The sequence below is a fragment of the Schistocerca gregaria genome, chromosome X, assembly GCF_023897955.1.
Source record: "Schistocerca gregaria isolate iqSchGreg1 chromosome X, iqSchGreg1.2, whole genome shotgun sequence".
Lineage (NCBI taxonomy): Eukaryota > Metazoa > Arthropoda > Insecta > Orthoptera > Acrididae > Schistocerca > Schistocerca gregaria.
In genome coordinates this window covers 431,859,615-431,931,703 of record NC_064931.1, presented here as the reverse complement: position 1 = coordinate 431,931,703, position 72,089 = coordinate 431,859,615, and positions in this window count along the sequence as shown.

Genomic DNA, 72,089 nt, shown 5'->3' with positions numbered 1-72,089 from the left:
ACGTGGGCTCCCACAGCGTCAGACAGGGTCATCTGGAGGAGGGATGAAGCATGGATTAGGTCATCAGTGTGTTGGAATGTGATGGGTGACTTCGGCCCTGGGTGCTGATGGATACCCAGAAGGCATTATAATCGGCCTTGTGGTAACCATGAACGACTTTGGGATGGATATCTGGGTGGGGATCATTAGGAGGGCAAGAGGTGAAGGAGATGGCGAGGGCAGGGATGTGATCACTGTTAACGGGATCGAGGACTTTCACAGTAATGGGAGAAAGACACTGAGTGTAAGGTGCTCACTAGGGTCATTATGCAGGTGTTGTGGTCAGACTGAGATACGCTTGATGAGCCAACCTTGGACTAAGGGTAAGGATTGCCAGTATGATGGAAGGCATATGGAGAGAGGCAGACAATGCAGTAAAGTTGAAGGAAGGTTTTATTGAGGATGAAGGCATCTATGTGGTGGTGGGACAGGGTGTGCATGAAGAGAGGCTTGTTAGCTGGGAAGCTGCAGTTGTTTTGGTAAAGGATGCTATTCGGTTGTCATGCCACGAAGCAAGACAAGGCAGAGTTTGGTGGTGGGCGGGGTGGGGGGATGTTTAGATGAGGGTGTCAGTGTTGGTGAAGATGAAGTGTGATTGGGTGTTGGAGTAGGTGGTGTAGGTATTAAGGTGGAAGACAGAACATGCAGCAAGGGAAATCTGCTGGAGGTTATGTGAGCACTGGAAGGGATAGATGTTCAATACTACTATGGTGAGGAAGCGGATGATGTCTTTGGCAGTAGGGAGTGGGCACAGAGAACTGTAGGGGTGGATTGGCTGATCTGTAGGACAGAGGAAGATGTTGAGTTTAGGTTTGCTGGGAGGGGAGTTTATCTTTACATTTGTAGGAGTAGGTGGGGTGAGCTTCACTGCAGGTGTGGAGAGGAGGCAAGTTTGGGACGTTGTTTAAGGATGTGTATGGCTTTGCAGTGAGAGCAGGTGTGGGAATTTTTGCAGGCAGGAGTGCGATGGTCATGCTAAGACACTTCTTTCAATAGTAGGTTTTGGGAGTGGATCAGGATGTATCAACTTTATGGTGGCAGTTGTAGATGAGGCCTCTCTCAGAAAAGAGGAGATCAATGGAAGAGGTGGACTCAGTAAAAATCCTCATATGGGAGGTGGGGCTGGAATCATTGTACATGTGATGGGCAGAGCAAATGTCAAGGTTGGTATTGGAATTTAGTTCTGCCAACACCTCTGCCTCCTTGACCATGGGGATGTGCTTCATGATCATGGTAGTGAGAGTTGGAGGAGAGCAAGGGGGCTTGGGGCTGACAGGGAGAGGAAGGGATGTGAAAGGAGTTGAGGGTCACATGGTGGGCCAAAGGAGATGTGAGAGATCTTCTGGAGGGGGTCTGTGTGGAAGGAGGGATTGTGGGACTTAATGAGCATGGAGTCTTTGCAGGGGATAAGTTGAGAGGCATTGGGGACATGATCTCAAGGATGAGAGTGCAGGGATTGGGGTGAGAGAGGAGGAAGGTGTACACAGCAGGGGGTTGGGAGGTGAGAAGAAGAGTAGTTTCCAAGGGGTCAGAAGGGTTAGGATCAGTCTGCGGCTTTTTGGTGGAAGGGGCAGGAGCAGAGTCTGCACTGTGGCATTAGGGGCTTTTTGATGAGTTTGGGCTGGGAAGGAGGTCGAGGTATGGGGTTGAGTAGGAGATAGGGGGCAAGTCCTTCGTGATGAGTGGCAGCACCAGTAGCTCATGGTGGCGGAGAATCATCAAGCGTGGCTACAGTGGCCAAGTGGGCAATGACCTGGGCATGTAATGTATGATGTGGGGCATATGGCGACTGGGGAGAGGAGGGAACTAGGCAGGGCGACTGGTGGGGATGAAGGTGGTCTGTGACAGATGAGAATGTACAATGGAAGAGGAGGAGGAAAGGAAGAAGGCGGGGCTGGACAAATGGTGGAGGGCCTGAATAAAACCTCCAGGTTGTAATGGTGGAGTATCAATGACATGGCGTCAGGAAGGGGGGAGAGCAGGGGGAGCGTAGGTAGGGGATGATGCGACCACAAATGGCGAGGTAGGAGAGTCAGACGAGGACGACAGACACAGACACGAGAACGCCAACGAAGACTGAGACGAGGACGGTTCAAATGGCTCTGAGCACTATGGGACTTAACATCTGAGGTCATCAGTCCCCTAGAACTTAGAACTACTTAAATCTAACTAACCTAAGTACATCACACACATCCATGCCCAAGGCAGGATTCGAACCTGCGACCGTAGTGGTCACGCGGTTCCAGACTGCAGCGTCTAGAACCGCTCGGCCACCATGGCCGGCACGAGGATGGTGATAAAGAAAGCGATGGCGATGGCGGCAGCAGGCACCCTCCAGGAGGGCGACGAATCGCGGCAGCGACGACGGCAGTGGTGGTGGCGGCGGCGGCGGGGAGCCGGCGATGACGACGAGGAAGCAAGCAGCAGCGAAGGGCACAAGGCAGCAGCAGGAGGGAGCAGGCGCCGGTGACAGGCTCCTGGCGACAGGCAGCGGACCCTGGCTGAACAGGGCACAGACGGGCGGCGGCGATGGCACAAGTCCCTTGCCGTGGAGACGATAAGCAGCTGCGACAGTTACGGGCAGCAGTGAAGGTGCTGGAAGACTCGTATATCACTCCAGAGGGCAGTTCTGGCAAGCAGATTGACGAGGGTGAATGCCAGGCTGTGTCCGAGGCCTCCTGTTTACGACAATCAGAAAAGAAACTGCGTAGGCGTGAAGCCGCCAAATTTCAGTGAGCAATAGCGCAGATATGCAGATCAGTAGAAAGAGAGAGGGGGGGACAACTATGCCACCTGCTGGACCGTGAAAGCACGCTCAGTGGCGTATCAGTTGTACTGGGCGCTGCCGTCGGCCGCTCCAGCCCCCTATGTCGGGAGCCGCCTGCCGAAATACGTGCCCATGGTGGCAGAGCCCGTCCTTGCGGTTGTCAGCCAAACATCTATGTGGCCACTGCAGTGTCATTCCTCATACGACCAACATTATTTTTTGTGTTTGCTGTGATGTTAACATGGCCATCGCTGGATCCAATGCTGTACTGTGTCCCTGTTAAGTATGATCTTGGTGTAGGGAAGTTTGGTATCTATAAAATTCCTTGTAGCTGTGGAATGTCATTGTTACCAGAAATTTCAATATGTCTAGTGCTACTGCAGCAGTCTTCTTAGATACTGAAAGGGCGTATGATAAGGTATAGAGAGAACAACTAATTCGGAAATTGGATGAACTGATCTTGAAACCCAATTGTTATGTGAAATTAATAGTTAGTTTTTTGAAAGAGAGAAGGATGATTTGTTACAGTAGACCGCCAGTAGTCTGATACCCGCTTGGCGCAGGCGGGGTTGCCTCACGGATCCGTTTTATCTCCAGTACTCTTTAATCTCTATGCAAATGACGTGCCAATTGTCACAGGGGTATAAATTGCACAGTTGGCTGATGATATGGCTTTTATCACCAGCGGAAGTGCATTGTCACCCATTGTGGCCAATCATTTTATGCAAGATTTTGAGGAGAGAGAACTTCGGAAAGCAGATTTGAAACCGACTTGCTTTTGGTGATATGTGGATGACACCTTTTTCATCTGGCCCCACGGCACTATGTCACTGGATTCATTTTAATAACAGCTAAATTCTCTTCATTCAAACATCAATTCCACGATGGAGATGAAAAAAAAACGGAGAACTACCGTTCTTGGGCGTGTTCGTGCAGAGAAAAAGAATGAAACCTTGCCCCATGCTGTGTACCGTTAACCTATACACACGAACTTACGTTTACAGGCCATCAGCTGACACCATCCTGCACTACGAAGTGGCTTGCTTAGGACGCTGGTCCACAAAGCGCGATCCATATCGGAATCTGAGAGCTTGTCTGATGAGCTACGCCTCCAGATCTTATTTTTAGAGAATGGATGTTCTGAACGGAAGATTCGCCGTGCCTTAAGTCCGGCGCTTGTTAGAGATAGTGAGGAGCTGGAAGAACGTGATGAACAAAGATGAATGGTCGTTTTGCCATACACCGACGGTATTTCTTCGAAAATAGGAACATTATTGGAAAAAATAAAATTAAATGCGTCTTTCGTCAGCCAACGAAACTCAGTGCTCTTTTAGGCACAATGAAAGATGATCCTAAGTTAAGAAGGCCTGGGGTCTATAAGATTCCCTGTAGCTCAGGGATGTCATACACTGGACAAACGTTGGAGACACATTGGTCTGGACCAGCTAGAGAAATCTGCAGTACTGGACATTGTATGGAATACGAAAACACCGAAATTCTGTCGTCAACGTTTTCGTATTGGGACAGTATTATTAACGAAGCAGAGAAAATTCGCAGCTCGACTAATTTGCTCAAGAGGGACACAGCATACCAACTCAGCGCTGGACATGTTAAAATCACAGCGAACACAAAAAAGAACTGTTGGTCGTACGAGGGATGACGCTGCGGTGGGGCCGGCCGCGGTGGTCTCGCGGTTCTAGGCGCACAGTCCGGAGCCGTGAGACTGCTACGGTCGCAGGTTCGAATCCTGCCACGGGCATGGATGTGTGTGATGTCCTTACGTTAGTTAGGTTTAAGTAGTTCTAAGTCTAGGGGACTGAAGACCTAAGATGTAAAGTCCCATAGTGCTCAGAGCCATTTGAATCATTTTTGAACTCTGCATGATCACCGCTGCTGGCGGCTGATTCACCTGCAGACAATTGACTCGCACTCGCGACGAGCTAACCAGAAAGTCGCTCGTGTAAGGTAGACTTCAGGCTGAAGTGAGTACTTAATGTAACAAGCCTATATTTTGTTTATTATCTCAAGTTTTTGCCATCACAATTTAATGTGGATTATATTTTTCATACGTTGTTTAGGAAATCAGGAATTAACAATTGTTCATTATGCAATATTTATTTAACAATTTGCTTTGTTGAAACTGTGTTGTACATAAAATTATTTTTGTTACATATCATTGTTTGTAAAGAACTGATCTCTTCCTAAGAGAAGTATATTGTAATAAATTTATGTATGTGGTCTTCAGCCACGGAAGGAGAGTATCTCCTAACTCTTTTGGGAACATTTTTCTTGCCTTGTCGCTCAGTGCGTAAAGAGACTTGCATTCAGACATGGTTAGACAGTGGTGCAATGCAGTCGACGGTCTTGTACACAACCAGCTAATTCTTGGCAGTGAAGTATTGCGGAATGGCGAATGGAGACCTCACTTTGGTGCATTTAAGGTAGTAAGTCGTCTCAGATATGTAACTGCCTCGGATGAAAAAGTTTTTCAAAGTTACATCTGTGTCGTAATTGCTCGCACCACAAGTCCAGCAAGCATTGTGGACAAGGAATGCAATACGACGATCAGCAGCTACATGTTGAACAAGAAACGTGAAGACAATGTAATATGTTAACTGCTGCAGTTAAAAAGACAGGAACGTTTTCCTTTTCTGCTTAGATATGTGAAGGGAGGGTCAGTTATGTTAGGAAAAGATGTTTAATTAGTTCTTGAAAATATACTAAGGTGATGTATAGTAATGTGTGTTAATATTACCTGAAGGCGTCTCATTTCCTTCCTCCCTTCTCATCTTCCAAAGTCTTATTATTAAACAAAGAATAATTAGAGGCAGTAAAAATAGGTGTTTCTGCAATAACTCTAATATAGCATAATTGAAATATAAATGAAGTGTCTCAGCATACAGAAAAAGTGATAACTTATTAGGCGAACGTTTTGCTCATTTATTGGAATGGTCGCTTTACCATAGTTCATGGTCAATTTGACAATTAAGATCTTGCAAGGTCGACGTAAAACGGTATGGTTAATTACTGATATCATTTCTCTTTGAATAAAATCCATAATGTTTGTAACAAAAGCACAGAAACATATTTGTGCTTTCTTGCTTCAAATTTTCACTAAAATAAAATTGTAAAATTTCTAGAAAAATTCTGCTAATAATTCTGAATGTATAAAGAAAAACGATTTTCAATTTTTGTACCCTTCAGATTAGCTGCTGATTTATTTAGCTAACACTACGTTTTTTCAGTTAGAAAAGATATAAGGTAAGGTTCTACTGATTCTCGTTCCAGTATTAAATAGAACCACTTTGGTTTAAGGGATGTTTCAATCTCATTTAACTGATAACTAAGGTAACAAATACAGTGTGTGGATAAAATATTATAGGGCGACCCAAACGCTTTGGTATAATACGCTTGCACCGGCCGCTGTGACCGAGGGTTCTAGGCGCTTTAGTCCGGAACCGCGCTGCTGCTGCGGTCGCAGGTTCGAATCCCGCCTCGGGCATGGATGTGTGTGACATCCTTAGGTTAGATAGGTTTAAGTAGTTTTAAGTCTAGGAGACTGATGACCTCAGATGTTAAGTCCCAAAGTGCTTAGAGCCATTTGAACCAATAATACGCTTGCCTTAATAATAAAGCAGTAGTTTTAGGCCATGTGCACATTTTTTTGTTTAAAGTCATTAAAACATTGAGTACAAATGAATCACTATAGTGCCTTTTTGTCGGAAAATTAACTTGTTCTAATGGAGAGTTACCGTGCGAGTGTAAAGTCACGGCACGACACACGGAAGCTAAACTCTCGTTCATAAAAGAAGTCAGGCAGCCACTTTACATTTGGCTTCCTGGTAAAATATAAAGTTGAAATTAAAATTTAGAAGAGTGTAAAATTTGAAACGATCGTATTACAAGTAACCTAAAATAATCACTTGGTTTGGAGTTACCTGTCGCTTACGCCACTCATAGTGACATTTTGTGTTGTCTTTGTAGCAGATCGGACCAACCTATCCAGAGAACACGAAATCTATCGAGGACTTTGTACTTGGAGCGCCTACCCTAAACTCTTATTAGCACAGTGTTGAAATAACTGAAATAACGAAGTGAATGAAATGTATGTACCCGGTTCTTTACTACAAAATGAGAGTGTATCATGGAACAGTTGCATTACAAATAACCTGTTTCTCTGTTCTCCGCAGGCAAGTGGCTTAGATCTGTTGGGATAGTCGGACGAGTATCTTGTAAACTGCGCCCAGTGCAATTTGCGGACAGACAAGGACTAAGAAACTTCCGAACGCTGCAACTAGCCCGGCAGGTAGAAGACCTGCGGGCTCTTGAGTGGTGTTTTAATTTACAGCAACAACTGATGAAGAGAACTGGAAATGAACAAAAAACATAAATGTAATGCGAAAATTTTTACAATCGGAAGTGATCATAATTTTTCGTTCCCTTTTCTTCGACTGATTCAAAGTCTTACGTGCTTCTAAGCGAGCGTCATTTGAAGCTCCACATTGTTGAACATTTGATCTAAGCACCTTACTGTCTTTAGTTTTAAGCATTCGTCGGCAAGAAGTTGATTTTTGTTTGGAATAGCGCCAAATCACAGACGTATTAATTTTGGCACCCTTTATGATCTACGACTAAACTTCATAACGACCACTTAGCGTACCGCAGATTGTCCTGGACACTTCCATATCGTGTCTACAGATTGGACATTAATCATCATCATCATCATCATCATAATTTAAGACTGATTATGCCTTTCAGCGTTCAGTCTGGAGCATAGTCTCCCTTATAAAATTCATCCACGATCCCCTATTCAGTGCTAACATTGATGCCTCTTCTGATGTTAAGCCTATTACCTCAAAATCATTCTTAACCGAATCCAGGTACCTTCTCCTTGGTCTACCCCGACTCCTCCTACCGTCTACTGCTGAACCCATGAGTCTCTTGGGTAACCTTGCTTCTCCCATGCGTGTAACATGCCCTCACCATCTAAGTCTGTTCGCCCTGACTGCTACATCTAGAGCTCATTCCCAGTTTTTCTTTGATTTCCTCATTGTGGACACCCTCCTGCCATTGTTCCCATCTACTAGTACCTGCAATCATCCTGGCTACTTTCATATCCGTAATCTCAACCTTATTGATAAGGTAACCTGAATCCACCCAGCTTTCGCTCCCATACAACAAAGTTGGTCGAAAGATTGAACGGTGCACAGATAACTTAGTCTTGGTACAGACTTCCTTCTTGCAGAAGAGAGTAGATCGTAGCTGAGCGCTCACTGCATTAGCTTTGCTACACCTCGCTTCTAGTTCTTTCACTATGCTGCCATCCTGTGAGAATATGCATCCTAAGTACTTGAAACCGTCCACCTGTTCTAACTTTGTTCCTCCTATTTGGCACTCAATCCGTTTATATCTCTTTCCCACTGCCATTACTTTCGTTTTGGAGATGTTAGTCTTCATACCATAGCCCTTACATTTCTGATCTAGCTCTGAAATATTACTTTGCAAACTTTCAATCGAATCTGCCATCACAACTAAGTCATCCGCATATGCGAGACTGCTTATTTTGTGTTAGCATATCTTAATCTCACCCAGCCAGTTTATTGTTTTGAACATATGATCCATAAATAATATGAACAACAGTGGAGACAGGTTGCAGCCTTGTCTTACCCCTGTAACTACTCTGAACCATGAACTCAATTTACCGTCAACTCTTACTACTGCCTGACTATCTATGTAAAGACCTTTAATTGCTTGCAAAAGTTTGCCTCCTATTCCATAATCTCGTAGAACAGACAATAACTTCCTCCTAGGAACCCGGTCATATGCCTTTTCTAGATCTATAAACCATAGATACAATTCCCTGTTCCACTCGTAACACTTCTCCATTATTTGCCGTAAGCTAAGGATCTGGTCCTGATAACCTCTAAGAGGCCTAAACCCACACTGATTTTCATCCAATTTGTCCTCAACTAATACTCGCACTTTCCTTTCAACAATACCTGAGAAGATTTTAACCACAACGCTGATTAAAGAGATACCTCTGTAGTTGTTACAATCTTTTATGTTTCCATGTTTTAAGATTGGTGTGATTACTGCTTTCGTCCACTCTGATGGAAGCTGTCCCGACTCCCACGCCATTTCAATTATCCTGTGTAGCCATTTAAGAACTGACATACCACTGTATTTGATGAGTTCCGACTTAATTTCATCCACCCCAGCCGCTTTATTGCACTGCAATATATTGACCATTTTCTCCACTTCCTCAAATGTGATCCTATTCCCATCATCATTCCTATTCCATTGTACATCGTATCTGAAACATTACTGATCGTATTTTCACCTACATTGAGCAACTCTTCAAAATATTCCCTCCATCTGCCCAAGGCATCAACAGGATTCACCAGCAGTTTTCCTGACCTGTCCATAATACTTGTCATTTCCTTCTTACCTCCCTTTCGAAGCCTGCTAATAACATTCCAGAATGGTTTTTCCAGCAGCTTGACCTAAAGTCTCCAACCTGTTAATCAAACAGACAAATTGCAGGGGCGGATTATTGAGTGGAAATGGAGGAAGAAGGTCCTACGAACATGCGTCCGGTAATGGACAGTGTAGTTGCAACAACAGATCGTCCCGGAACACAGTACAGAGCTGCATTGCATCCACCTGACATCAGATGGTCAAAGTTGCCTCCACGGAATGCAATGCACTCCTTCACATTTTGCATCATGGACTGCCGCACTCTTTCGCTCGTTCCGGCCTATCTCCGAATAGCGTCACTGGCGTCGTGAAAACGCTGTTGAAAGGTCTGCACACGAGGAACCGGTTCCGCATAAACAACGCTTTTCAAATGCCGCCAGAGGTAAAAATCCTGGGGTTTTAAGTCCGGTGATCTAGCAGCCCGTGCTACCGGGGCTCCGTGTGCTATCCGACGTCCGTGAAAGATGTTGTTGTATGGGCGAACTGTAACGCGGAAGTGGAGTGGTGCTCTGTCATGCAGAAACCAGATAACCTGTGTCATTCCCAAAGACATGTTCTCAAGCAACCCAGGCAGAGTATTCCAAAGGAAGTGCAGGTACGTCCCTCCGTCGAGGCGTTGTCGAGTAATAACCGGTCTAAGTACTCATTCGACAAGAATCCCTGCCAACACATTGATGCTGAATCTATGCTGATGAGACGCCTCAACATTCACCGATGATCGTCTGTAGCCCGCAGATAACGATTATGTAGATTGATGATGCCAATTCTGGTAAAGGTTGCTTCGTCAGTAAAGAGAACTGATGACAGAAATCCCATAAAACTGATGGTCTGATGCGAAACCCGTCGACAAAATCCCTCCCGTAGAAGAAAATCCGCTGCTGATAATCCTTGCACTGGTTGTGGGTGATAGGCATAGCAGAGTTTCTCATGCAGGACACACAATCGTACTTTGACTTACACTATGTTGGCTGGCCAGTAGCCTTGAGCTTGTACTAGGATTCGTCTCAGTATCCTATAGAACTCGGTCAGCCAAGTCTGGTGTAAGCGCAATCCGCCGCCGTCCTGCACGTTCGTCTGTTTGAAAGGACTCATGATCATACGTCAAAAAGGTCTTGAAATGTTGAACAGTGTGGTTAATGTCTGTAAGAGTGCTTGTTTTGGTATAGCCGTGCTGCAGCTCGACCGTCTCCATCTGCTTGGCCGTGCACAGACATGATCTCGGCTTGTTCCCTATATGAATACCGGACCAAACTGCTGCTTAATGTACGCTCCGTCAATTACATAGCCTGCAACACAAAAAGGAACACACAGCACGTGGTCAGATGAACTTTCATTCGTCAGCGACATCTACCGTGGGAACGATGCATTTTCGGACACATGTTCACAGGGCCTTTTTTCCTCCCTCCTTTCCAGCCAGGAATCCGCCACTGCAGTTTGTCGGATTTATTAATGTTCACCCTGTATATGCATACAAACTCTCAAGGCACACGAGCTGAACACTACTAAGGTAAGACACGTACTAAGGGTGATTCTTCAGGAGGTCATCCACGTCATCCACTGGTGTGAAGGAGGACATTCGGAGTGCAGTTTGGCCGTGCCTCACAGGGAGCTTTTCCAGTGGACGAGTAATCTAGGGATGCAGGTAGTGGCCGCGCGGTTCTAGGCGCTACAGTCTGGAACCGCGCGTTCGCTGCGGTCGCAGGTTTAATCCTGCCTCGGGCATGGATGTGTGTGATGTCCTTAGGTTAGTTAGGTTTAAGTAGTTCTAAGTTCTAGGGTACTGATGACCTCAGAAGTTAAGGCCCATAGCGCTCAGAGCCATTTGAACCATTTTGATGCAGGTAGGCCGTGACTTAGTACCAGGTAGTTTCCAGGAGAAGTGGGCGCAAATTTCACGAACTGTTGTATGGGCGAAAATTTCACTGGCTGCTGTTGTAATATATCCGATAAAATGATGTACTCTATCAGGGAAAATACAGAGAGATTTTTCTTTCTTTTTTTGCATCCTGCATTTGGTTTTCTGCACTGTGTTAGTTGCTTGTTCTTTTGGAGAGATCTGATGACGAGCAGGTGTGGATCTTCGTGTCGGATAAATTAGCGTCCTCATTCTTGAGCTAGCCGCTTCGGTGGTACGGTGATGAGGCGCGGATCCAAGGAGAACGGCTGGTGAGGGGTGTTGCTAATCCCTTCAGGGCATTTCGGTAAAAACGTTTATATTTTTACAAATGCCAGTCTCCAAATATTAATCTGAGTTTTGGAGAGTGAATTAGCATAAAAAATAACGAGAAATTCTACAGATTGTAAGTTATGTTTAAGACAGGTCGCTTTACAGTAGCTTGCGTAAGGGCTTGCCCACGTTGACGGACCTTCAGAGAACATTTCTGCCAGGTGAAGGAACCCATTCACTGCCTGACCGAACATCCAGTCAACAACAAATCCGACATGGTTCGCGGGCCCACACGTAGAAGCGGCAGACCACACAGAGTAAAGTTAAGGTGTAAGGTGTCAGGCAAATCCAACACCTTCCATGAAAACCCTGACACGATAAGCAAATCCAGTAGTATGTCACATAGCTCCGAATAAATCGTGACATTAAATTAATCAAAGTAATACGAGTAACGAGTGTGCAAATGGAATACCACAGACTAACAGAAGAATGCCTAAATGCATGTCATACCTTCCCACCGTGAGACGGACGCAGTTCCGAGGGGAGAAACGAGAATAGAAGCCGAGAGCAGAACCGTGTTAAGCTAGAAGGCCCTATGATAAGGGACGGGCTGGACACCCACGTCGCCAGCTAACCACTAGGACAACGCCAGCTGCAAGTTTTAGCTTGAGACTTTTTCGCGTCTCTGTTTCGTCAAGGACCACCCCCCCCCCCCCCTCCCCAGCCCATGTTAAAAGATAGAACCCTCCAGAAGAACAGTATAGATCTTACGATAACGCTAAAAGGACCACACCAGCTGCAAGTTTTAGCGTGAGACTTTTTCGCCTCTCTGTTGCGTTGCAAACTTTAAAAACATTGCCCCACGACGAAAAGTATTACGTTTCTCATTGGATAGACAGAGTTTTTGTAGGCGGAGCTTAAGGTTAACATTGAGACCCTGATTGGTCAGATGAAAACAACTTCGGTAAATAGTAGTAAGGAGAAGTTAGGACGAGAGTTGCTTCCGAGACGGCGAGGTGAGCGGAGCTGTGCTGCCCGCCGCCCCCTGACGAACACCGACAAGGTAATGAACGCACGCGATGCCGCATAACAGCGCATAAAGCTTCACTCAGAACTGCAGAAGTCTCATCTGTTACACCCCTTTTTAGTAATACTAGTGTCGATCGTCAATTAAAGCTCATGGTGTTCACATTTGCCACTTGAAGTAAAAATCTGAAACGCGATGATTTTTCTGTTATATAGCTATTGAGAAGCCACATCAGCCACTGTAATTTAAGACAAGTTATATGAGTAATTAACGATAATTGAGGGTCAATGTAGACCATTTTGATAGTTTTCTCTTTTGTGAAACTTAATTTAAACCTAGATTATACATGTGATAAGGTCATCCTTCGATCCATTGTAGAACTTGAAAACTCATTCAGGGAATATTCGTTCACATTTTTGTTGAACGCAGTTGGTTTTTACCATCCTGTATCAAAACGCTTCCTTTATGAATAGTGCAATTTATAAACAATGTTTTGTGAGTAGAATAAAATTTCCAATGGTAAACTTAACTGCTTTTTCGACGTTATTTTACCAGCTAACTAAAAATAGGAAAGCCTTGAAGCCCTTCCACTAAATTTAGTTACAATTAAGATTCTTTTACAGGGAGTGAAGTGGAGCTGACGCTGAAATCATTACGTACTTGGTTATATCATCGTTAGTCTCACTGAACTCTTCTGAATTCTACATTCTCTGCATCGCGGTGTAGCTTGCTCGCCAGGTTTCGAGAGGGTGCGTTTCTGGATGAGATATCGAATATACTGCTTCCCCCTACTTATACCTCCCGTGGAGATCACGAATGTAAAATTAGAGAGATTCGAGCGCGCACGGAGGCTATCAGACAGTCGTTCTTCCCGCGAACCGTACGCGGCTGGAACAGAAAAGGGAGGTAATGACAGTGGCACGTAAAGTGCCCTCCGCCACACACCGTTGTGTGGCTTCCGGAGTATGAATGTAGATGTAGATGTAGATGGTTTGGCGTCTCCATACCAGCAACAGGTCCCAGGTTCAAACTAGTCAATTCCCTAAAAAACACGCTCAGAGCGTCGTTGCGCGAAAGTGGTAGGGAGACACGATATAGAACAAACAGACACCACCCAGAATGTTAGAAATGCAGGACAGAAAGGGATACCACTAAGCGAAAAACTATGACAATGCCTTCTGTAATATAGGAGGAAACGTCTGAAACACAGCATTATTTCACTTACACGCTCACAAAGCCACAGTCTGCAGATATGTATTCAAAATTGTAATGCTAAATGAAATACTAACAAAGGTGAATGCTAACTTCCATTTTATATTTTGTACATTATGACATCATCCACGGTGAGAGAATTTGTTTGCTATTATAATTCCTAAAGTAGATAGCTGACACACGTACTTCCCAAATTTTCGGACGAACCTTATTTAAATGCTGCATTTCTCTGAATCGCATTATCTTGGACGTTTGCTAAAACGATATGCTGCTAGCCGATACAAACAAATTATTAAACAATTTACTAATTATTCTGGGTATGTGATGCACCTTAAAAGTGGATATGACGGAAAGCTACATCTACATCTACATCTACATCCATACTCCGCAAGCCACCTGACGGTGTGTGGCGGAGGGTACCCTGAGTACCTCTATCTGTTCTCCCTTCTATTCCAGTCTCGTATTGTACGTGGAAAGAAGGATTGTCGGTATGCTTCTGTGTGGGCTCTAATCTCTCTGATTTTATCCTCATGGTCTCTTCGTGAGATATACGTAGGAGGGAGCAATATACTGCGTGACTCTTCGGTGAAGGTATGTTCTCGAAACTTTAACAAAAGCCCGTACCGAGCTACTGAGCGTCTCTCCTGCAGAGTCTTCCACTGGAGTTTATCTATCATCTCCGTAACGCTTTCGCAATTACTAAATGATCCTGTAACGAAGCGCGCTGCTCTCCGTTTGATCTTCTCTATCTCTTCTATCAACCCTACCTGGTGCGGATCCCACACTGCTGAGCAGTATTCAAGCATTGGGCGAACAAGCGTACTGTAACCTACCTCCTTTGTTGTCGGATTGCATTTCCTTAGGATTCTTCCAATGAATCTCAGTCTGGCATCTGCTTTACCGACGATCAACTTTATATGATCATTCCATTTTAAATCACTCCTAATGCGTACTACCAGATAATTTATGGAATTAACTGCTTCCAGTTGCTGACCTGCTATTTTGTAGCTAAATGATAAGGGACCTATCTTTCTATGTATTCGCAGCACATTACACTTGTCTACATTGAGATTCAATTGCCATTCCGTGCACCATGCGTCAATTCGCTGCAGATCCTCCTGCATTTCAGTACAATTTTCCATTGTTGCAACCTCTCGATACACCACAGCATCATCTGCAAAAAGCCTCAGTGAACTTCGGATGTCATCCACCAGGTCATTTACGTATACTGTGAATAGCAACGGTCCTATGACACTCCCCTGCGGCACACCTGAAATCACTCTTACTTCGGAAGACTTCTCTCCATTGAGAATGACATGCTGCGTTCTGTTATCTAGAAACTCCTCAATCCAGTCACACAATTGATCTGATAGTCCGTATGCTCTTACTTTGTTCATTAAACGACTGTGGGGAACTGTGTCAAACGCCTTGCGGAAGTCAAGAAACACGGCATCTACCTGTGAACCCGTGTCTAAGGCCCTCTGAGTCTCGTGGACGAATAGCGCGAGCTGGGTTTCACACGACCGTCTTTTTCGAAACCCATGCTGATTCCTACAGAGTAGATTTCTAGTCTCCAGAAAAGACATTATACTCGAACATAATACGTGTTCCAAAATTCTACAACTGATCGACGTTAGAGATATAGGTCTATAGTTCTGCACATCTGTTCGACGTCCCTTCTTGAAAACGGGGATGACCTGAGCCCTTTTCCAATCCTTTGGAACGCTTCGCTCTTCTAGAGACCTACGGTACACCGCTGCAAGAAGGGGGGCAAGTTCCTTCGCGTACTCTGTGTAAAATCGAACTGGTATCCCATCAGGACCAGCGGCCTTTCCTCTTTTGAGCGATTTTAATTGTTTCTCTATCCCTCTGTCGTCTACTTCGATATCTACCATTTTGTCAACTGTGCGACAATCTAGAGAAGGAAGCACAGTGCAGTCTTCCTCTGTGAAACAGCTTTGGAAGAAGACATTTAGTATTTCGGCCTTTAGTCTGTCATCCTCTGTTTCAGTACCATTTTGGTCACAGAGTGTCTGGACATTTTGTTTTGATCCATCTACCGCTTTGACATAGGACCAAAATTTCTTAGGATTTTCTGCCAAGTCAGTACATAGAACTTTACTTTCGAATTCATTGAAAGCCTTTTGCATAGCCCTCCTCACAATACATTTCGCTTCGCGTAATATTTGTTTGTCTGCAAGGCTTTGGCTATGTTTATGTTTGCTGTGAAGTTCCCTTTGCTTCCGCAGCAGTTTTCTAACTCGGTTGTTGTACCACGGTGGCTCTTTCCCATCTCTATTGTTGGAGGGAAGGATGGAGACAGCACAAAATTGTTAACCTCCACTTTCCTCCCACCCCAGAAAAGAACTTTAGATCCACCCCAGACGGTGATTGAAGTCTCCCTGCAACGAAAAAGTACTTATTTTTTACCAATGGTTGCATTTTCTTAAGTTGTGGAGAATTTGCCGTTTTCCTCTGCAGTAATGCGGTGTGAGTACTGATCGGTCACACTGAAACAAATGCTGTGTTCCCGAAACTCATTTCTTTATAATGGAATGGAACTTCCCTGCCTCCAGCAATAGAATAATACGAACTCCTTTATCCTGAGGAACGTGCTCTTAGTGTGAAAAAGTGGTTTAGTTCGCCTGCGAAAGCTTTTGGCAACGTCTGTGGGTTTACATTTTTATTTAATTTTTTATGCCTCACAACAACCGCGGATGGAAGATCTACTTGATCCCAGATAATAATCCACCTTTACGACCTTGTAAAGACATATCTTTTGGAGGCGTTATCGATACACGCTAGGACTTTTTAATGGCTTTAGCTTCTGTGACATCTTCCCATAGGATAAGTGTTTGATAATCAGCAGCTTCTGTCATCAGATGCTGTACATTTTCCTGTTTTGCATATTGTAATGGAACTTATGCATAGGGCGAGTTACGTAAGACCTAACTCTCCTTCTATTTCGTGAGCGGTTCCACAAATCCAAAACAAGTTTTCTACTAATGATAATACATTAGGTCGCACGTACTTTGATACTTGATAAATAATCCTAACTTTTGCGTTGACCGAGCTATTGAAGCGAGTACTATTTTTCAAAAAAGAATGGTACACTTTTTTTAACTGCATCAGATAGCGCTTGAAAACACTAGTACTGTGATATAATGCTTGTTAATGTTAATGTTGAGGTTGAGAAATATTCTAAAATTGAAAGGTAAGTCTGTCGGACTCGGCATTTGCGTTGTAAACACACTCATGCCAATTTTCGACTGTTTAGTTGTCTGCACTGCAGAACTAACAGGAAATGCATCGTCTATCACAAAAAAAAAAAATGGCTCTGAGCACTATGGGACTCAACTGGTGTGGTCATCAGTCCCCTAGAACTTAGAACTACTTAAACCTAACTGACCTAAGGACATCACACACATCCATGCCCGAGGCAGGATTCGAACCTGCGACCGTAGCAGTCGCACGGTTCCGGACTGCGCGCCTAGAACCGCGAGACCACCGCGGCCGGCCCATCGTCTATCGTCGGTTCACTTCTATACAACATTCCTTGCATGCTGACATCTGTACCAGTGAGGAGACGTTAGACATGCTACTATTATATGGCGAATGGTGGCACAAGACGTGTTGCCAAGGAATGTGGGATCAGCCAGAGGAGTCACTCGCATCTTGTATCGACATAAGTTTCATTCTTATCGTCTGAAACTGCGTCAGGCACTCGAAGGAAGTGATTTCGAAGTTCGTAAGGGAATTTCGTTTGTTTGCTCTGCATTGCTTGGGAGACGAAACTATGTTTTTCCAACGCGTGCAATTTACTTACGAAGCACAGTTTAGTAACCACGCTAATGTGAAATTACGTAACATGCACTACTGGGAAGCTGAAAATCTACACTAAGTTCGTCAGGTACAACAACGGCGATCGCTAATCGTATACCTATGGTGCGACGTCATAGGAAATTCCATTTTGGTGCCTTATTTCATCGCGGGGATATAAAATAGAAATACGTATGAGATTTTCTTACGAACATTTTACCTGTTCTTCTAGAAGAGGTACCACTGGATAAGCGACAGTGTATGTAGTTCCAACACGGCGGCTGCCCAGCTCTCTCTCCCCGTGTTACAACGCAAATACTGAATGAAAAGTTTCCCGCCAGTTGGATAGGTATTCGTTGCAGTACAATGCCTGTCAGGTTTATTGATTTGCCTCCTCTTGATTTCTTTCTATGTGGACCACTGAAGGATGCAGTTTATCATGAAACTTCAACTACGACAGACGATATGCACCATCGAATCTCCACAGCATGCAACAGCATATCATACAATGTACTTTCTTTTGCTCATCTATCTCTCCAACGACGATGGAAATGTGCCTTGCAGTCGATGGTAAACAACTTGAGTACATACTTAAGTAAAGTGTGAAACTACGTCTCGCCAAGAAAACTACTTATTTTGTGCGTGTCATGTCGTCAGTCATTTCGAATAAAATGTTTGGTTTATTTAAAGCTTCCAGTTACAATTTCGAGTAGTATTTATAGACACGTTTTTTCCCACAGCAGGTGGTTTACTTTAAGAAGCATTTAGGCGCCTCCAGGCAAATACAGGTCCCGTATTTTTTTCAAATCTAAGAACGTTAATACCATAGTTTCCTTTTTTCCTTGAGGAGGAGGAGATTAGTGTTCAACGTCCCGTCGACAACGAAGTCATTAGAGACGGAGCACAAACTCGGATTAGGAAAGCACGGAGGAGGCGGCCGTGCCCTTTGGAAGAAATCATCCCGGCATTTGCCTTAAGCGATTTAAAGAAATAACGGAAAACTTGAATCGGGATGGCCGGACAAGGGTTTGAACCTTCATCTTCCCGAATATGAGTCCAGTGAACTAACCAAAGCCGGCCGGAGCGGCCGAGCGGTTCTAGGCGCTACGCGCTGCTGCTACGGTTGCAGGTTCGAATCCTGCCTCGGGCATGGATGTGTGTGATGTCCTTAGGTTAGATAGGTCTAAGTATTTCTAAGTTCTAGGGGACTGATGACCACAGCAGTTACGTCCCATAGTGCTCAGAGCCATTGGAGCCATACTAACCACAACGCTAACCCGCTTGGTCTTTTGCCCTTGAAGAGGGCTGTTTATCATTATGAAGTATGAATGATCGACGTTTCTGTTTCTACTTTGAATAATACGCAGCAACGGAAAGGATTAAATGGAAAACTGCCTGACAAAACTGTTGTTTTTTTCCGCAAAAACCTGGATATGAATACACATCTGAAATAGCTATCCTAAGCCGTGTCTGATACGCCATAAGGTGGCCTCTGCCGTATTCCCACATAGAAAAATTATACCTGATCCTATGTCTGTGTCTTATGCGAAATGAGGTTTTATCTTAGAAGCGTAGGCCTATGTCGCTGCACATAACGATGGAGCCTCGCGTAAGAGTCGTGCTTAGCGGTGTTTACACCGCAATAGCTGAGTCTGGCCTCATTACTTTCTAGTCTAAGTATATTTCTTGCATTCTTTTGCGAAGAGTTTCAGCTTCAACATTAACAACCATTATATCAGAGTACTCGTCATTTCTAAATGTTTTGAATAGCGCTAAAAAGCAAATCAGTCTATTTTTTTAAGTCATATTTACTTCATTACCTCCATCGGCGCAAGAGTTAAGACACTTTATCACATACGAAAGTACATATTCCTTAGCGGACTGTGGTTTGCCGAAAATCTGGTTTCAATATCTGGACTCGTTATTAAATAAAAGGAGTATTACGTCTTACGTATATATTTATAATCAGGACGATATAAATTCTTCTCGAAACTGCATCTTGCTCTGTGACTGGGGATGCAGTGCATGTCGTAGTAGGATGGCACGAGTTGTTTGCTGTTCGCGTGAGTGTGTGCCTCATCACTTCGTGTGGGTGACAGCTGTAAGGACAAAAGGCTACGTGCCTATCGCACGAAGCTTGTACATCTCATTTTTACAAAGGTGTAGACTGCTAAGACGCCGCTCTTGTGTTAGCACGTTGGACTTACACAGCGGTAGCAAACTCTTGCCGTAACTGTGACAGTTTTAATTGTTCTCACTTACTGTCACAAGGGACCTTTTCTGCATATAGTCAGTTTATGCTATAACCTTTAATTTGCAAGAAAAATGTTTATGGAAAACTTAGAAATTTATTCATTCAGATGTGTTTTTGACATTGCTAATGACTCGTTTCGGATGTTCTAAGTCATTATCACACAATGATTTATAATATTTTCTGACGACAACGGTGAGTCTATGCGTTTGTCATTCTGGAGGGAAAGATAAGGAAATTTTTGGTATAACTTTTTTATACAGCGTGTGAACGATGTTTATTTACAACGTACACAGTACTATGGGTAAAGAGGAAACGAACAGGTTGATATGATTCACTTGTGGTCTGTCAAGCCAAGAAATAGTCTCAAATTGGCCTAAGGAGCCACCTGAGGCACAGCGAATGCGCACCACGCTACATTTTGGCTGAAATCGTCCATTTATATTAAAAATCCCTTGTTCTTGCACTTAGAAAATGTAAATTTGACATTTGTGTAAATTTTACCTCAAAATATTATGAATTTTTACAGCATAAATTTAGTAATTAAATAGTTTTTTTGACATAAATGTTTTCTGATTATCGTAACGCGTCATGAAACGAACGTGGCTTTCTTCTGAATCTACTCATGAGCTTAAGGTAACAACTAAAGCACATGAATAGACCCAGAAGAAGGCCACTGTAACTGTGGCCGAAATTTTGGTGTTTCCAGTACAGTTATTTAGATTTTGACGCGGTGCGATACTCAAAAACATTTTATGTCAACTGACTCTGGCCGCGGAAGTCCACGCAGTTAGAATTTTTTTTGTCCGGCCCTATTAGTACGAAACTACTGTGGCTGTAAAGTTTATACACTCCTGGAAATGGAAAAAAGAACACATTGACACCGGTGTGTCAGACCCACCATACTTGCTCCGGACACTGCGAGAGGGCTATACAAGCAATGATCACAAGCACGGCACAGCGGACACACCAGGAACCGCGGTGTTGGCCGTCGAATGGCGCTAGCTGCGCAGCATTTGTGCACCGCCGCCGTCAGTGTCAGCCTGTTTGCCGTGGCATACGGAGCTCCATCGCAGTCTTTAACACTGGTAGCATGCCGCGACAGCGTGGACGCGAACCGTATTTGCAGTTGACGGACTTTGAGCGAGGGCGTATAGTGGGCATGCGGGAGGCCGGGTGGACGTACCGCCGAATTGCTCAACACGTGGGGCGTGAGGTCTCCACAGTACATCGATGTTGTCGCCAGTGGTCTGCGGAAGGTGCACGTGCCCGTCGACCTGGGACCGGACCGCAGCGACGCACGGATGCACGCCAAGACCGTAGGATCCTACGCAGTGCCGTAGGGGACCGCACCGCCACTTCCCAGCAAATTAGGAACATTGTTGCTCCTGGGGTATCGGCGAGGACCATTCGCAACCGTATCCATGAAGCTGGGCTACGGTCCCGCACACCGTTAGGCCGTCTTCCACTCACGCCCCAACATCATGCAGCCCGCCTCCAGTGGTGTCGCGACAGGCGTGAATGGAGGGACGAATGGAGACGTGTCGTCTTCAGCGATGAGAGTCGCTTCTGCCTTGGTGCCAATGATGGTCGTATGCGTGTTTGGCGCCGTGCAGGTGAGCGCCACAGTCAGGACTGCATACGACCGAGGCACACAGGGCCAACACCCGGCATCATGGTGTGGGGAGCGATGTCCTACACTGGCCGTACACCTCTGGTGATCGTCGAGGGGACACTGAATAGTGCATGGTACATCCAAACCGTCATCGAACCCATCGTTCTACCATTCCTAGACCGGCAAGGGAACTTGCTGTTCCAACAGGACAATGCACGTCCGCATGTATCCCGTGCCACCCAACGTGCTCTAGAAGGTGTAAGTCAACTACCCTGGCCAGCAACATCTCCGGATCTGTCCCCCATTGAGCATGTTTGGGACTGGATGTAGCGTCGTCTCACGCGGTCTGCACGTCCAGCACGAACGCTGTTCCAAATGAGGCGCCAGGTGGAAATGGCATGGCAAGCCGTTCCACAGGACTACATCCAGCATCTCTACGATCGTCTCCATGGGAGAATAGCAGCCTGCATTGCTGCGAAAGGTGGATATACACTGTACTAGTGCCGATATTGTGCATGCTCTGTTGCCTGTGTCTATGTGCCTGTGGTTCTGTCAGTGTGATCATGTGATGTATTTGACCCCAGGAATGTATCAATAAAGTTTCCCCTTCCTGGGACAATGAATTCACGGTGTTCTTATTTCAATTTCCAGGAGTGTATATCGTGTCTCCCTACCACTTTCGCGCAACGACGCTCTGAGCGTGTTTTTTAGGGAATTGACTAGTTTGAACCTGGGACCTGTTGCTGGTAAGGAGACGCCAGACCACATATAACATGTAGAGTTCAGAAGAGTTCAGTGAGACTAGCGATGATATAACCAAATACTAAATGATCTCAGCGTCAGATCCACTGCACTCCCTGTAAAAGAATCTTAATAGTAACTAAATATAGTGCAAGGGGTTCAAGGCTTTCCTATTTTTAGTTAGCTGGTAAAATAACGTCGAAAAAGCAGTTAAGTTTACCATTGGAAATTTTATTCTACTCACAAAACATTGTTTATAAATTGCACTATTCATAAAAGGAAGTGTTTTTATACAGGATGGTAAAAACCAACTGCGTTCAACAAAAATGTGAACGAATATTCCCTGAATGAGTTTTCAAGTTCTACAATGGATCGAAGGATGACCATATCACATGTATAATCTAGGTTTAAATTAAGTTTCACAAAAGAGAAAACTATCAAAATGGTCTACATTGACCCTCAATTATCGTTAATTACTTATCTAACTTGTCGTAAATTACAGTGGCTGATGTGGCTTTTCAATAGCTATATAACAGAAAAATCATCGCGTTTCAGATTTTTACTTCAAGTGGCAAATGTGAACACAATGAGCTTTAATTGACGATCGACACTAGTATTACGAAAAAGGGGTGTAACAGATGAGACTTCTGCAGTTCTGAGTGAAGCTTTATGCGGTGTTATGCGGCATCACGTGCGTTCATTACCTTGTTGGTGTTCGTCAGGGGGCGGCGGCATCCATCTCGCCGTCTCGGAACTAACTAACCTCTCCTAACTTCTCCTTACTACCATTTACCGAATTTGGTTTAAAAAAATTATCTGGCTGTGTTTTCATCTGGCCAATCAGGGTCTCAATGTTAACTTTAAGCTCCGCCTACAAAAATTCTGTCTATCCAATGAGAAACGTTATACTTTTCATGGTGGGGCAATGTTTTTAAAGTTTGCAACGCAACAGAGACCCGAAAAAGTCTCACGCTAAAACTTTCGGCTGGGGGGTGGCCCTTTTTGTGTTATCGTAAGATCTATACTGTTCTTCTGGAGGGCTCTAGCTTTCAACATGGGTCCTGACATAACAGAGATGCGAAAAAGTCTCACGCTAAACTTGCGGTTAGGGTGTGATCCTAGCGGTTAGCTGGCGACGTGGGTGTCCGTCCCTTATCGTAGAGCCTTCCAGCGTAGCACGGTTCTGCTCTCGACTTCTGTTCTCGTTTCTGTCCTCGGAACTGCGTCTGTCTCACAGTGGGAAGGTATGAAATACATTTTGGCATTCTTCTGTTAGTCTGTGGTATTTCATTTGCTCACTCGTTACTCGTATTACTTTGGTTAATTTAATGTCACGATTTATTCGGAGCTATGTGACATACTACTGGATTTGCTTATCATGTCAGGGTTTTCATGGAAGGTGTTGGATTTGCCTGACACCTTACAACCTTACGCTAATGAAAACGATCCATTACCGAAACCGATAGGTAGCATATAGGTTAAATAAAACAGATTTCATTACCCTCCAGAGGAAGATTAAAGTAATAATATTAACTAAACAGCCGGCTAAGCCGTTGGTGTAAGAGAGTGAGAGTATATCGAAAAATCTCGCGTACCGCGCATATGCTGCTGATTAGGTGGCTTTTGTAGGCCAATTTGAGGTTGTTTCCCGGCTTCATGGAGCACATGTGTTTCATATCAGATTGTTTCTCGACGTCCCTCACAACCAGTGTCACATGATGTGAGCAATAACTTTAGTGACCATCGACTATTACGAGTTGTAACAGTGAATGCACGGGCACATTGCAGCATACAAGTGCCGTCCATATGGGACAACTGAAGATGATGAGCCACTGTGCCATCCATAACCATCTCCTGACAGTGGGGTACGCCCCGCAAGTATGTCTCTGATCACTAGCCGTCACAGGGCAGAGAGAGCAGCATGGCCGTGGGAGCACGGCCACTGGCTGGTGCACACATCTAAAGAGGTCTTTTGGACTGATGAGACGCGACCAACATTCGTACAGGTCAACGGCACGGTAATTGTACGTCGAAAACCATGTGAGACAATACATACCGCTCTCCAGTAGGGTGCTGTTCCGGCACCAGGGGGAAGTACTGTCGTGTGTGGGAACTTTACACAGGATGAAGTGGGGCTCTTTTAGGACCGTCAGCGTCTCTCACTCGTAAGCGATACAAGAACCTACACGTGAATCCTGCCATCTACGGGTTAGGGCGAATCCTCGCATAAAGGCCGAGACTCTCAAGTGGTTCAAATGGCTCTAAGCACTATGGGGCTTAACATCTGAGGTCATCAGTCCCCTAGAACTTAGAACTATTTAAACCTAACTAACCTAAGGACATCACACACATCCATGCCCGAGGCAGGATTCGAACCTGCGACCGTAGCGGTCGTGCGGTTCCAGACTGAAGCGCCTAGAACCGCTGGGCCACTTCAGTCGGCTCAAATGACATAAATGAACACAGATGTATAAGTTAAAATCGTCATTTATTGGAACTATTGTTTGCTGGGACATCAGCAAAAGTGCTCAAACCTCATGCAGCCACTATGAAAATAGCACTGTTCAAGTCTTCGGGTAACAGTTCAAATGATACCTTCCACTAATTGTGAGTTATCTTACAAATGTTACGAGTATGAGCGGTCATCTTGTAGCTCATCCGTCACAGGCACTTTCATCAGCCACTGCTGGTGACACAATGCCCTGCATCCTGTCTGTAGGCACCTGAGCAAATCCTCTCTCTCTCTGTGGCGCGAATATAGAGTAGAGGGAGGGGCAGAACATTATGGTCATGATCCTGACACTTTCCCGACAATACATTTCTAAAAGCGTACAAATTTTTACATATATTAATTTCCAAATACACTGACGGGGAAACTGCAAGACCAAGAAGGAGTAATTCTATGTAAACTAAAGTTGGTAGGTGTGTTTCTACACCTGAAAGATGACGTCTAATCAACCTTCGCGCCAGTCGCGTCAAGAGAGGCGCTAGAAGCGTCACTACGAGTATCCAAATCAGATTTGCCTTAAATACACGGCTACGAGAAGCTGGATGCTCCTTTTGAGGTATTGCAGAAAGACTTGGTAGGAATGTAGCCACAGTAAATGATTGTTGGCAGCGATGGCCACGAGAATGTGCGGTCGCTAGAAGAGCGAGCTCCGGTCGGTCACGTGGCACTATAGAGAGGGAAAACTGTGGTGTTCGGCTTATGGCTGTGGCACATCCTACTGAATCCGCAGCAGCACTTTGATACACAATCGGCACCACAGTGACACATCGCGAACTGTTACAAATCGGGTAATTCAAGGACAGCTCCGAGCCAGTCCCCAATAACATGCATTCCTCTGACCCCAGACCACCGCCATTTGCGACTTCAGTAGTGTCAAGTGAGAGACCATTGCAGGGCAGGGAGGAGGTCTGTTGTGTTTTCTGATGAAAGCTGGTCCTGCCTCGGTGCCAGTGATGGCCGTGTGTTGGTTGGGAGGAGGGCAGTTGAATAAACCTGTCTGTGTGCTGGACACACTGGACGTACACCTGGAGTTATGGTCTGGGGTGCGACTTCGTATCACAGCAGGATAATTCTCGTGATTATGCCACGCACTCTGACCTGACTGCAAAATGGTCAATATGGTGATTCGACCTGTTGTGCTGCCACTCGTGAACAGCATTCCAGGGCTGTTTTCTGGCTGAATGACTCTCGCACACATACCGTTGTTGTAACCCAACACGCTCTACCCAGTACCGACATGTTTCTTTTGCTGCTCGATCACTAGATCTGTCTCCAATCGAACACATATGGGACATCATTGGACGACAACTCCAACATTAACCGTTCCTGTATTGTCCGGCACAGTGCAACAGGCATCAAACATCATCTCACAAACTGACATCTGGCATTTTTACAACAGAATGCATGCACGCTTACAAGCCTTCATTCAGCATTCTGGTGATTACAGCTCCTGTTAACGTACCAGCATTGCACATATGCAATGGCTTATCTAGCGATTACATTAACCAGTGATCTTGCAATATTAATCACTTAAATATGCAACGTAGGCAAATATATTTCCGAAATTTCATTAATCTACATTAATTACTTTTTGCTGTTGCGCTCTTTTCTCCGTCAGTATATTTCAGCTAATTTTCTGAGAATAAAGTGTCACGAAAACTAAGACTCTGGAAAACGGCGAGACATCCTAAATACACAGGAGACTCGTCAGTTGCCTCCTTGAGAGATGGCCAAGGTGGGTTTATTTGCGAAGGCCGACGGTACCTGCTGCCAACGAATCCGAAACGGTTCGTTAGTCTCCAGGTGGAACCTCCAAATCACACGGAGTTGAGCAAGGCAAGACAAAATGGGAAAGACGCTTTAGTAAGAAAAAATTGTCTGGTTTTCCCGGCGCAGGTGGAAACGGCGGAAATATACAGAATTCTCTTACATTTGCACCCTCATGTAGCTATACTCTGCAGATCTGTGCTCACAATCTCAGTGATAAGTGAAGTACTGGTAATGGTGAGGGTGCATTCAAATTTTATACCTTATAAATTACGAGAACGTCAAAGTTTTGAGAGTTTGTTACTATTATAGTTCTTAAATCAGTGCATGGCACAGATATTTCTTCAGTATTTGGACAAATACTTTTAAAATAGATGTATTTCTCTGAATTATAATTTCTTGGAAGTTAAGATGAAACGACGACTAAGCACTGACAAAAACAAACTTCATTATTATATTAAAATTATACATATTTACTGTTCTTATTGATATTATTACTATTATTTGCACCATCTAGGAGCATGTCAAATCTTCTTAAATTTGGCAGTGAACTTTCCTTTCTTTGAAGAACAGGTCTCATTCATTCTTTCTGAGTGGTCTTGCTTATCTTATCCTCCGACGTCCAAGGGGCACCGCATCTTCTTTTTGGTCGTTCGTCTCGGTGTAGCCCGTTCGTCGCTATCTTCTTGCAGAAGAGATCCCTGTCAGATGTATCTCCGGGTTTGATTTGTAGGAGTAGGAAGTCTTTTTTAGTATGTATAAATCTTGGCTTTGTGGTTTGAATAAAGAAAGTGGAAGGTCTTGTTAGTCAGACTGTCCCCGTCATTTTGTTTGAAGTGACCATAAAATCGTACACTCCTTTCATGGATTGAGTTTTTAATTTTTTTGTATTTTGCAGTAGACTTCCTCGTTGGATCTATTTTGGTGGATGTCATTTTTGTAACTGGATCTCTTGATTACCCTGACAATTGTGCGCCCTTTCTTCTCCAGTTCTCCGAGGAGGCCTGGGATCATCCCTCTCCCACCCACCTCTCCCACAGAACTGGCTATTGGATCCGCGTCTGTAATCTCTCTCTCTGAAAGTGCCACCCACTCCAACTGCCACCTACATGCCAAGTATTCTGGTAAAACAAGGCTTGGAGCCTGTAATATAACCCCTAATGCTAATCATGTTCTTTCTTCCGTTAACCTGTGTCCGCCCCGATAGCTGAATGGGCAGCGTGACGGACTGCCGTCCTAAGGGCCCCGGGTCCGATTCCCGGTTGGGTCGGAGATTCTCTCCGCTCAGGGACTGGGTGTTGTGTTTTCATCATTTCATCCTCATTCGGCGCGCTGGTCGCCCAGTGTGGCATTGAATGTAATAAGACGTGCACCAAGGCGGCCGGACCTGCCCCCTAAGGGGCCTCCCGGACAATGACACCAAACGCTCATTTCCATTTCCGTTAACCCGTAACAAGTTGACGATTTGCACCTTCATAAAGACAATGCACCTCGTTACTGATGCCCGATGGTTTGAAGATCGGTCTACCGACGTTAGGGTACTTGTGTAGCTCCCTGCATTTGTCTGATTTCAATCACACTGAATACGTCTGAGACGGCATCAAGCGAAACGCTCGCTGTTTTGGCGCAACTCCGGCCCGTCTCCTTGAGAAGTGGTTGTCGACTGGGTGATGACGGATTAGAATGCTTCTCCAACACTCCGGTGACTCGTGTAGTCGGCGCCACATCGTATCTCCGGCGACAGCCGGTAAGTTGTTGGAGCTACGCGCTACTTCATATGTGTCTTCAGTTGAAATACTCGTTGCTGTAAACATACACACACACACACACACACACACACACACACACACACACACACACATAATCACGTCCACTTGCAAATACAGGAGGAACTGTCAAAAGATAACACACTAGCATACAGAAGTGAGTCATGAGATCTTAGTAGTTGGAGCTACGCGCTACTTCATATGTGTCTTCAGTTGAAATACTCGTTGCTGTAAACATACACACACACACACACACACACACACACACACACACACACACACACATAATCACGTCCACTTTCAAATACAGGAGGAACTGTCAAAAGATAACACACTAGCATACAGAAGTGAGTCATGAGATCTTTTGCAGCGAGCAGTGACCAGACAGTACATCCTAGAGGTTCATATATGATCGGTGGTTAATGAAGTGTCTGCAGGCATTCATGGCACCCTTTACGTAAAGCCCACACGTTGGTAGTATTCTGGTTACAATGGGATCCGACGCTACGATAAATTTCATGAAAGATATTTATCTATCGCAGTGGCTGTTATTGTTGGATTAAACTTTTCCTTCATTTTACATAGTTCACAAATATGTAGCTTTGGCCGTGTATCCATTTTCAAGTGTGACTTAGGTAAGTACGTTGACGGTATCCCAAGAATGTGCGTTCAACGGATTATACTTAACGGTTTAGAAAGGCAGCGCATCCGAAAATATGTACACTTAACAACATAAAATTTAAGGATGGTTTAATCATAACAGAAACAGCTATTACGGCATACTGATATCATTCAGGTCATCGGCGGTAGTGATAGCCGTTTCCCTTTATAGCATACACTTAGCAGGGAGCATAGTTGCATAAAACATAAAACATAAAAAAGAAGCGAATTAAATATAACTATTCCGTGCAAAATGTTCTTGAAATCGAGGGAAGCACCATGAAGAATTCTACAGTAACATCGCAGTTATCTTCTCAGTAAAGGATGAATAAATTTCATACACTGTGTGATCAAAAGTATCCGGACAGCCCCATAAACATCCGTTTTTCATATTAGGTGCATTGTGCTGCTATCTAGTGCCAGGTACTCCATATCAGCAGCAGCAGTAGTCATTAGACATCGGTAGAGAGCAGAATGGCCGGCCGCGGTGGTCTCGCGGTTCTAGGCGCGCAGTCCGGAACCGTGCGACTGCTACGGTCGCAGGTTCGAATCCTGCTTCGGGCATGGATGTGTGTGATGTCCTTAGGTTAGTTAGGTTTAAGTAGTTCTAAGTTCTAGGGGACTAATGACCACAGCAGTTGAGTCCCATAGTGCTCAGAGCCATTTTTTTAGAGCAGAATGAGGCGCTCCGTGGAACTCACGGACTGCGAACGTACACAGGTGATTGGGTGTCACTTGTCTCATACGTCTGTACGCGAGATTTCCACACTCCTAAACATCCCTAGGTCCACTGTTTCCCATGTGATAGTGAACTGGAAACGTGAATGGACACGAACAGCACAAAAGGTTACAGGTCGACCTCGTCTGTTGACTGATAGAGACCGCCGACAGTTGAAGAGGGTCAGAATGTTTAATAGGCAGACATCTATCCAGACCATCGCACAAGAATTCCAAACTGTATCGGGATCCACTGCAAGTACTATGACAGTTAGGCGGGAGGTGAGGGCCGGCCGCGGTGGTCTCGCGGTTCTAGGCGCGCAGTCCGGAACTGTGCGACTGCTACGGTCGCAGGTTCGAATCCTGCCTTGGGCATGAATGTGTGTGTTGTCCTTAGGTTAGTTAGGTTTAAGTAGTTCTAAGTTCTAGGGGACTGATGACCACAGCAGTTGAGTCCCATAGTGCTCAGAGCCATTTGGGAGGTGAGGAATCTTGGATTTCAGGTTGAGCGGTTCCTGATAAGCCACACATCACGGCTGGTAAATGCAAAACTACGCCTCGCTTGGTGTAAGGAGCGTAAACGTTGGACGATTGAACAGTGGAAAATCGTTATGTGGAGTGAGGAATCAAGGTACACAAAATGGCGAACCGATGGCAGGGTATGGGTATGGCGAATGCCCGGTGAACGTCATCTGCCAAATTGTGTAGTGCCAAAAGTAAAATTCGGAGGCGGTGGTGTTATAGTGTGGTCGTGTTTTTCATGGAGGGGGCTTGCACCCCTTGTTGTTAGGCGTGCTACTATCACAGCACAGGCCTACACTGATGCTTTAATCACCTTCCTCCTTCCCACTGTTGAAGAGCAATTCGGGGATGGCGATTGCATCTTTCAACACGATCGATCACCTTCTCATAATGCACGGCCTGTGGCGGAGTGGTTACACGACAATGACATCTCTTTAATGGACTGGCCTGCACAGAGTCCTGACCTGAATCCTATATAACACCTTTTACATGGTTTCGAACGCCGACTTCGTGCCAGACCTCTCCAACCTCTCCTCAGTGCAGCACCCAGTGAAGAATGGGCTGCCATTCCCCAAGAAACCTTCCCGCACGTGATTGAAGGTGTGGTCGCGAGAGTGCAAGCTGTCATCAAGGCTAAGGATGGGCCAACTCCATATTGAATTCCAGATTTACCGATGGAGGGCGCCAAGAACTTGTAAGCGATTTTCAGCCAAGTGTCTGGATACTTTTGATCACATAGTGTAGAATGATAACAACATATTGAAAAATCTCACACAACAAATAAAGAAGGAACGTTAGAGTTCAACGTCCTGTTTATCAGTTGGAGGAGTGGGGTGGGGGGGGGGGGGGGCGGGAGGGGGGAGGGCTAAACCGCGTACTGCTCTTATAAATTCTCTTATGTTTTCGTATTGAGGCTGTAACATCAGAGTTGCATTTCAGAATGTGAAACTGTTCTACAGAAGACTGCGGAGGACGTTCAGAGATAAGGGAGCAACGTGTGCTGTCAGAGCAAGCTGTTTCCATTCTGTGTTACAGGGCTGATAAAGGATATCAACTGTGGCGTAGGATGTAGATAAGTCACAACGGCGAGAATTCCATTCACACGGACGTCGACAGCGAAGCGCTGCGGTAGGATACGGGAGAGAAGAAAGGCATTCACAGAAAATCATAACGGGACAGATAACTTGACACCAGCTACAAGAAAATAATTTCTTCCTACCTTTTTGACATGCATTTGATTGTCTATAACACTTTGTTTCTTTTTCATCAAATTTCTTTATACCTTATCTTGTTGTAAAATGTAGGGTGAATCATCTAAAATTAACACACCTCAATTTCGTCCACCAATCAAGATATAGAAACGAGGTTTTCTACACGTGATAGTATGCAGAGAAGAACGTAATTTTGTTTCGTTTTTGGTCCAATTAACTAATGTAATAACCGAAATATTCAAGCAAGTATATCTTTTAATGAAACGATGTATTTTTACCGGAATTCGAAAGCTCTTGAAAAGAGGAGTACACTAATATAAAGCTCTAAGATGTATTCATTGAAACTGTTGCCAAAACTATCCGGGAAGTGTGATAATTCTTAAAGGCAAAGCGGGCGGGCTCCTTTGTTAAACCGAGCAAGAACGTAGCCCTACGTTACTAACGTAGAATTTGATGCTATTCCAACGATTACAAAATCGATTCAAATTTAGAAAGTAATTAGCAGTGTCGGCATACTTATGAGTATGGGGTTGCACACGCTCTGGACTGCACGCATGCACTGATTCGGTTGGGAAAGGTGTCATAAGGACATTGTATCCTCTCCTGAGGCAAGCTGTCCTACAACTGTTGTAACTGATCCTTGATATCCTAGATATTGGCGCTCGGTCGGGGTTGACGTCCGTGACGATAACCTCGTGTGTGGACGAGAATTGTCCCGTTGACCAAAGCCCGACGATACTGTCGTACGAAAGGTAACACGTGAAGACGTAGAATGTCCATGACTTCTGCTGTCAGAGTACTCTCCATGACTACAGCCGTGACCCCAAATCATACGCGATGGCTCCTTACATCGCGACGCCTCGCTGACTGTGGCCATCAGGGGAATTGTACAGCTGCGATTTATCGCTGGTCACAATTTGACACCATTCATCAGCAGTCCATGCTTCCCCGTCATCACACCACTCCAAATGTAGCCGCTTTTATTGTGTTGTTAAAGGCAGCCTACGCGTAGGACACTAATTCCCTAGCCGGCCGGAGTGGCCGAGCGGTTCTAGGTGCCACAGTCTGGAACCGCGCGACCGCTACGATCGCAGGTTCGAATCCTGCCTCTGGCGTGGATGTGTGTGATGTCCTTGGGTTAGTTAGGTTTAAGTAGTTCTAAGTTCTAGGGGACTGATGACCATAGATGTTAAGTCCCATAGTGCTCAGAGCCATTTGAACCATCCCTAGTGTGGATGCTGCTAGTCTGATCAATGCTGCGAAATGACACAAAATTTTACAAGGAGTAAATTACGTGTTCTCGGATGGCAGTCACAAATCTAAGGGGTTATGACGTTATTGGTGTACAATATGGCGATCCACTCTCGTGGTGGTCGGACTGGGTCGAACGGAACCTTGTCGCCGAGCATACCTGACCTCACATTCCCACAGAGTAAAACATCGGAACACTGACACATACGAATGACACAGGTACCTGGATACTGCACAATTCGACCAGCTGACCAAAGGGGGCCAACAATGGGACCCCTTTGAAACTCTGTCAGATGCTGATAATGCTCTCTCAAACGAGTATGCGGCATCTCCGTGTCCTTTGAAGTGATCGCTCAACATCTCAGGCTGTTCACCTCTCTTACATACATTACCAAGACTGTTGATGACACTAAACACGAACAATACTAATGCTCTCTTACGGCCTTTCTATCTGTGGCAGGTACTTGCAACTCTAATTATTTTCACACCCGCCGATTTTGTGTACGAGTAGGACATCACATTGGAATCCGTCAATGTCTCCATGGTGCACTTTTTATTGAGTAGTATACACATATTTTTAGCTTAGATTGTTTTGAATATAACTGCATACCGATTACTATCTAATCAGAAGGAAAACTATGCACTCCGGTCATATTAACGTGAACACCTTTTACAGCGCCGACCACTGCGAGATGTGCAGGAAGAGAGTCAAAGAGATTTTATTTATTTATTTATTTTTCCGTGGGACCCAATTAAGAAGAAGTCTCCTTGGTCATGGAACGAGTCAATACATGAAACTATAACACGATAGTAGAAATAGATAAAATGAAATATAAGAAACATATTCAGGCGACAAGTCGTAAGTTTAAATAAAGATAATCAACAATGTAATACTGGAATTTGCTTAATTTTTCACCTCTTCCAGGACCTCTTCGACAGAATAGAAGGAGTGAGTCATGAGGAAACTCTTCAGTTTAGACTTAAAAGTGTTTGGCCTACTGGTACGATTTTTGAGTTGTTGTGGTAGCTTATTGCAAATGGATGCAGCAGAATACTGCACTCCTTTCTGCACAAGAGTCAAGGAAGTGCTTTCCACATGCAGATCTGATTTCTGCCTAGTACGAACTGAGTGAAAGCTGCTAACTCTTGAGAATAAGCTAATATTGCTAACAAGAAACGACATTAAAGAAAATATATATACTATGAGGGAAATGCCAGAATTCCCAGACTATTGAATAGGGGTCTACAAGAGGGTCTCGAACATACACCACATATAGTTCGAACAGCCCGTTTTTGAGGCAAAAATACCATTTTCGAATCAGAAGAATTACCCCAAAAACCAATACCATACGACATAAGCATAAGAAAATACGCGAAGTAGACTACTTTTCATGTTGAACCGTCACTTATTTCAGATACTGTTCTAATAGTAAATAAAGCAGCATTTAGTTTCTGAACAAGATCCTGAACATGGGCTATCCACAACACCTTACTATCTCTCCGAGCGCCTAGGAACTTGAACTGTTACGTCTCGCTTATAATATGCCCATTCTGTCTGATCAAAATATCGGTTGCTGTTGAATTGTGGGTTAGAAACTGTAAAAACTGAGCCTTACTGTGATTTAGCATCAGATTATTTTCCACAAGCCACGCACTTATTTCATGAACTACATTATTTGATACTGTTTCAATATTACACACAAGATCCTTCACTGCTGGTGTCATCAGCAAACAGAAATATTTTTGAATCACCAGTAAAACTAGAAGACATATCATTAATACACTCCTGGAAATTGAAATAAGAACACCGTGAATTCATTGTCCCAGGAAGGGGAAACTTTATTGACACATTCCTGGGGTTAGATACATCACATGATCACACTGACAGAACCACAGGCACATAGACACAGGCAACAGAGCATGCACAATATCGGCACTAGTACAGTGTATATCCACCTTTCGCAGCAATGCAGGCTGCTATTCTCCCATGGAGACGATCGTAGAGATGCTGGATGTAGTCCTGTGGAACGGCTTGCCATGCCATTTCCACCTGGCGCCTCAGCTGGACCAGCGTTCGTGCTGGACGTGGAGACCGCGTGAGACGACGCCTCATCCAGTCCCAAACATGCTCAATGGGGGACAGATCCGGAGATGTTGCTGGCCAGGGTAGTTGACTTACACCTTCTAGAGCACGTTGGGTGGCACGGGATACATGCGGACGTGCATTGTCCTTTTGGAACAGGAAGTTCCCTTGCCGGTCTAGGAATGGTAGAACGATGGGTTCGATGACGGTTTCGATGTACTGTGCACTATTCAGTGTCCCCTCGACGATCACCAGAGGTGTACGGCCAGTGTAGGGGATCGCTCCCCACACCATGATGCCAGGTGTTGGCCCTGTGTGTCTCGGTCGTATGCAGTCCTGATTGTGGCGCCCACCTGCACGGCGCCAAACACGCATACGACCATCATTGGCACCAAGGCAGAAGCGACTCTCATCGCTGAAGACGACACGTCTCCATTCGTCCCTCCATTCACGCCTGTCGCGACACCACTGAAGGCGGGCTGCACGATGTTGGGGCGTGAGCGGAAGACGGCCTAACGGTGTGCGGGACCGTAGCTTCATGGAGACGGTTGCGAATGGTCCTCGCCGATACCCCAGGAGCAACAGTGTCCCTAATTTGCTGGGAAGTGGCGGTGCAGTCCCCAACGGCACTCCGTAGGATCCTACGGTCTTGGCGTGCATCCGTGCGTCACTGCGGTCCGGTCCCAGGTCGACGGGCACGTGCACCTTCCGCCGACCACTGGCGACAACATCGATGTACTGTGGAGACCTCACGCCCAACGTGTTGAGCAATTCGGCGGTACGTCCACCCGGCCTCCCGCATGTCCACTATACGCCCTCGCTCAAAGTCCGTCAACTGCACATACGGTTCACGTCCACGCTGTCGCGGCATGCTACCAGTGTTAAAGACTGCGATGGAGCTCCGTATGCCACGGCAAACTGGCTGACACTGACGGCGGCGGTGCAGAAATGCTGCGCAGCTAGCGCCATTCGACGGCCAACACCGCGGTTCCTGGTGTGTCCGCTGTGCCGTGCTTGTGATCATTGCTTGTACAGCCCTCTCGCAGTGTCCGGAGCAAGTATGGTGGGTCTGACACACCGGTGTCAATGTGTTCTTATTTCCATTTCCATTAGTGTATAAATAAGAAACAGCAGTGGCCCCAGCACCGACCCTTGGGGAACGCCCCACTTAACAGTGCCCCATTGGGACTGAACATCACTACCACTCTCAATATTGCGGAGATTTACCTTCTGCTTTCTATTCATAAAGTAAGAGGCGAACCAGTTGTGAGCTACTCCCCTTACTCCATAATGGTCCAACTTCTGCAGTAATATTTTGTAGTCAACACAGTCAAAAGCCTTCGTTAATCAAAGAAAACACCTAGCGTTCGCAACCTTTTATTTAATCCATCCAAAACCTCACAGAGAAAAGAGAATATAGCATTTTCAGTTATAAACCATTTCTAAAAACAAACAGTACTTTTGACAGCAAATTATGTGAATTTAAATGCTCCAGTAACCTTGTATATACAACCTTCTCGATGACTTTAGCAAACACCAATGGCATAGAAATAGGTCTAAAATTGTCCATATCATCCCTGTCTCCCTTTTTACAAAGTGGCTTCACTACCGAGTACCTTAATCGGTCAGGAAACCGACCACTCCTAAAGGAAAAGTTACAAATATGACTAAGTACTGGGCTAACATATATAGAACAATACTTCAGTATTGTGATAGATACCCCGTCGCGTCCATGAGAGTTCTTGGTCTTTAGTGATTTAATTATTAACTCAATCTCCGTCTTGTCAGTATCATGGACGAGCATTTCAGGTAACAGTTTCGGAACACTTTTTTCTAAGAGCGCTATATGATTCCCATTTGGGACTAGGTTTCTATTTAGTTCATCTCCTATATTCAGAAAGTGATTATTAAATACTGTACATATATGCGACTTACCAGTAACACGGACATTCCCACTATGCACTGATTCTATATCCTCGACCTGTCTCTGCAGACTTGCCACTTCCTTTACGACTGACCATATGGTTTTAATTTTATCCTGAGACTTAGCTATTCCATCTGCATAGCATATACTTTTTGCCTTCCTAATAACATTTTTAAGCACCTTAGGATACTGTTTTTAATGGGCTGCTGCATTTAGATTTTGACTGTTTCTAACGTTTTGATATAATTGCCACTTTGTTCTACAAGAGATTCTTATCCCTCTAGTCAGCCACCCAGGCTGCCTGTTAGTGCTGGTACTCTGTTTAGAACGTTCTAACGAACCGCCGTCTGCTTCACGTCTGCTGTGCAGCGAGCTACCTTAATTTAAGTATTAACTATATTTTTCTTACTTGTTACTTCTTCCTCCGTGTGTTTTTGCTTTTAGGAAGCTTTAATTGTCGAGTGCTACTAATAGTGTTCCATAGATTTCGTGTTTGTTTTGAATACAGTCAGAGAGAGCCCCTTTAGTCAGTCATAGTGCTAGTAGTGCTAGTGTTTGTTTTGAATACAGTCCAGAGACAGGTAGTGCTATTTTCCTTGTTTTCTACAAGAAGTGGTTAGCAATCACAGTTTAGTCAATAATCAACCGCCTTTAGTGAATTAGCAGTCTATTTAAAAGTTTATTAACACTTTATAGTAAATTGATTTCTTAGGAAGGATAGGATGTGTGGCTGCTGTGTACGGACGCAGGAGGAGATGGCCACTCTACGCGAACAGCTGAGCGTGTTGATGGCCGCGGTCAGCCGTCTTCAGGATGCTGCCTCGGAGTGTAGCGGCAGTGGGGAGTCTGGTGCTTCGCAAGGTACACCCCAGGTGTTACATGCTTCACCCACTGTCCCTGCTGTCGAGACATCTTCGCGGGTACCGGGCGCGGTTGGGTCACCCTCTCCCCAAGGGCAGTGGCGGGTTCAGCGGCGTTCACGGCGCACGAGGCGGAGGGTCAATGTGGAGGCTGGCCGTGTGGCGTCGCCCGCTCTGTCTGTGAGTGGACATGTGGCTGCTCCTTCAGCAAGGTCCGAGCAGGCATACGGGGGGAGGGGTTTATTAGTTATTGGGAGCTCCAACGTTAGGCGGGTGATGGAGCCCCTTAGGGAAATAGTGGAAAGGTCGGGGAAGAAGGCCAGTGTTCACTCTGTCTGCTTGCCGGGGGGGTCTCATCCTAGATGTGGAGGAGGCCCTACCGGCGGCGATAGAGAGCACTGGGTGCACCCGACTGCAAATTGTTGCTCATGTCGGCACCAATGACTCCTGCCGTCTGGGTTCAGAGGTCATCCTCAGTTCGTACAGGCAGTTGGCGGAGTTGGTGAAGGCGGAAAGCCTCGCTCGCGGGGTGGAATCAGAGCTAGCTATTTGTAGTATCGTTCCCAGAACCGATCGCGGTCCTCTGGTTTGGAGCCGAGTGGAAGGCTTAAACCAGAGGCTCAGACAATTCTGCGGAGAGCTAGGGTGCAAATTTCTCGACCTCCGCTAGCGGGTGGAGAAATGTAGGGTCCCCCTCAATAGGTCAGGCGTGCACTACACGGAGTACGTGTGGAATGCACATGGGTTTTTTTTTTTTAGGTTAGAGAATTCCCTCCCTAGGCCCTACAAGACGCCTCCTGAGACGCGGCAATGCAGGAGTAGGCAAAATGCAACCGGGAATAACAATATTAATGTGCTAATAGTAAACTGCAGGAGCGTCTATAGAAAGGTCCCAGAACTGCTCTCATTAATAAACGGTCACAACGCCCATATAGTACTAGGGACAGAAAGTTTGCTGAAACCACATGTAAACAGTAATGAAATCCTAAACTCAGATTGGAATGTATACCGCAGAGACAGGCTGGACAGTGAAGGGGGAGGCGTGTTTATAGCGATAAGAAGTGCAATAGTATCGAAGGAAATTGACGGAGATTCGAATTGTGAAATGATTTGGGTGAAGGTCACGGTTAAAGCAGGCTCAGACAAGGTAATTGGATGTCTCTATAGGCCCCCGGGCTCAGCAGCTGTTGTGGCTCAGCACCTGAAGAATAATTTGGAAAATATTTCGAGTAGATTTCCCCACCATGTTATAGTTCTGGGTGGAGATTTTAATTTGCCGGATATAGACTGGGAGACTCAAACATTCACAACGGGTGGCAGGGACAAAGAATCCAGTGAAATATTTTTAAGTGTTTTATCTGAAAACTACCTTGAGCAGTTAAACAGAGAACCGACTCTTGGCGATAACATATTAGACCTTCTGGTGACAAACAGACCCGAACTATTTGAATCAGTTAATGCAGAACAGGGAATCAGCGATCACAAAGCGGTTACTGCATCGATGATTTCAGCCGTAAATAGAAATATTAAAAAAGGTAGGAAGATTTTTCTGTTTAGCAAAAGTGACAAAAAGCAGATTTCAGAGTACTTGATGGCTCAACACAAAAGTTTTGTCTCAAGTACAGATAGTGTTGAGGATCAGTGGACAAAGTTCAAAACCATCGTACAATATGCGTTAGTTGAGTATGTGCCAAGCAAGATCGTAAGAGATGGTAAAGAGCCACCGTGGTACAACAACCGAGTTAGAAAACTGCTGCGGAAGCAAAGGGAACTTCACAGTAAACATAAACATAGGCAAAGCTTTGCACACAAACAAAAATTACGCGAAGCGAAATGTAGTAGGCGGAGGGCTATGCGAGAGGCTTTCAATGAATTCGAAAGTAAAGTTCTATGTACTGACTTGGCAGAAAATCCTAAGAAATTTTGGTCCTATGTCAAAGCGGTAGGTGGATCAAAACAAAATGTCCAGACACTCTGTGACCAAAATGGTACTGAAACAGAGGATGACAGACTAAAGGCCGAAATACTAAATGTCTTCTTCCAAAGCTGTTTCACAGAGGAAGACTGCACTGTGCTTCCTTCTCTAGATTGTCGCACAGTTGACAAAATGGTAGATATCGAAATAGACGACAGAGGGATAGAGAAACAATTAAAATCGCTCAAAAGAGGAATGGCCGCTGGTCCTGATGGGATACCAGTTCGATTTTACACAGAGTACGCGAAGGAACTTGCCCCCCTTCTTGCAGCGGTGTACCGTAGGTCTCTAGAAGAGCGAAGCGTTCCAAAGGATTGGAAAAGGGCACAGGTCACCCCCGTTTTCAAGAAGGGACGTCGAACAGATGTGCAGAACTATAGACCTATATCTCTAACGTCGATCAGTTGTAGAATTTTAGAACACGTATTATGTTCGAGTATAATGTCTTTTCTGGAGACTAGAAATCTACTCTGTAGGAATCAGCATGGGTTTCGAAAAAGACGGTCGTGTGAAACCCAGCTCGCGCTATTCGTCCACGAGACTCAGAGGGCCTTAGACACGGGTTCACAGGTAGATGCTTGACTTCCGCAAGGCGTTTGACACAGTTCCCCACAGTCGTTTAATGAACAAAGTAAGAGCATACAGACTATCAGATCAATTGTGTGATTGGATTGAGGAGTTCCTAGATAACGGAACGCAGCATGTTATTCTCAATGGAGAGAAGTCTTCCGGAGTGATTTCAGGTGTGCCGCAGGAGAGTGTCATAGGACCGTTGCTATTCACAATATACATAAATGACCTGGTGGATGACAACGGAAGTTCACTGAGGCTTTTTGCGGATGATGCTGTGGTGTATCGAGAGGTTGCAACAATGGAAAATTGTACTGAAATGCATGAGGATCTGCAGCGAATTGACGCATGGTGCATGGAATGGCAATTGAATCTCAATGTAGACAAGTGTAATGTGATGCGAATACATAGAAAGATAGATCCCTTATCATTTAGCTACAAAATAGCAGGTCAGCAACTGGAAGCAGTTAATTCCATAAAGTATCTGGTAGTACGCATTAGAAGTGATTTAAAATGGAATGATCATATAAAGTTGATCGTCGGTAAAGCAGATGCCAGACTGAGATTCATTGGAAGAATCCTAAGGAAATGCAATCCGACAACAAAGGAAGTAGGTTACAGTACGCTTGAATACTGCTCAGCAGTGTGGGATCCGCACCAGATAGGGGTGATAGAAGAGATTGAGAAGATCCAACGGAGAGCAGCGCGCTTCGTTACAGGATCATTTAGTAATCGCGAAAGCGTTACGGAGATGATAGATAAACTCCAGTGGAAGACTCTGCAGGAGAGACGCTCAGTAGCTCGGTACGGGCTTTTGTTAAAGCTCCGAGAACATACCTTCACCGAAGAGTCAAGCAGTATATTGCTCCCTCCTACGTATATCTCGCGAAGAGACCATGAGGATAAAATTCAGAGAGATTAGAGCCCACACAGAAGCATACCGACAATCCTTCTTTCCACGTATAATACGAGACTGGAATAGAAGGGAGAACCGATAGAGGTACTCAGGGTACCCTCCGCCACACACCGTCAGGTGGCTTGCGGAGTATGGATGTAGATGTAGATGTAGATGAAGCAACTTTCAAAGAGAACGAGAAAAGTCTTGAGGAAAGCATTATATTTATAGTCTACCGTATCAGCACTATAAACATATTGTTCCTTGATAAGGTTTACAAAGGTCTCTACAGCAACTGGAGCAGCTTTCCTAAAAAGTTGATAACTATGTTTAACATGTGTAGCAGCACAAAAATCATTTAGAGTTAAAATTTGTGCATCATGATCTGAAAGGCCATTCACCTTTTTGCTAACAGAATGCCTTTCAAGTAATGAGGAATGAACAAAAATGTTGTCTATGGTTGTTCTACTGGTCCCATGCACTTTCGTTGGAAGGAATACGGTTTGCATAAGATTATATGGATTACGGAGGTCTAGCAGCATCCTTTTCCTTGCACAATCACTTATACAATTAATATTGAAGTCGCCACATATAACTAACTTTTTGTATTTCCTATAAAGTGAACCAAGAACCTCCTCTAGCTTTAGCAAAAATGTTGTGATATCGAAGTCTGGGGATCTAGAAATTTAGCTCCACAAAATTTAACCACACCTGCACAAAATTCAATCACCTTTTCAGTGCAGTACTTTGAAACATCAATTGACTCAAATGGGATGCCGTTTTTCACATACATGGCTACTCCCCTACGCCGAAAAGAGCTCCTAGAAAGGCTCCCAGCCAACCTGTATCCTGGTAAAGGAAGCCTCTGAATTATCTCCTTATTCAAGAAGTGTTCAGATATACCAATAACTTCAGAGTCAACATCTATAAGCAGTTCACTAACTTTATCTCTAATACCTTGTGTATTTTGATGAAATATACTAATTCCCTCATTACTCAGATATCTAAGCTTTGTCGAAAGTGGTTCCTTTGTTAGAGAGACTTCCCTTAAGCGGGAATACCTAGCAGCTCACTTCACTCTAAAAAAAGGTGCAGCTCTAACACCCACTACTACAGGAATTTTCACATGAGTGATCCCACCACCCCCACCTATGCTGTCACCTGTAAGCTGTGCCAACCTCCCCTTCCCATACCTGTTGAGGTGCAGGCCATTTCTAGTGAAACCCGTCCTGCTGATAGACTCCATCGACACCACTGAAATGTGACCCATGCCCTCTGTCATCAGCGCACACCCAAGTCTCATGTTATTACGCCTGACGGCTGTATTAAGATGAGGTCGAACATGACGCTGAAACAGTTCCACGAAATGCACATTCGTGTTGCCAGTCTGAGTGGCTATCTTTTCCAGGTCACCATCTATGTCATACTCCCAGCCCCACCCACAATCACTACCTGAGCCTCTTTAGTAAAATCCCTACATAACCCCCCTATGTCACATTAATGTGACTGGGACGTGTATTTCAGATGTGTAATGTTACTTACGTTGAAGTGGACAGCGGATTCTAGAAGGTACCGACAAGGAGGTGAAGCCATGCCGACTTCAGTGCCATGGTCAGCTGCGTTAGGTTTCTCGGTTGAGGAACCGTGGCGCGAACAGCTCGATCGAGGCTGTCCCACAGATTCACGATTGGGTTTACATCCGTGGCTTTTGTGGCCAGGGGAGTAAGGTAAACTCATCCTGCTGCTCCTCGAACCACGTACCTACACTCTGAGTTGCGTGATATCTTGCGTTGTCCTGCTGGTAGATGCCATAATGTCGAGGGAAAACAAACTGCATGTAGGGGTGGACGTGGTCCTCAAGGATAGATTCATACTTGTGTTGACCCATGGTGCCTTCCAGAATCACACAGGGAATGCCACGAAAACATTCTCCACGCCGTAACGCACCCTCCTCCGGCCTGGGCACTTTACTTTCAGACGTTTCACACTGTACACGCCAACGGCCATCTGTCCGATGGAGCATAAAACGTGATTCATCTGAAAAGTTCTCATAGCGCCACTCGGTGGACGTCCAGTTGTGGCACTGGCGTGCAAATTCCAGGCTTCTTCGCCGATAAACGGCAGTCACCATGGGTACATGAACCACCCCGCTGCGGAGGCCCATAGGCAGCCGCTTTTGGCAGCCCCTTGGTTCATCTGACCGGTCTCTTGCTCAACAGTTTAACGTCTATTCTTCCGTACACATCTCCGCAACTGTCGGTCACCCCTGTCATTTATGTGTGGCCCGCAGTGCACTACAGCTGCCTCGCCCCCGGTTTTGGATAGCGCCATTTTACCACTCACGGTATAGCTTTAACCACGGTGGCACGTGAACAAAAAAGTGGTTCAAATGGCTCTGAGCACTATGGGACTTAACATCTGAGGTCATCAGTCCCCTAGAACTACTTAAATCTAACTAACCTAAGGACTTCACACACATCCATGCCCGAGGCAGGATTCGAACCCGTGACCGAAGCGGTCTCGCGGTGCCAGACTGAAGCGCCTAGAACCACTCTGCCACACCGGCCGGCGGCACATGAACAGTTTACAAACTTTGCCGTTTCGGAAATGCTTCTACCCTTGGTCTCAAAGCCAGTGATCACACATTTTGGGTATGAGATACATCTCTGCGTTTCCACATTACAACAACTGCACTGTTATCCTCATTTCCTGACACGCTTTAATACCCTCAACTACTAGTGGTGCCACCTGTCGTCTGTGAATGGTTATTGAACGTTGACGTGAAACATAGCCTGTGGTCACATTAATGTAACTGGGGCGTGTATATCAGATGTGTAATGTTACTTACGTTGAAGTAGACAGCTGTTGTGGAAACAACTAAACATTCGAAAGGTCTGATACAACAGCGGATCTCCTCATGTTAGCGTCATTCGGCCCCAGGTCAACGATATTTGCGAACAGGGAAAAAAAACTTGACATATTTTTCAAAAAATGTTCATTTTGTAGCGTACACCTTTTGAGAGAAGTTCGATACATAAAACATATACGTTGGAGGAAACGTAAGACACGTTATTTGGTCTTAAGTGTGCCAAAGTGCAGTGTCTCTCCACACAGCAGTCTTCTATCGGACGTCACTTTACTTCGCTCTGTGAATTTCAGAGGTGTATATTTTGTAATGGAAGCCATCAAAGCTATCTTCAGGAGAGTGGAAATTAAAATGTCCTGTGGTGCCTCTCCTGCTCGTAGTCGGCTGGTTTGACATCCTACCCTCCTAAAACAAAACTCACAATTAATACTGCGTGGGACTATTTGTAACTGGGAGAAAAAGAACTCTTAAGAAAATCTACACTTCTTATAGCCTATTAGTTAATAATTTTCTCTTTTGTGTAACATAAAATTAAGTATAAGAAACATAGACCTAGTGAAGACAAGAGACAAGCAAGACAGTACACATTAATTCAATCCATAGGTCCCAAAACTTTATTTCTCACTAATCTTGCTACAGCTTTATAAGGCGTGCTTTTCTTTCTGCGAAAGAATCTATCACCTCATCAAATTTTGTGCAACGTTTTGCAACATGAAAAATCAGTCTGTCGTTGTCTAATGTTGAAAAAGCTGTTAATGCGAGTAGTACCAAAGACTGGTGTGATTTCTCGATTAGATTACGTCGATTTTGTCTTTGCCTGTTAGATAAAACGGAATAGGCCTTTCTAATATTGCAGCTATTGTAACACATGTCAAATAAGCGAAACTGTTTTGGCACAAATGGTCATTTTTACCTACCTCATTTACGTAAATAACGCCACAGAATATAATACATGAAGAACCATTAGCAAATTCCTGTTACACCTACTACAAGTAAAAAGTTGTACGTTAGGAAATAGTTTCACATCTCAAGCATGAGACGAAAAGTAGAAGTACGAAATTTTTATATAAATGTGGGTTCGTCATATTCTTCGTTATAATTTGTGAGATGACCCAGTTTCTTCTACTTCCTCGCTCTGCCAATCTTGTCATCACTAATTCTGTAACTATTCCTGCCATTCCCAAAACTTATTCTCCAGTTAAATTTGCTATCCCTGCCACAATCACCAGCTTAGTTATCCCGTATTTATTCTTCGGTTAGACGTTATTACGTGTTCGTACAACTTGTTTTCTGCACTATTCCGAGAATATAACTAAAGCGGCTACTAAAGGATAACTGTAAAATTGGCCCTTATTAGCGTACCGATGTGGCAAAAATAATCTGTCAAAATTTCATTTTCTTGGATACACCGAGAAGATTAATATTTGATCTTTCTTACCTGTTATTCCTAAAATTCGTTTATTTCCACTTTGGTAGTCTGAATCTATGGTTTTCGCTAATAATTATAACAACGCTGATCATTCGCGCGCCCAATCAACCACATAAACCAAGAGAGACTGGCATTCACCCATTCGGAGCGATGGGCTTCCCCTGGCAGAGACATCATGTACTCTATGCACGCATTCAAAAATCAGCTTATGATTCGTTCAGAAATAAATTTAGAATGTGTTCAAAAATCAACAGGGATGCTTTTCAAAATTATATAAATAATCGATAGACCAACGTTCGCTGGATGCTAGGCACTTTGTGGAAGAAGGACTTTTTTTCTTTTTTTCAAGAATAAGAATTTGGCGCCCTTGAAGTTGCTGCCCGGGGCAGATATCCCAGTTGCCCCCCCCCCCCCCCCCTCTTTCCCCGCCACCCTGAACCCCTAGATCCGGGCCTGGTGCCATTATGCCTTGCTTACAATACAACAGTCGATTCTAACCGTGCCGGCCAGAGTGGCCGAGCGGATCTAGACGCTTCAGTCTGGAACCGCGCGACCGCTACGGTCGCAGGTTTGAATCCTGCCTCGGGCATGGATGTGTGTGATGTCCTTAGGTTAGTTAGGTTTAAGTAGTTCTAAGTTCTAGGGGACTGATGACCTCGGATGTTAAGTCCCATAGTGCTCAGAGCCATTTGAACCATTTTTTGATTCTAGCCATCCTGACTTTCAATTCAAGCTCTTTTCTCGGTTTTTGCGAAAAGTTTCAACGCCAGAATTTACAAGCGTTATATCTCTATACTCGTCTTTTCAAGAGATTTTGAGAGCCGCTACAGAAATATACTCTTCTATTTAAAACAATATACTTTCTGCAATATCTCGGTTGACTCAAAATTTAAATTGATTAAAGATGGAGAAAACTACGTACCTCTCCGGGTTACAAACAAATGGTTCAAATGACTCTGAGCACTATTGGACTTAACATCTGAGGTCATCAGTCCCCTAGAACTTAGAACTACTTAAACCTAACTAACCTAAGGACACCACACACATCCATGCCCGAGGCAGGATTCGAAGCTGCGACCGTAGCGGTCGCGCGCTTCCAGATTGAAGCGCCTAGAACCGCTCGGTCACACCGGCCGGCTCTCCGGGTTACATTTGCCGATATGCACCATTTGATATCTTGAATGGTTCGCGAAATAAAAGGAGTAAAGCTTTTAGATGATTCATCTTGTCCAGGGTGTTCAAAATAAAACGGACCAGAAAATATTTACAGGAAGACTGACGTGAAACTGAACCTTTTTAATAGTCGTCACATCAGATTCTGGGAATGGATGTCGTTGACGTCTTTGCAGCACTGTAATCCATTTGCTTAAGTGTTTTTTTGTATCTCTTCCAGCAAGTGAGGATTATTTGAATACACCTAATCCCTCAATTTGCCCCAGAAGTAAAAATTACAGCGAGAGAGATGAGCCGGCCAGGGTACTGCACTGGGTCTCCTGATGGTCCTCTTCTCATCGAGAACCTCATGAACTCATGACAAGGTTGTCAGACAGCTGTGTGTTGTTGCTCCGTCTTGCTGAAAATGTCTATGCAATATCTCATCTTCTGTTGCTTGATCCACATACGGCCTAAACAGTTTCTGGACGTACCGATTACCAATAACAATTTGGTGAAAGAGTCGTGTTATGTTGTGACCATCACACATTGCGCAAAACACCAACCTTGAGATTGTGCAACGGCTGTTCACAGAACCGTTGGAGATTATCTGATGCATAATGGCGCCTGTTGTGTGGGTTCACTTACACACGACAGACTGAACCAGGCTTCATCTGAAGAAATGAAAACCTGAGGATGCCGAAGTCCTGATTCCGCTAGGCAACTGATGGGGGCATAGATATCACGAATTCCAGCATCGTCTGTGATGGGCGGTTCGCCTACTTCTTAACAAGGGTCATTTCCACGTCAGTCTTATAAAAACTTCCCGTGTCAGTTTATGAGTATTTTGCGCCCCTCTACAGCCATCGTCGTTACGTACAGGCCAAAACCGGGAACGCCGCACACAATGCTCATTTCCTCGTTTCCTCAGTAAAAAGAACATTTCATACCTGTCCTCAGAAATGTCATTACTATATGAAAAGCATTCATCAGACACTCCTTTCATACGATCTAATTTTATCTTCTTACTACCCCTCCCACCTCCCCGCCCCCACCACCAACACTCCCGTTTTCCATGCTGCTGCTGATAACATAAACATTTACCCTACTCCTTGTGAGTAGCAAGCGTTAGACTATGGGGAAACTTGTAGTGTAGGATAAATTTTTCACTTTTTAATATAAAAAAGAAAACATTTCCTGTGTAAGAGTTATTACAAAAAATAGCAGCTAGCTCTCATTAGTTCTTACCCAAAGTTTAGACATGATTTACCTCCTTTCCCACTTCTCCTTCTTCTCTTCCGCCTTTCCTTTGTTTCTTGATTTCTTGTATTATAGTTTATTTTTTAGCTGTAGAATTATAGGACGAAGGAATAACGTATTCTCCTTATGTGCGAAAACGTGTGTTTAAGACTTCTGTATAAGGAGTGTGGTCCAATGTAAAAAAGAAGCTGGATAGTCTGTTCTACCCAGGGCAAATAACCTTGTTAGTAAATTTTACATGTTTGGACGGCTATAATTTCCGTTTTAATTAAAGTTAGTAGGACTGACTCTGACCCATTCGTTCAGTCTGTCAAAAAACACAGCAATTTGAAACGTAACACTGCTCCTTGACGTAAACCTTCATTCAGTTGTTCTCGATTTTCCGATTCTGAACACGAAAAATCTTCCTACAAACAATGATTTCAAATTTAACAGTAATTATATGTCTCTCTGCTGCTATGTCGATCATGCTACAGAGTTTCTTTTTAACAAACTGCCAATGCAAGCACCTTACCACCTGTTCTGACACATGCCCAGTCAAATCGACAGCTTTGGTTAGTGGTCTCCTGTTCGCGATTCAATTAGACGGTTCTGAAGTGAAGCTGGCGGGAAAAGTGATTCTCCACTTCATCTTTACCTTTTTAAGGCTACGATTACGTTGAATAGTTCTTACCAGTTCGTGTTACTGGCAAACTGAAGAAACATTGCTTAGCTTGTGAACGTGAGTTTTTAAAAGAATGAGTCTATTCTGTTAAGTCCCCCTTTGTAGCCAAGTGATCAGTAAAGATGCCTACCATGAGGAGGATCCGGGTTCGATTTCCACCACTGGCCGGAATTTTTTCTTTGGTTGGAGGACAGGAACGAGGTCTACTCTGTCTACGGCTGGAGAGCGGTGTGCTGACCACACGCCGCTACATACCGCGACCAAGCGACGCCGTTGGCTGATGGACGACACAGCGGTCGGTCGGGTCCCAGGTGGTCTGTCTGTGACCCGAAGGGCAGAGCTTTATATTCTGTTAAGCTCAACAGTTTTATTTTCGCTATCTCATTCTCCCACATCCTCTGACCAGCGAATCGGTGCTCACCGAAATGTAGTCCTTTTTATAATTTTGTCATTTGCTGTAATGCTTCAATTAACTGGTGACAATGTATCCTTTTTGTAGAGGTTGCAGTATTTCAGTCGTTCATTATATGTGCTCTTCTGCGGAAACCACAAGAAATATTCCTGTTTTCGTATTTGCAGAACTGACAAGTCGACTATACTTCTCAGAAGTTGATGTGGTGTATGTAGGTGAATCTCAGGTAACCTCGCAAAATACTTTACGTTCTTCTTCAAATAAGCTGTACTGCACGAAAAGTAGCTAAATTTGCTAGTATTCCCATTAAATAATAAAAAGTGATTTACTTTGATATATCCGGTAGATTTGTTTTTATAATTTTAAAGATGAGGTTCTATCAGCCATCTTGAGATAAAATTAAAACTGAATAAGAATTGCCAAGCACGAAGCTAAAATCGAACATTTCCAACGGCCACCTTATTGAGAGCAACTTCAAAGCTTTACGTAGAACCGACATGAGAATTATCCTACGAAACACATCACGGAAGATGTTGACTATGTCTGATAAAGAAGAACGCTTTTCGTAGGCAGTATGAACATTTGTTTCAGCTCTCACTCGATGTACTCCATGAAAACTCCGTGGTGTATCTTTGTAAATGGATCTCTCTGAGCAAAGCTTTCTCCATTATTGGTTCAACAAAAATGAAGTTCATGTTAAAATAACCACAAACATGTTGAACGTACACGTTGAACATACAAGCGGCGAATTCCCTGCTATTTTTGATGAGGTCATACTAAAACAAAGCTCTATATAAGGAGAGAAGAAGCACTGCCTCAATTTTATGACAAGGGCAGAAGAGAAATCCTTGTTCCCCAGAACGACAGGAATATCTATAGCAAAAATATCTCAACTTCAAGGTGAACAACGCACCAGCAAGTTATCTCAAATAGCTAAAGTGCAACGTCTGTGACACAAGTTGCTCATTAGTTACGTCCGAAATGTAGCAAGATTGCTGGGGTTCGAGGTTTAGTTCAGGAATTGGCTACTGGTTCTTAATGTATAGAAAAGCTCGTAAACAGTTGTAAAGGATAATTGTGGCTTGACTACACTGACTACACTAATTATGATCAATCACTGGAAACGGTCACACCGTAAAATATCTAGAAGTGGATGTCCGACATGATTTCTTTTATTTATTGTTTTGTTTATTTATTGGCTTATTCAACCTAGCCATTTCTGAGCCATCGAGACCTTTCTTATATCGGTCTACAAACCTTATATTTTACCGTGTAGATATTTAAGGTGAAATGGCGAGATAAAACTAGTTGCAGTGAAAGAAGCTGCCGGACTGAGATTTATTACAAGCCTCCCAATAAACTGTAGCTGATCCGTAAGAAAGGTAACTTACAAAGTCCTCGTTCCACCTAGTCTTGAGTATTGCTCGTCAGTCTGAATAACCTGACCACATAAAAATAATAGACGATATAGAGAAGCTCCACACACGAATCTGTGCGTTTCGTCACGGGTTTGCTTACTCAGCGCGAGAGCGTCATGAAGACACTTAACCAATTCTTGTGGCTGACGCTGCAGGATACACGTCCTGCATCAGGGACCAACCGATTGTTAAAATTCCGAGAACGCACATTCCACTACAAGTCAAGCAATGAATTATTTCCTTCCACATACATGTCATCAAAAGGCCATGATAGTGAACTCAGAAAAATCCGAGACAACATACGGGTACCGCAGCTTCCCTTATGAATGAGGAGAGGAAAGAAAAAGGGGGAGAGGGGAGAAGGATATATGATTTACCCTCTGTCACTCGCTGTAACGTGTCTTGCGGAGAACAAACATTGATGTAGATATATTTTCGGGCTGACGTACGGCGCGGAGTTTTGTCTTGTCCTTGTTTTCCTTGTTGATGGAACTGTCGACCCAAAATAACAAACACCTACGGAATGTCTGGTGTGCCTGGTGTGGCAGTTGAAGGTAGCAAAACGAAAGCCGAAGTTTTAAATTTCGTTTTATCAAATCGTTCACGCAGAAGAACAGTGAAAACATACCGTCGTTTGACAATCGAACAGACTCCACTATGGACAACGTACTAATATTCATTCCTGCCGTAGAGAAACAACTGAAAGACTTTAGAACACATAAGTCGCAATGTCGGGATGGAATTTCAGTTCCGTTTTACAGATAGCGCTCTGCAATACTGGACCCTTGTGTTGAAGTGGGGACCTAGAAACGACGGAAAAACTTCGTCCCGCCGTGGCCCTTAGTGGTTCACAACTCCACAACAGGCCACAGCAGTCCACCCACCCCACCGCCGTCCCACACCGAACCCAGGGTTATTGTGCGGTTTGTCCCCCAGTGGACTCCCCCGGGAACGTCTCATACCAGACGAGTGTAATCCCAAATGTTTGCGTGGTGGAGTAATTGTGGTGTACGTGTACGTGGAAACAGTGTTTGCGCAGCAATCGCCGACATAGTGTAACTGAGGCGGAATAAGGGAAACCAGCCCGCATTCGCCGGGGCAGACGGAAAGCCGCCTGGAAAACCATCCACAGGTTGACCGGCACAACGGATCCCGACACTAATCCGCCGGGCGGATTCGTGCCGGAAGGCGGATTCGTGCCGGGGATCGGCACGCCTTCACGCTCGGAAAGCAGCACGTTAGACCGCGCTGCTAGCCAGGAGGGCACTGAACTCTTACTTAGCTTGCATTTATCTCGAACATGCCCATAACGAAGTCCCAAGCGCCTGGAAAAAAGCGCAGGTGACCCCTGTGTATAGGAAGGGTAAAAGAACGAACCCGCCAAATTACAGACCAATATCCCTAATATCGCCTTGCTGCAGAATCTTTGAACATATTCTCAGTTCGAATATTATAAATTCTCTTGAGACCGAGAAGCTTACGTTCAGACTGTTACCGAAGGTACGAGCATTTGGAATATGTTCCCAAATAATACGAAGACTTCTTAAGTAATAGAACCCAGCATGATCTCCTCTAGGGCGAGTGTTCATCAAGGACAACGATGTTGTCGGAGTGCCCCAGGGAAGTGTGACAGAGCCGCTATTATTTTTTATATACATAAATGATCTGGCGGTCTGGGTGGGCAGCAATCTGCGGTTGTTCGCTCATGGTGCTGTAGTGTACGGGAAAGGTGTCGAAGTTAAATGACTGTTACAGGATACAAGGTGACTTTAAAAAAATTTCTGGTTGGTGTGATGAATGGCAGGTAGCGAAAAGTTAATGCGGGTAAGTAGGGAAAACAAACCCACAATATTCGTGTCGTGCTTGACACAGTCACGTCGTTTAAATATCTGAACGTAACGTTGCAAAGCGATATGAATGGAACGATCACATAGTAGCATTGTGGTAGGGAAGGCAAATGGTCCATTTGGTCTGTTGGAAGAATTTTGGAAAAGTATGGTTCAACTATAAAGGAGACGGCATATATGGCGCTAGAGCGATCTATTCTTGAGTATTGCTCGAGTGTTTGGCATCAGTACCAGGACAGATTATAGAAAGACATAGAAGCAATAAGGGGCGGGCTGGTGGATTTTTTTATCGGTAGGTCCGAACAACCACAAGTATTACAGAGATGCTTTGGGAGCTCTAATGGGAGCCTCTGGAGGCAAGGCGGCGTTCTTTTTAAGGAACGCTATTGAGGAAATTTAGATAACTGGCATATGAATCTGACTGCAGAACAATTCTGCTGCCACCAACATAAATTTCGCGTAAGGATGACGAAGGTAAGATACGAGAAATTAGGGCTCACACGGGGGCATGTAGATAGTCATTCTTCCCTCGCTCTGTTTTCGAGTGGAACAGGATAGGAAATGACAAGTAGTGGCTCTCAACCACTCACCGTGCGGTGGCTTGCGGAGTATGTGTGTGTAGATGTAGAATGAACTTGGTGTTAATGGCTATAAACATTCATCTAATCACTGACAGATAGTTTACCCTCCACAACAATCTTCCCTCAGAGCAACAGTCAATCGAAGCAATTGGATGCAATTGTTTAAATCTTTATTCACTTAAAAAGAGACTTGATTAGCTTTAGTGAAATGGGCCGCTTTTTCATTGCAGACCATTAAAACTGAAGACGATGCGCAATAAACATCCAACTGCCGTGAAGTATGCTGTAAGGGACGACGGAAAAGTTTCCGTTTAAGGGTGTTGCTGCAGCATAATATGCAACATAGGGATGCAGCTGTACAAGCACCGACATGTAGACAAGTGGTTGGTGTGGCATTTGCATCTTTCCGACACGCGTGTGGTAAACACGGAAACGTGAACGATGGCTAGGTTATTACCAAATGCGTCCAAACAGGACCAATGTGCAGTTACTACTTTCTTGGTTTTCGAAAGACAAACACCGGTAGACATCCATCGGAGAATGAAGAATTTGTATAGGGCAACAAGTCTGCCGAAAAACACCAACGTGGAATGGCGCGCCATGTTCACGATAACGCACATCCACATATTGCAAATGTCGTAACGCGAAAGTTACACCAGCTGAAGTTGTAGACACTCGAGCATCCACCATCTAGTCCTGATCTCCCCCCATGCGATTATCCATGCCTTTAGTTCCTTAAATAAAGACTTTAAAGGGTGAACGATTCCTGTCGGACGATCATGTGCGGCATCTTCATGCAGCAGGACAAGGTGTTTTACCAAATTGGTAACTTCAACATGGTGCTTCTGTGGAATGATTGCCTCAGTGCTAGCGGCGATTTTGCGTGATTTGCTTACCGACTGTACACTGTACGGTCCTCTAACGGAAACCCTTTGATCGCCCCTTATGCATACCTGAGTATTCAAATCATTAGCATTTCAGCACAGTTGCACGGAGTAGGTAGGAGTAACGCCATCTGCTTTCTGTATATAAGGCAAGATTATGCTGCTTGCAGATGGATCTGATTGAGAGATCACATTGAATTGTCGGATGTTTGGGAGAAAATTGTGTTATGCCTGGCGTAAGAGAGAGCAAAGTCTACCAGCACGTACGGAATTCAACTGCGATAGAATCGTGGCCTATCTAGACTGCAGATAATCGTTCCTCGATATTGCTGCTCGCGTTGATCGGGATCCCATGACTGTCATGCGACTATGGAATTGATGGGTTCTGTTGAGCCACAGGAAAATACACACGCCTCTGGTTTGTTTTGGAAGGAGAACGGGTGACTACTGCACCACGTAGAATGTTAGTTCACTTATTACACTACAGATAAGAAGAATTACTTACCTTGTACAACTCATTTCGACAAGAGTATTGTATTTACAGATCATTTGATACAAACAAAGTACACACTCTCACTGAGAGTAAATTTAACAATAACTAGCACGGTGAGTTCAGCTTAAAACATGTATCACACACCTGGCCTACTAGAAGACGATGGTGTCATCTTAGTCGATGATAGCAGACTGGGCCGAGTTGTCCTGTACTCGGCCATAAGTGGAAGATCGGATTCTGCGACGTAGCGAAACATTTGTGGGCTTGGCTACGGCGGTGTCCCTCGTTCGTCGATGCCGCTTGGAGCGACTGTCTTTCCTTGTGGTTGCATTGCGAGGTACCACCTTTGCTTTGTCACCTCGCTCTTTGGACAACACCACAGGTTCAGGAGGGCTATACTCAGCGTCATGCAGAATTTCAGCAGCCCCAGCTAATGATGTTCCGGAGGACAAACATATTTTACACTCGGCTGTGCAAGATCGTTCAGCATTGTCACCTAACTTTTGTCACCAAAAGGGCTCATTTGTACCAAGACAAGTATCCACATGGAAAGTACGACGACGCCTGGAGCGCCACTGGTTGTCAACACAAGGACCACTGCTGCGTCTTTCCTCGATGAGACGGGTGAGTGTGGCGCGTCGACAGCTGTGCACCCAACAACAGCTCTGAACACGTGACTGCCACCACGTCGTCTTCTCATGTGAATCCCAGTTCTGCGTACATCATCACGATGTAGGATTCGTGAGTGGACGCTGCAAGGAGAACGAATGTGGCATACTTAATTTGTCATTGTCATGCGGGCTCAGCACCTAGTTTGATAGTATGGGGTGACAATGGGTATACAACGAAAAACTGCATGTTGCTTGTGCTATCCCGACCTACCTCGACACGGAGAGTGTTCGTCTGTTGCCTTGGCCAGTGAGTTCTCCCGATCTCTCACTCGCAGAAAACGTCTGGTTATGAGATGCCAAGGTACCGACATACCAGTCACTACTACGAGTTATGAACTCTGGCATAGAGTTGACGTACCCGTACCTTTTGCTCAAGCTCAATTGTCCGCAGCTGGTGGTCTAGTGCCTAGCGTTGGTGCCTCTGGATCACTGGGTCCGTCCGGGGACTCGGTGTTTGGTTGTTCTCGTCATTTCATCATTCAGGAAAAGCAGCGAGACTGGGCAAAGAAAGGACTGGGAATTTGTACGGGCGCTGATAATCGCGCAGTTGAGCGCCTCACTAAACTAATTATCATCATTATCGTCGTCATCGAGCTCATTGCCATTCGATTTCCAGCCGAGATGGAGCCGTTGTCGCTGCCAGATGTGACATCCTTGTGTACTAAATTTAGTATCCTCGGAACCCCCAAATTACCAATAAATTTAATCGTTTCTTGTTGCTACTTTATTGTATACATACAGTAAGCAAAATTTCGTCATTTGCTATACTTCCTGGAGTTGCAAATTCAATTGCCAGCAGTTATATTAAAAAGGGAGTAGGTGTCTCTTAAGGGGGATGTAACGGAAAATGTGAACATTAATTTAAAAAATCATTACAGCCATATTTATCAATGTACAAATCTAAAATTTTTCATGTGTAAAACGAGAGAGCTGTACAAAATTTTGAAAAACACAGCCCTCAGTCGCGAACACAATTAATTTGTGACCTAGGTTTCGGTGTTACAAGGGACACATTCCTCGGACAAAATTAAAACTAAATGTTACAGCATAACATACCAAAAAATACGAAAGCTGCGGTCTTAGTTTTGTGTTGACTGTAGCAGAGGACACGTGGCAGCCCCTAGTGGCTTGCACCTCTGTTGCGTTTTATTTTAATTCCGACTATCTGATGCTCAGGTATGACCGCAGCTTTCGTATTTTTTGGTACGTTATGCTGTAACATTTAGTTTTAATTTTGTCCGAAGAAGGTGGCCCTATGTGACACCGAAACCTAGATCACAAATTAATTGTGTTCGCCACTAAGGGCTGTGTTTTTCAAAATTTTGTATTATACAACAATCGCTGATTGACAGCCAAGTTAAAAACCTCAAGAGATCTGTGATTTAACGGAAAAATATAATAAAATATGCAGGATAAATATTTTGTCAGACATCTGAATTTTTAATTTTTTTATTGTGTTTTTTATAAAAATCATAACTAAAATTATAATCATGCAATTATTCTGAAAATTTTATTGTAGTGTCCTCAGAAGGTTATAAGACCACTTAACGGCACTTATTAATTTATGGTACAAATTGTATTATTAACAGAGTGTTTAATTTTACACATCCAAAATTAACTTTTTTTCTACATACAATCACATAAAAATCAGAATGTTATTGCTGGATCTCCTATTTTTTAGTTCCAGGGGGACAGCAACACGATGCGGACAGTTCCTGAAAATTTCATAGCATTAGCGCATATAATTTTTGAGAAGAAGCTTCTAATAACGTGAAAAATGTGAAACTGAGAAAAATGAGGTTCTGAGATTTTATTCTCATTCTCCTACGTGTAATAAGCTCACCTCATTTTTTAAATCCTTCATACTGATATTCCTCATCCTCCAGGGTTCTCTTCTTTCCTCTTCGAATCTCCCTGGCCCGTAATTGCAGATAAGACACTGATCTGTTAGCTTTCTTGACCCTGCTCACGTCGATGGTGTAAAATATTTTTGTTGTAAACACACAAGACTCGATACCAATTCACTTCAGTATTTCAATTCCGCGATTATTTCCGTTATTCTAACACAAAACTGCATCATAGACACCTATTTTGAGTACTTCATGTCCAAAGAATGTCCTTTTTGAGCATCTAATCCAAATTAAATTATTGCGGTTTTCATTTGCATTTTGTGCCTTTTCCATGAAGACAATTCCTCAATAAATCAGGGATCCCAAGAAATCTGAAAGTGGGCTTAATTGTGTTCATAGCAGGTTCTTGTAATGATTGTTTATGTGAATACCTCTCATTTCTGTTGTTGAACTTACACCAATCGTCTTTCGGACACAGACTGTGCATCTCAGAGCATATGCTAACCTAAAATTTCATAGGTACCAGTGTTAGATTTTTTGGAGGAGGAAAATGAAAATTCACAGAAACACGAATTACGAATTAGTTTAAAATCACAAGCTATTCCCACTCTTCTTTCTTCAACAACAATCATGCATTCCGTATTTTTAAAGTAACCCAGGAACACGAAAACCTTATAGCCTGGCAGAAAAGCTCTAAATCAATAAATCGGAATCAAGTGCAATCCATAATAACATCATTCACGCACCTGTACAGTTCTCCTGTTCCAAATTTCCAAGCTGAAGCTGAAAGCTTACGTTCTTCATTTCGAGCTGCTTCCTCTTTTTTGTTGGTAAACCGATTTCCATGAGACCTCCGTTTCCTAAACAAAGGTTTTCCACTACCCATTATGCATAAATCTTGACTTCCACGTAAACGTGTGTGAATTTAACCTTCCACCTACTAATATTTGTTAGTGTTGTCAAAACGTAAATAGACCACATGGAAGAAAGTTTTCAGGCAAAGATATAGATGTCAGCCAGAGATATAGGTGTTAGCCAAAGATATCGAAAGAAAATAGCCTTCACACTGATAAAAATTCCGCTGAAGCAAGCAGTTTCCCAAACGTCGGAAAAGGTGGGAGTGACCACCAGTACAGAGTAAGTCAGTTTATTAGTTTAAAGGCATTTCTAAAGCTGCTATCACGATAAAATTCACACACAACATAGATTAAACTGTGTAGATCAAGTAAATAATATTTTTGAAAAATCGATTTTTTTAATAAAATCCTTTACGTCCCCCCTTAAGTGGGTTACAATACCGCACTGCGGCAAGAACACTGACACAAATCAAAAACGTACTACTTGAGATAAACTGACTTAAAGAATTCTATAAACCTATATAGAAATAGCGTAAGTTTCCTTTAAGTTTAAAGTAAGTAATTTTGCCATTAAATTATAGCACAGTCTTTGCAATAATGATATGGACGGGCAAAATCAGTACGTAAGTTAAAATAAAAAAATGAAAAACAAGTGACACTGTTGTATTAGAAAAACACAAAATGCAAAATAGTAATTTATGAAAATTAATACAATTGAATAAGGAACATCAATTAGTTACAGTTTAAGGAACACAGTTTATGAAAACATAAAATCATAAATGATCTTATATAATGTAGGAATACTTTTTACCGAGAAAAGTGATTCAGTATGAACTTTTTTTATAGCAGAAATATCAATTTTTTTCCTTGTACGCTGCAACGCATGAGATTTCGTAATATTTACAACAGCTGTAATCACGAAAACAGTGTCTGTTCGTTCAGAAATCCATGGATGTAATGTAAGATACAGATACTGTGTAAACACTGGAATCGTAATAGTCAATGATATTAAAAAGTGTATTCAACTTACCTTGTATATGAAAAGTTTCACAACTCAGAAGTGCCGCTCTTCTAGAAGTACTCATGCATACGTGTCGGTAGCAATTCTGAGGTGCACTGTTCTTGCCGTGGCGAATCATGAAGTAAGCTACAGCTAAACTGATACAACTGTCCTGAAATGGACAATTTGTGAGAGGGCGACGTAACGTTTTTCGTGCACATAGGGGCACTTCACACGTATTTTCCAGTGACACAAATTAAAAACTGCTGTTTCTCTGACTTGCGTCACTTTTCTTTCCGGTGTGCGATATGTTCCTAGACTAAGCCAGAGATACATTGATGGGGCAAAAGAATATGACCGCTGCCCATTGCGAGAAAGAATGCCGCCTGATGACGGTGTGGCCATGTGATGCGGTTAGGAAAGTTTATAGGAGGAGCAGAGACGAAGGGGGAATCATTTTAGCGACGATGTGGGTCGCAACTGGGGAAATGGGACGTAAGAGAGTTTGACAAAGGGCATGTTGTTGTGGCCCGGCGCCTGGGAACGAAACCACGAGTGGGGGACAAGGTGCTGGACGTCTAAGCCTTATCAGAGAACATAGCCTTATCAGAGAACATAGAGGTCGAGGAGACGACGCCTGGGAGTTCCAATGTTGTCCTAACAACACTGTGAATCACGAATCGACGGAAAACGTGTCGCCTGGTTAGGAGAGTTCGGCTTTCTTGCTACAATAAATCGATTGTCGTTTCCGGACACGCTGTCACCCAGGGAACAACTGCTCGAAACGGGAATTACGCCATGGACGCAGGCCGGTGGGGACAGAATCATGCTATGAGAGGGATTCACCTGGGCTCCCTGGGATCTGTGGTAGTAGTCGAAGGTACCGTGATAGCTGTGGACTACGTGAACATTACTGCGTGTCACCTTCATCCCTTAATGCTCGACGTCTTCCCGACGGCGATGGGATCTTCCAGCAGGATAGTTGCCCGTATTACAAGATCAGAATTTTGCTATAGTTTGCTAAGCGTGATAGTGAACAGACATTGATGCCTTGTCCACCGAATTCACCTGATCTGAATCCGATGGAACACATCTGTGACACTGTCGACGCGCCAACTTCACGCCCACAAACCACCAGCCCATTATTTGTGTGACTTTTTTTGATCAGTGCGAAGACATCGAGTGCCACAAACTTCCATAAACCAACGAAGTACTTGTCAAATCCCTGCCACGCAGATTCTCTGCTGTATTGCATTGCAAATGTGGACCAACACATCATTAAGCAGGTGCTAATATTTCATTGGCACAGCAGTGTCTATCATTTCCAGGCAGCCTTAGAAGTCAGCCTTACTGTCAACCGTGTTAGTGTGTTGATTGGGAAATGAATACAGTTATAGTTAATATTTGTTCCATAAGGTATTGAGATGCACAGTAAACAAGACAAAATTTCGCCGACTTTTAAAGATAGTTCAATGATCGCCGCTTGGTCGTCTATAACGTATGAATTGAGTTCTAGTTAACTATCTATACCTGGTGGGTACAAAGTGGAGTCTGCTGCTTTTATCATGAGTTCTTTAAAGCACCAAGCCAACATTGTCCCGTCGTTGGGACTTCGCTATTTTGACTTATATGTCGGCAATGTAAGTATGGAGACAGACAAAAGGTGCCATTCCGCACAAACTCTACACTTGATACAGAAGGTTGGCAGTTGTCTAGAACAAGAATTGTTCTAACTTCTCTTCGCAGGCTAGCGACGACGTTTTCTTGCTAGTGATGTTTCATACTGAGTTTACTACAAACTATAACAAGAGTTTTATTTACATACTAGCAGAGTAGCTGGCGTTGCCCGGGGATGTATTTATTCCAGTCATCTATTAGCCCATTGCCTCCTTTCCCCTCTCACCGTCCACCTCCTCCATCACCTCTGTCTGGCCACCTCCTCTATGCTCCACTCTCTTTCCATGTTTTCATGCCTCTCTCTCTGTCCATCTCGTCCAACCATTCTCTCTGTTCATCTACTCCACACACGCTCTCTATCTATCTGCATCTTCCCACTGCCATTTCCTCTTCTCCCCTCTAATTCTATCTCTTCCTGACCCTCTGTTTATCCCATCTCCTCCTCCCCCTCTCTCTGTCCACCGGCTCATTACTTCCTCTCTGTCCATCTCATCCTCCCCCCTTCTCTCTCCAAGTTATCACCACAACCCCAGTAGGAGTTTGTTGGTTCTTACTCTCACAGTATTTCTTTCCAGATAATAAGTAATATGTGCACCAAGCTTGGATGAAATCGATCCAAGGCTTAGGAGGAGCGGCTTTGCCCACATATGCACATGTCGCATTATTTCACATACACTCATTAAAAAAAGTTTTGCATCACCTAGGTTCCGAGAGTTCCGGAACCTGTACAGAAAATTGGAATAGAGATCAACATAAACACCATTTCCGCCCTTTTTATTGCTCATGAAAACCACACATTGCATGTTGTACCACCATACAGCGATTACTTCCGAGATGGTGGTCTAGACTGCCGTACACACAGGTAGCTCTAATACCCAGTAGCATGTCCTCTTGCATTGATGCATGCCTGTATCTGTCGTGGCATACTATCCACAAGTACATCAAGGCACTGTTGGTCCAGAATGACCCACTCCTCAACGACGAATCGACCTTAGATCCCTCAGAGTGGTTTGTGGGTCAAGTCGTCCATAAACAGCTCTTTTCAATCTATCCCAGGCATGTTCGATAGGGCTGACGTCTGGAGAACATGCTCATCACTCTAGTCGAGCGGTGTCGTTGTACTGAAGGAAGTCATTCACAAGATGTGCACGATGAGGGTGCGAACTGTCGTCCATGAAGACGAGCGCCTCGCCAATATGCTGCCGATGTGGTTGCACTATCAGTCAGAGTATGGCATTCACGTATCGTACATAGGTTACGGCGACTTCCATGACCACCAGCATCGTACGTCGGCCCTACATAATGCCACCCCAACACAGCAGGGAACCTCCACCTTGGTGCAGGACAGTGTGTCTAAGGCGTTCAGCCTGATCGGGTTGCCTCCAAACACGTCTGCTACGATAGTCTGGTTGAAGGCATATGCGACACTCATCGGTGAAGAGAACGTGATGCCAGTCCTGAGCTGTCCATTCGGCATGTTGTTGGGGCCATCTGTACCACGCTGCATGGTGTCGTGGTTGCAAAGATGGACCTCGCCATGGATGTTGGGAGTGAAGTTGCACATCATGCAACCTATTGCGCACAGTTTGAGTCGTAACACGGTGTCCTGTGGCTGCACGAAAAGCATTATTCAACATGGTGGCGTTGCTGTCAGGATTCCTCCGAGCCATAATCCGTAGGTAGCGGTCATGTACTGCAGTATTAGTCCTTGGGCGGCCTGAGCGAGGCATGGCATCGACAATTCCTGTCTCCCTGTATCTCATCCATGTCCGAACAACATCGTTTTCGTTCACTCAAAGACGCCAGGACACTTCCCTTGTCGAGAGCCCTTCCTGGCACAAACTAACAAAGCCGACACGATCGAACCGTGGTATTGACTGTCAAGGCATGGTTGAACTACAGACAACATGAGCCGTGTACCTCCTTCCTGGTGGAATGACTGTCGGACCCCCTCCGTCTAATAGGTGCGGCTCATACATAGTTGTTTTCGTCTTTGGGTGGGTTTAGTGACATCTCGGAACAGTCAAAGGGACTGTGCCTGTGATACAATATCCATAGTCAACGTCTGTCTTCAGGAGTTGTAGGAACCGGGATGATGCAAAACTTTTTTTGATGTGTGTATATTTAACATATTTCACACATATTTGTACAAATTTTTCACCTGTATCTCTAACTAATTTCGCCCTGCAGTTTCGTTTTCACGCAGTTAATGTAAATGACTTCATATCTATGTCTCGTACAATGATATGATTTTGTAGGTACATTCAACGGTCTGTGTGTATACTAAATGCGAAATGTATTGCGAATAGAATTAGTAGTAAGGAAATGATAAATTTAAACATCATGCATGATGAGGTTGTTTTTCCGCATCTCAGTATTTGACGTAATATCTCCTGAACTATGTGTCGTATAATGAAATATTTTTCTAGATACACTACGTGATCAAAAGTATTTGGACATCTGGCTGAAAATGACTCACAAACTCGTGGCACCCTCCATCGGCAGTGCTGGAATTCAGTATGATGATAGCTTCCACTATAGCAGGTATACGTTCAGTCAGGTGCTGGAAGGTTTCTTGGGGAATGTCAGCCCATTCTTCACGGAGTGTTTCACTGAGGAGAGGCATCGATGTCTGTCGGTGAGGCCTGGCACGAAGTCGGCGTTCTAAAACATCCCACAGGTGTTGTATAGGATTCAGGTCGGGAGTCTGTGGAGACCAGTCCATTACAGGGATGTTATTGTCGTGTAACCACTCCGCCACAGGCCGTGTATTGTGAACAGGTGCTCGATCGTGTTGAAAGATGCAATCGCCATCCTCGAATTGCTCTTCAACATTGGGAAGCAAGAAGGTGCTTAAAACATCAATGTAGGCCTCTGCTGTGATGGTGCCACGCAAAATAACAAGGGGTGCAATCTCCCTTCATGAAAAACACGACCACACCATAACACCACCGCCTCCGAATTTTACTGCTGCCACTACACGCACAGGCAGATGACGTTCACCGGGCATTCGCCATACCCACACCCTGCCATCGGATCGTCACATTGTGTACCGTGCTTCGTCACTCCACACAACGTTTTTCCACTGTTCAGTCGTCCAATGTTTACGCTCCTTACACCAAGCGAGGCGTCGTTTGGCATTTACCGGTGTGATGTGTGGCTATGATCAGCCGCTCGACCACGGAATCCTAGTTTTCCCACCTCCCGCTTAACTGTCATAGTACTTGCAGTGGATCCTGATGGAGTTTGGAATTCCGGTGTGATGATCTAAATAGATGTCTGCCTGTTACACATTACGACCTTCTTCAACTGTCGGCGGTCTCTATGAGCCATAGCGCGGGATTAGCCGAGTGGTCTCAGGCGCTGCAGTCGTGGACTGCGCCGCTGGTCCCGGCGAAGGTTCGAGTCCTCCCTCGGGCATGGGTGTGTGTGTTTTTCCTTAGGATAATTTAGGTTAAGTAGTGTGTAAGCTTAGGGACTGATGACCTTAGCAGTTGAGTCCCATAAGATTTCACACACATTTGAACATTTTTTTCTCTATCAGTCAACAGACGAGTTCGGCCTAAACGCCTTCGTGCTGTTCGTGTCCATTCACTTTTCCAGTTCACTATCATATCGGAAACAGTGGACCTAGGGATGTTTTAGGAGTGTGGAAATCTTGTTTACTGGTGCATGACACAAGTGACACAGAATCACCTGACCACGTACGAAGGCCCTGAGTTCCGCGGAGCGCCCCCTTCTGCTCTCTCAGGATGTCTGATGACTACTGAGGCCGCTGATATGGAGTACCTGGCAATAGGTGGCAGCAAAATGCACCTAATACGAAAAACGTATGTTTATGGGGAGTCCGGATACTTTTGATCACATAGTGTACATTCATATGTGGAGACTGTCTGTAAACTATGTTGGGAACACACTTAGTAGCGAACAAAGAAGAAATTTAAAAGATATAATTTTGTTGGTTCATTCTGCGATAAACGCGAATACTGCCTGCAAAATGTATTGCGGATACAGTTAGTAGTAAAGAAGTAATAAAATAAAAAGTCATGCTTCATGTGGTAGTTTTAGTGCGTGAACATTTGTGAATGTAGTAAGCGATAAACTTTTTTTCTTTCATCGTTTTGTGGGGACTCTCAACAAAAAAAAAAAGTTTCGTAAAGGTGTGAATTGTGTGTAAAGATTGTTAATAGTCACTAAGTGCTGTCATTTCCAAATGCTGGCTGAATAAAGTATGGGTACTCGTCCGTGGTGGACTACACTGCTTTCTCGTCCCTCCCCCCCCCCCCCCCCTTTTGATAGGTCGGTGGTTTTTACCCTCACAGCGATTCTTTCCAGATGGTCAGTAATATGTGTAGCAAGTTTGACTGAATAAGGTCCAGGGGTGTAGGAGGCAATGTGGAACATAGATACATACAAATATATACGTACATCCATTTTTTATAAAGTTTATGGATTCTGTTCCAATGTTGTCTGTTCTGCATTATTACGAGCTTGCACCACAGCATTGTGTATACAGTATTTTTTACAAAGCTCGGCTACAAATAGTTTGTTGATATACCCTAATACCAAACGGTGTGTTGCTACATTTTACAGTGTGACACAAAGTACAATCAGTTTCTAGGCAGTCTACAAATGTCAGACCCTGGAACGGCAGCGAATGTCATTTCTCCTTGCCGGTGATTCGAGTTATGGCAAAAATCTGAAACAGTTGTTAGCCTTCTCCCTCTAGCTTTGTTGCAGAAGAGTAAGAACACCCTGCTTACCTGGCTAGTATCAGTATATCCATGGCCTAGGCATTTACCGCTCCATAACTTTCATTTCAGATTTGTGATATGAAGACTTACCATTCGTGAACAATGAATTTCCCTTGTTATGTGAAGGAAGCTGGTAAGAGTCAACTGTGATTGGTCGTTTAAATGTCTTGTGTAAAGCTGGTTATATTTATTAGATAATGATCCAGTCAGCGAGGCGCAGAGAATCTGTTTAATTTGAATTAGTGAAATGAATTTTATGACATTACCTTTACATACGTACGAGTACGTATTGCTGAACACAGCACCGCAGTTGAACAGTGTTACGTGCTCCGAGGCTACGTCAAATCGGTCTTGACACAAGGCAAGTCTGGTTGTGTAGTAGGGCCTACTCGAAGAAGCATAACACCACGGGAACCGAATGATGAGCGAGATTCTTGGGACTTCACTTGTCCGTTCATGTTGAATGCCTCCTGTTGGAAATTTCGATAAATGTTTACCCCAGCACGAATCCAGTGAGAGTTAGAAATTATTCTCAAAGCCAATGTAGTCTGATGGAAGGATCGAGAGCCTTATTGAGAGCTTATAGCGTCGATAGAGGCAACTACAGTCTTTAGACTACACTAATTCACGTTTTACTTCTCGGTCTTACTTGATGTATTCTTTCCTTTTGTGCTGGCGCAGTGGCTAATGTCGCGGCTTTACACTTTTGCGCGCCGTGTTCGAAATCCAATTATTTGTTTTTCGTCTATATGTCCAAGTCCGTTAAAGATTACCGACGAATGTTTTCCAGGCACTATCGAAATAATGATGTCCTTATTCTTCGACTAAATGTACGTCTGGTGAATGAACTTAAAAAAATCAATAAACGAATGAGAAAACTATCTGAAATTGTTTTCGGTGAAATGATGCATAATCATCTGCAAACCCCACTTTTCTGTAAAGCGATCCATTATGTGTGGTTTGCCGCGCAATTACTGCCAACGAACGAAACCTTCAGCAATGTTAACGACGTGTATTTCTCGGGTGATATTTATTCGAAGAAATGTCGCTTTGTCAAACCTGCCTTCGCTCGATGTTCGTGGTGTTCGGAATTTCTATGTTCGATTGTTTCTACGACTGGTATCACCCAAGGGAATGCACCAAATCTCCCTGAAGAATAAACATAAGAATAAAATATAAAAATTAATATAAGTTTTGATATAAGGATGAAATATACGAAGATGTGAATTTAAAAAGATTGTAACCTCTGAAAATACCGTATAAACACGACAGTAAATGTATGACACTTAGCGGTCTAAGGTGCTGCAGTCATGGACTGTGCGGCTGGTCCCGGCGGAGGTTCGAATCCTCCCTCGGGCATGGGTGTGTGTGTTTGTCCTTAAGATAATTTAGGTTAAGTAATGTGTCAGCTTAGGGGCTGATGACCTTAGCAGTTTAGTCCCATAAGATTTCACACGCATCTGAACTTTTTTTTTCGTAAGACACTTATTGTCAAACCCAATTTTAATTGTACAATTAATATAACGGCCTTTTATCCCATAACGTGATAAGAAATGTTCGTGTATTAACCTTCTGTGGAAATCGGTAGGTAAATGAAAAATAAATAAATAACAGTATCGGTTTGGAAGAGTAACATGCTCCACCATTTGGGCTGTGATTAGGGAGCCCTCAAGGCATTTAAATTACATCGAAAACTTTGATGCTCGTTTTCTCAAAACGGTCGAGTATCTACGGATAAGCAGACACACGTCTTCGCTTATTTTGGCGCCTCTTTGACTCACCGAAGTTTGACGGAAATCGGACTATGGCGCTTATGTTCTTCTAGCCGAAATAGAAATACCGATGCCATACAGCTTTCCTCTCCATATCGTTGTAGTCTACGAAAATCATTATAGCCACTCGAAAATTCAAATAATTGGAATAATGGCATTATTGCAGTTCTTTTAAACAGAGGTTTATACTGGGACAAACGGAGAAAGGCGAGAAACTAAAAATAAAGTGAGAATTTTAGTTTTACTTGGAGGTTCTGTGTATACGTAAGCCACTTCTCGGAGCTCTGTTAACACTGGCTTCTATAATTTAACAACTTCTTTTCTTTAATTGTAATGTCGTTTCTGAAATGCCACCGTTACTACATACCTCTTAACGTTTTATCGAGCAGAAACTCCGGCTGTATATGTTGTAGCCGTTCGTTGTTGCTGCCATTGTGCAAAATACTCTAAATAAACGAAAATCTATACCATCTTAGGATGACAACTGTGAATTAAATGTATTGTGCAAGACAAATGATAAAAATTAAGTGATGTAGAGCGTATGAATGCGAGTGAACTGTACGGCACCGTTGGAGGCAGCGTTTTTTGTCGCTTTGGTTAGCAGCGACATCTACTTACTGGACGGGTAAATGCAGCGGATGCTTCGGACAGCGGCCGCTAGATGCTGCCACACTGCACAAGTGCGTGTGGCTTCGAAGACGAGCAAGGCAATGTGTAGTACGTGTATGGACAACCTGTTGGCTACGCGTGCTAAAAGCCTTTGAAATTGTCAGTGGGACGTTTTAAGCTTATATGACTGTGAAAGCTGAACATTCATTGATCGTGAAATGTTCTAATCACTTATTGCACAAGATGTATCACGAGTACTTCGACAAACTTTGGGTGGGGGGAGGGGGGGGGGGAGGGGAGAGCAAGAAACTTATATCCACGTAATTTGTGTTCTTGTTTTGTTGTTGTTGCTGTTGCTTTTATTGTCTTTTTCATCCTGAAGACTGGTTTAATTTCTCTCCCCCCCTCCCCCTCCTAACGTCATCCTCCACCCTTTTATACACACACAAACCAAACTGACGATTCCTTATTGCCCCAGGACGTGATCTGTTAACGGATGTCTTCTGTTAGTCGAGTTCTGCAATAAACTTCTTTACTTTTCATTCCCCCCCCCCCCCCTCCCCACATACTCCCCTCTCCCTCTCAGTCTGATTGTTCCTGTTCTCTCTGTCATGAGTATTTTGGTCGTACCTATTTGTTACACTCTGTCCTCTGTAGTTTATGTAGCATATTTGTCCACATGGATAAACCAGAAACTCATTCCCTGATTTTTATTCCTTCTCCTTAACTTTTTAAAGTAGTGTCATATTTTTGTACCAAACTCTCTATTTAATTTAAGTTGAAATAAGCCAAGCGGAGGAAAAATGAGAGTAAATGAAGGGGCACACTACCTGCGGTTTGATTAGGGATGCTGCGTAACAAGGAAATGCCGTGTGGCTAGGGTCTTCCGTCGGGTAGACCGTTCGCCTGGTGCAAGTCATTCGAGTTGACGTCACTTCGGCGACCTGCGTGCCGATGGGGATGAAATGGTGATGGCAAGGACAACACAACACCCAATCCCTGAGCGGAGAAAGTCTCCGACCCAGCCGGGAATCGAGCCTGGGTTGTTGCGTATGACAGTCCTCTCAGCTACCAGGGGCGGACTGCGTAACAAGTAGGAAGGAAAGAATATCAGAATTATTGCATTTAACCACTAAATGATTTTCGTCAAAGGCGATGAATGCCTCATGTATTTTGTGCTGCAGTTTGAACCAATGTATGTCACATAGCTTTCATGTAAGCGTAAGTTACGAATTGTTGACGTGACGACAACATACATACCAAATAAAAAGATAAATAAGTTACGAAATATTAAAGTTTTTGGGTATGGAATTGTTCTTACAGAAATTATTTGATATGTGAGCCATTTCCAATTAATATCTGCGTTCGAATTCCACATTTTAATGCACTTGACGCGAGGCGGCATCTTCAGTTTCGTGGTCCCCGAACAGGAAATTCGTCGCCTATATTTCCAACGTGTAGAGCTGGACTACGTCGCACAAAAAACCGTTGCGGAAGTAAATTGGATGTAGAGACGTCTGGAAAGGGTAGAACTCACAAAAAAATTTCCGACTATAGGTTTTTCACCGAAGTTTAGTAAAAAGTAGTTGTACTATTATTCGTAGGGAGTTAGGTCGACAAGGTAATTCGCCAAAAATTTTACTGTTAGGTACAACACGTGGAAAATTACACTACCGGCCATTAAAATTGCTACATCACGAAAATGACATGCTACAGACGCAAAATTTAACCGACAGGAAGAAGATACTGTGATATACAAATGATTAGCTTTTCAGAGCGTTCACACAAGGTTGGCGCCGGTGGCGACACCTACAACGTGCTGACATGAGCAAAGTTTCCATCCGATTTCTCTTACACAAACAGCAGTTGACCGGCGTTGCCTGGTGAAACGTTGTTGTGATGCCTCGTGTAAGGAGGAGAAATGCGTACCATCACGTTTCCGACTTTGATAAAGGTCGGATTGCAGCCTATCGCGATTGCGGTTTATCGTATCGCGACATTGCTGCCCTCGTTAGTCGAGATCCAATGACTGCTAGTTGAATATGGAATCGGTGGGTTCAGGAGGGTAATACGGAACGCCGTGCTGGATCCCAACGGCCTCGTATCACTAGCAGTCGAGATGACAGGTATCTTATCCGCATGGCTGTAACGGATCGTGCATCCACGTCTCGGTCCATGAGTCAACAGATAGGGACGTTTGCTAGACAACCATCTGCACGAACAGTTCGACGACGTTTGCAGCAGCATGGACTATCTACATCTACATCCATGCTACGCAAACCACCTGACGGTGTGTGGCGGAGGGTACCCTGAGTACCTCTATCGGCTCTCCCTTCTATTCCAGTCTCGTACTTTTCATGGAAAGAAGGATTGTCGGTATGCTTCTGTGTGGGCTCTAATCTCTCTGATTTTATCCTCGTGGTCCCTTCGCGAGATATACGTAGGAGGGAGCAATATACTGCTTGACTCTTCGGTGAAGGTATGTTCTCGAAACTTTAACAAAAGCCCGTACCGAGCTACTGAGCATCTCTCTTGCAGAGTCTTCCACTGGAGTTTATCTACCATCTCCGTAACGCTTTCGCGATTACTAAATGATTCTGTAACGAAGCGCGCTGCTCTCCGTTGGATCTTCTCTATCTCTTCTATCAACCCTATCTGGTACGGATCCCACACTGTTGAGCAGAATTCAAGCAGTGGGCGAACAAACGTACTGTAACCTACTTCCTTTGTTGTCGGATTGCATTTCCTTAGGATTCTTCCAATGAATCTCAGTCTGGCATCTGCTTTACCGACAATCAACTTTATATGATCATTCCATTTTAAATCACTCCTAATGCGTACTCCCAGATAATTTATGGAATTAACTGCTTCCAGTTGCTGACCTGCTATTTTGTAGCAAAATGATAAGGGATCTATCTTTCTATGTATTCGCAGCACATTACACTTGTCTACATTGAGATTCAATTGCCATTCCCTGCACCATGCGTCAATTCGCTGCATATCCTCCTGCATTTCAGTACAATTTTTCATTGTTGCAACCTCTCGATACACCACAGCATCATCTGCAAAAAGCCTCAGTGAACTATGAGCTCGGAGACCATGGCTTCGGTTACCATTGACGCTGCATCACAGTCAGGAGCGCCTGCGATGGCAAAACGTCATTTTTTCGGATGAATCCAGGTTCTGTTTACAGCATCATGATGGTCGCATCCGTGTTTGGCGACATCGTGATGAACGCACATTGGAAGCGTGTATTCGTCATCGCCATACAGGCGTATCACCCGACGTGATGGTACGGGGTGCCATTGGTTACGCGTCTCGGTCACCTCTTGTTCCCATTGACAGCAGTTTGAACAGTGGACGTTACATTTCAGATGTGTTACGACCCGTGGCTCCACCCTTGATTCGATCCCTGCGAAACCCTGCACTTCAGCAGGATAATGCACGACCGCATGTTGCAGGTACTGTACGGGACTTTCTGGATACGGAAAATGTTCGACTGCTGCCATGGCCAGCATATTCTCCAGATCTCTCACCAATTAAAAACGTCTCGTCAATGGTGGCCGAGTAACTGGCTCGTCACAATACGCCAGTCGCTACTCTTGATGAACTGTGGTATCGTATTGAAGCTGCATGGGCAGCTGTACCTGTACACGCCATCCAAGCTCTGTTTGACTCAATGCCCAGGCGTATCAAGATCGTTATTACGGTCAGAGGTGGTTGTTCTGGGTATTTATTTCTCAGGATCTCTGCATCCAAATTGCGTGAAAATGTATTCACATGTCAGTTCTAGTATAATATATTCGTCCAATGAATACCCATTTGTCATCTGCATTTCTTCTTGGTGTAGCAATTCTAATGGTCAGTAGTGTGTGTCTTCCTTGACTGTAGAACTTCATAATTTACCCAACAATAACAGTAAACTGACGGATTTCCATAAATGAAACAGCAAACTGAAATCCTCAAAACAGTGTAACGGGCATTATTCGTCCTCCTCGATGTTGCTGAGGAACACGAAGGATTGATTTACAAGTAGATTCTCGTACGGCTCGTCATCTGTTGGACAGATGTTAAGCGAAGTGTTGTAGTATTTGAAGATAGAGTATCTTGTGGCATGATGGGTATTTTACATAATTCCGCGTTGATAACTTTCATAAGATTATTTTCTGACTTCTGGTAACCCTGTCTTCAATATCACCGACGGTTTCTGGAATTCTTATGGGCTATTGTGGCTCATTCCATTTTGGGCATAACGCATAGCGCGCACTTGTCAGTTTTTTAGTTAATTCCAAGGTTCTGCTAGAACACCTTAAGCAGGGTATTTTTAAAATACCGCTGGTTTTAGACGTTCATTAGTTTCAACTACTGGAGTACATTCTAGAGCCATGTACAGCATTATGTAAGATATGTCCTCATAGCAACGTTGTGCACGTAGTTCTACTACAACAACATAGTATTAGTAACGCTTAAATCAGTGACACTAATACTTTTACAGTAGCAGATCCTTTAGAGTAGCAGGTCCTTTAGCTGCAGTAGGACTATTGTCAGCTCAGAGACCCACAACTGCGAGGGACGGTTTGAAAATGAACATCTGATAGTCCAAAATGAATGATATTTGAAATGCGTGAGGTAAAGGAAGAAAAATGTTAATATTTCATAATTTTGTCGCCTGTTCTGTTAGTGACGAACTATGTACAAACCGAAAGTAACATTCGTTGCTGTACTGGGGGTGATCATGGTTTTTACTGCACATCGAGGATGAGAGCGCATAGAGAACGTTCCTATGTAGCAGGAATGGCCACAACGAGACACGCGAGCCGGATGCTTCTCTTGCTTCAGTGTAGTGCAGCTATTGAGAAGAATAAAAACAATAAAATTTTAAAAAGCAAAAAACTGGAACACGCTTATATGAAGCCGCGTCCTCGCCGGCGCACAAACTCGCGGCGAAGAGCAGCGCTGAACGGCGCAGAGCGTTCGAACAAAGTGTTCGTACGTACGCATCAGTGTTCCAGTGTGTGTACGCGCGCGCGTCATTGAAAATGGAAAACGGGAAAAGCAGTCCAAACAG